This window comes from Mastomys coucha, unplaced genomic scaffold (assembly GCF_008632895.1).
Source record: "Mastomys coucha isolate ucsf_1 unplaced genomic scaffold, UCSF_Mcou_1 pScaffold23, whole genome shotgun sequence".
Lineage (NCBI taxonomy): Eukaryota > Metazoa > Chordata > Mammalia > Rodentia > Muridae > Mastomys > Mastomys coucha.
Genome location: NW_022196906.1, coordinates 40,789,386 through 40,861,474, shown reverse-complemented (window position 1 = coordinate 40,861,474; position 72,089 = coordinate 40,789,386). Strand labels below are relative to the sequence as shown.

General features: G+C 46.6%; 1 long non-coding RNA gene across 1 annotated transcript; it reads right to left on the bottom strand.

The window, feature by feature from the left end:
• Positions 1-13,988: 13,988 nt before the first annotated feature.
• Positions 13,989-24,468, bottom strand: LOC116072616. Its single transcript, XR_004111523.1, has 3 exons — positions 24,118-24,468; positions 20,455-20,566; positions 13,989-14,093 (listed from the first exon to the last, which is right to left on the bottom strand). It is a non-coding gene; the product is annotated as an uncharacterized LOC116072616 (long non-coding RNA).
• Between the last annotated feature and the right edge of the window lie 47,621 nt (positions 24,469-72,089).

Genomic DNA, 72,089 nt, shown 5'->3' with positions numbered 1-72,089 from the left:
AGGACTCTCCCCAGGCAGTCATGATGGGTACTCACTGTAGGACTCTCCCTAGAGTCATGATCAGTACTCACTATAGGACTCACCCCAGGCAGTCTTGATGGGTATTCACTGTAGGACTTACCTCAGGCAGTCATGATGGGTACTCACTGTAGGACTCACCCCAGAGTCATGATGGGTACTCACTGTAGGACTCACCCCAGGCAGTCATGATGGGTACTCACTGTAGGACTCTCTCCAGAGTCCTGATGGGTACTCACTGTAGGACTCACCCCAGAGTCATGATGGGTACTCACTGTAGGACTCACCCCAGGCAGTCATGATCAATACTCACTGTAGGACTCTCCCCAGGCAGTCATGATGGGTACTCACTGTAGGACTCTCCCCAGGCAGTCATGATGGGTATTCACTGTAGGACTTACCCCAGGCATTCATGATCGGTACTCACTGTAGGACTTACCCCAGGCAGTCATGATGGGTACTCACTGTAGGACTCTCTCCAGAGTCATGATGGGTACTCACTGTAGGACTCTTGCCAGGCAGTCATGATGGGTACTCACTGTAGGACTTACCCCAGGCAGTCATGATGGATACTCACTGTAGGACTCACTCCAGAGTCTTGATAGGTACTCACTGTAGGACTCACCCCAGGCAGTCATGATGGGTACTCACTGTAGTACTCTCCCCAGACAGTCATGATGGGTACTCACTGCAGGACTCTCCCCAGAGTCATGATGGGTACTCACTGTAGGACTCACCCCAGGCCTTAGCATGGAGCAGGTTAGGAATCCAAGATGATCAGAATGGTTCCATCTGCCAAGTTCAGCATCTTCATACAAAGAATACTATGAGACTTAGTGCTTAGCATTTTATTTTTTTTTTAACAAAAAAAAAGCTACATAGTCTTGCTTTAAATTTCAGATAAATCCACCTGAGGTTAACTGCTTCCAACCCTACCAGCTCCCAGCCATGCGTGCAAAGCTGTCTATAGATTCTATTTGTGTTCATAAATATTTGTGGGACAGCGTAGAGGCTAAGTCCATACATTGCAAGCTATCCCTTCTTATTCTCCATCTCTACAACGTTGTTTGACTGGAAAATTAACCTAGAAGCCAGGCTGGAATTCCACATTCATGGCCCAGTGGGGACCACCCAAGAGGATAACTCCAATCTCCACTCCCCAGTAAAATCTCTGAAAGACAGAAATTCTCAGTGCTTCTACTACCTAGGGTCTCAGCTAAACTAGTACGCACACAATTCTGTCTTCTTGCAAGCCTAGCTCATAGAATTATTTGGTGATGAAGATACTTGGGGCAGACATTGATCATAGAATTATTTGGTGATGAAGATATTTGGGACAGACATTGACTATAGCAGGGAGGGGTGCTGGTCCTAGATGATAAAGTACTATCACTAGTAAGTGTCCCTCTACATTTATCCTGTAAGCCTCAAATACACATTGGACATCAACACTTGATCTTGAGTCTGTGATGGCTTAAAAGGGAGGCTTCACTAGAAGCCTCGGAGTCCTAGCTGCACCTGATCTCTAGCTATCTCATCAGCTGGAGTCAAAATAAATAAACAAATAATGAATGAATTAATTAATAAAGGAAGTGAGGACTGGAGTCCTGATTGTCTGTTCTTTATCATGAGACTGGACAGGTCACAGCCTTTCCTCCACCCTGTACCATCTCAGGAGGAAGTGGACTATGTGAACAGGTCTTTGGTTCTACAGAGATTCTAGAAGCACACTGTAATCCTCCAACATATAACGACTGAGACTCAGATATTAGAAGCTATTTGCTCAGGATCCTAAGACAGTTGTCTGAAGACCCAGACACGTCCTTCTCTGGATACCTGTCCCTTCTCATTCCCAAAGGACCACAGTGGATACCACAAGCATGGCACACTAGGTGACTTACGTCACCTTAGACGTCTCCGTCATGGAGCACTGGTTTGGAAATTATCTTTGTCTGCATCTCCTCTCTCCATTAGATCCCTCTCTTGAAAGGCAGGAGTCTCTGCATCTACATCTTTACACCACTAGTGTTTAGTCTTGAGTGGATGGAGTCACCTACTGACAAGAAGCTTACCACCTAGCTGAGACCTGGGTCTGAAATTCAGAATGGGACAGGGGAATAAAGAAGATGGTGGAAGAGAGACACAAAATCCAGGAGCCCACAGCTGGAGAGGAAGGTGTTGCTAATCACTCTGTAAACACAGGAAAAAGAAGCTCCTGACAGGAGTGGGAGCTGACTGAGTGAGTGGGGAGAGAGCAGACACAACCAGGAGGGAAGCCCACAGAGGGTGCATCCTTAACCACCCCCACAGATGACTCCAGCTGGGCAGCAGCATCCTTAGCACCAGGAGGCAACCCTGCTAATCACCATCCCCAAATTCGGCTTTGCATTTTATGAAACTGCTCACAGAGGAGGCAAATCTTTTTCCTTAAAAAAAAAAAAATTGAGATGGATAGGGGGAGCAGAAGCTCCTACCAGTACATACTAATTCAATCTCATCTTGGTCATTTCAGTTTCCCTAAGAAAGTGCTTTCACAAAGCGACAAAGCTAACATCCATAACTCTCAAGTTTCCCCAGACAGGGTACCTCTGCATTAAGCTTCCCATTTATCTTCAGAGATGGCAAATCATCCATTTATAATGGGATCTAATAAAGAGAGCTCCCATCCTACTCCCCACCATAGGAACACGCCTGGAACTGAGACACACTGCTGTGTGGGGTTTTGTATCTGTTACATCTTCTGAAGGACCCTTGACTACATAGAGAGCCTATACTGTGAGACAGGCATCAGTGCACCTGAGGGTGTCATGGTATGTGTGCGTAAGGGGGAGGAAATGTGTCCTGCAGGGCTAACATGCACACATGCATACACACATTCACACTGACACACACATGAACACACACACTCACACACAGACACAAGAACACACTCTTTCTGAGACCAATAGAAAGAGAGATGAACCTTGACCTCATTTCACTCTCTAAGTTACCAAGGGCTTTCTGGAAGGTACAATTTAGAAATTGACAATTTTAGGATTTAACCGACTGACTCAGAGGTTCAGTCAAGTCAGTAAGGACAATGCCCGTCTGTCCCAAGGTAAGTTCTCTGAGAACAACCTCTGAACTGAATTTTACCAAGAGGGTACTTACGAAAGAGTGTCACAAAATTCACACCCGTAACAACAACAAAAAGTAGAAAGCAAACCTGGGCAGAGGCAGAACCACCTTCAGCAGACCCAGAGACTCCCTTGCACAATCCTATAGGATTCTCTGGAGTAAGCAAGGACTTTAAATATTTTTTATTTTTATTTTATGTCTGTGAGTGTTTGGCCTGAGTGTATGTTTGTGTACTACTCAGATAGCATGCAGGTGCTATCTGAGGCCAGAAGAGGGCACTGGGTCCTTTGGAACTGGAGTTGTACATGGTTGTTAGCCAGCATGTGGGTCCTGGAAACAGAACCTGGATCCTCTGCAAGAGCAGCCAGTGCTCTTAACCACTGAGACATCTATCCAGCTTCCTGTGAAAGGGCTTTGGAAGTCATCTTGAATCCAGTCAAGACGACATCTCTTCCCATTCATGTATCAATCTGTTATTGAATGTAAGCAATCCCAGAGGGTCTAAGCCTAGGGTAGAAGGTGCTCTGTCACTGAATTGTCCCCTAAAGGTTCCAAGTGTGGACTACTTTTCAAGATCTGGCCAGCAAGTTCTTCACTGATGAGGAACAGGTGGCCATCATGGTGTCCACCGTAGCTCTTGAATAAGCTATCTCCATCATCCTTCTGTAAGTAGTTTCATTACACTCTGTGGATATAGAGTATACACTGCTCTGACCATGCCCTATCTTGTGGGGTAGCAGGCATTTAGCCTGGCTCCATTGCTTGTTCAGTTCTATGCCTTCTAGCAGGTGACACAGAAAAGAACTTCAGACTAGACCTGCCCAACCCTTGGCTTATCAACTGTGTGAAACAGAGGTCTTTGGGAATGGTAGATGTGGGGACTCATCCCTGCCCAGAGCTATCACAGACTGAGAGATCCATAGACTTGAGTCATAGCCACAAGTGTCCATGAGGCAAAGCTCTGATGGAATAAATGAGAGGACAAGCACAACTAAAGATCCCCAACCAGATGCTCTCAGGGGACTCCCCTGACCTTTGAGAAGGCAAGCTGAGCATCTTATGTCAGAGGAGTGATAAATGTCCCACACCCTGTTTCCCAGCAGAGAAGGGAAGTTTAGTGTGACACTGTCTCTTAATTCCAGCAGTCTGATGAAAACAGGAGGGGATCCTCACATCTCAGCTTTCACACAGACCAAGTTACCCCTTGCCTTCCTTCAGGTTATCCAAAAAGGAGAGACCAGGGACCAGTGCAAAGAAAAACCAGGAAGTGACCAAGAGGGACGTAAGGAAGGAAGTCAGGGTAGGAAGGCAGCCAAGAGAGCAAGTTACAGAGAAAGTGTCCACTGTAGGGAGCAGAGCAGAGCATCATGCTGTTAGGAACTGTGGAAAACAGTGGTGTGGAGGGACCCATGACGGGGGGGGGGGGGGGGGGGGAAGAGCCTGAGTCACTTAGATACTGGCTCCTAGCAGACATCTGAGAAGGGCGGTCCTAGATGCCATCCATACCTTGAGACTTCCAGCTTGTCGTCAGGAAGTAGACAGAGAAGGCTCTCACACAATAAGATAAAGTGCTGTCAGTTGAAGGATATCAGTGTGCACTGGAAAAACCAGGACAGTGGGAATAAAGGGGCACTTATAGGATGTAGCACAGTCTCTTCTGCATCTCAGAGATCTGCCTACAAAGGCTCTACTCAAACTCACAACTTTCCCAGAGATGAAAACCTACTTCCTCATGTGAACCCCTGCCGCATTGTTGGATAGTCAGCCTCTCAGAAACGTATTGCTTAGGACAAACCAAATCCCATTCGTTGCCCAGTCCTTCCAGCACACTCCACTTGAACTAGGACAACTTGGATGTCTCTCAGCAGCTATAAAGAGCATCTAGCTCTTTATAGTAATTTACTAGCATCTAGTAAATATATTCTGAATAGATCACCGAATGGATGCATGGATGCATACATCTGTGCCCTACCTCTATGAAATATGCAACCCTTTCCCCCCCGTTTCTAGACTGCTTTTCCATTTCATGTGCTTGTATTTGGATCCCTAGCCCCTGAACATTTAAGCACAGTGCCTCAAACAGAGTTGAGCTCCAGCAAGCAGTCAGTAAACTCCTGCTTAGCTTTACTCTGGGCTCTGTTCCTCTAGAGCGCGAAGAGTCCAGATAAAGTTAGAAGACAACAAACCTTGAACAGTTGCTCTGACTTTAGAATAGATGCTACATTTTTTTAATCAGCACCCATGAGTAGGTATACACTGCACAGGCATTCATGCACATGTGTGCTCAAACATGTTTAAACCCCACTTGTATATGTCTTTAGACATAGTTAACTCTCCTGGTGCAGAGATGGAGGCCCATCCAGTCAATCCCAGGGAACACAGTCATTAGGAAAGTTAGCCATCTTGTCTCTGCTACCAACACTCTTGAGGAGAGTGTCCCCAGAGTAGTTGAACCCTCAGACTCAGACACCACAATTCCTGCAGGCGGTCTGTGGGAAGGAACCTGGCCTTCAGAACTCCTCTGGGAAAGAAGGAGCCATGGCCCTTTGTGCCATGGGTACTTCCTGTGCAAGTCTCAGTGTGTGGAGATGGGGTGTGGATTAGCTAGCTCCCCATCCTGAATATGGCTCCAGTGCCAGGAGAAACGAGTTAAGCTTTCCCGCCTCTAGCTGCAGGCTTAGTGGTACAGATTACAACAGCAGGTGATGAGCAACGGCAGGCACTGCCGTGGAGACTGTGCAAATCCCGTTACAGGGCAAAGGCGTTTTAGCTCCAGTTCCAAATTTCAAAGAATGATTGAGTTGGAACATGGCAGGCAGGAGGCAACTGGGGACCAAAGCTATTTGACTTAAACTCGGAGCAAGGCCTGAGGGGCCTGCGGGGATCCCAATGAGGGAACCCAGGTGTATGCCTCTCCCCAACCGGCCCTCCAGCCATCTTACCCCTCCGCTGCCCATCTTTTTGCATAACGAACCCCCATCTGTAGCCTTCCCCGCCAATCTGTAAATTCTCAGGGAAAGCGGTCCCTCGTTTCTTTCATCTGGCGAGGTCCTCAGCACAGCTGCTGGCTCATGTGAACTGCTCAATACAGTTTGTACAATGACCAGTCCATGACTGCCTCAAAGCGCTCTGCCTGGATTTTAGATTTCTCCCACACCCCTTCAGAGTACTTCTGGAAACCCTTATCCTTATGCAGTTCTTGGCTATCAGACCAGAGTCTCACTACAAATGACACAGGGTAAGGATGAAGCTTCAAAATCTGCCTGGGAAACAAATGAGCTTTTAGTGTGTGTTACTGTGTTGTGTAGGGAAATCATGAAGGCATTGGGGTTTATGGCCCCCATGAATCCAGCACCTCCATCAGCATGTAATCACTCCATAACATACCGCAGACCCACTTTCCCTTACCCCATGGCTGCTGCCCCAACTTGCCTTTAACAGCACACACGCACACTCTCACACACACACACACTCACACACACACACACATACACACACACATTTGATGTTTTGTTTTTGTCTTGTTTTTAGCATAAAAAGTATCTTAGCTTACAGAGTATTGAGGATATGAATTTCAATTGTAGCCTTGGAGTCATTTAACCTTTCTAAACCTCTGCTTCCTCATCCTTCAGCTGCCCATTGCAGACACTGCCCTCTGAGCCACATCGAAAGAAACTTCTCAGTGGAAATTAGTCAACTACTAGCGGCAACATGGCCCTTGTTGGAATCTCCATAGCTATAAATCCGAGTCCTGCCCAACATCTCTAAGCTCAGATGAATAACTCTCCTGGGTTGCTTAAAGAATTCCAAAGCAGGCACATATAGGTACAGAGAGCAGGGTCTGGACCACTTTCCATGCTAACGTGCTGTTAACCTCTGTTAAGAACAACTGATCAGTTGTGTGTGTGTGTGTGTGTGTGTGTGTGTGTGTGTGTGTGCGTGTGTTCATGAGTAAATGTGGAAGCCAGAGGTTCATGTTAGTGTCTTCCACAACCACTGTCCATCCTGTTTTTGAGGCAGGGCCTCTCTTTGAACCTGGAACTCTGTTTTAGTTAGGCAGGCTGGCCAGTGAGCCCCAGACATGCCTGCTTGTATTGATTGCTCTAGCACTGGGTTAGAGCTACCCTTTCCATGCTCAGCTTGCATATGGATGCTAAGGATTCGAACCCAGATCCTCATGCTTGCACAAGACACACTTTACCCACCGAGGTACCCATCCTCCCAGCACCCACTGGTTGTTCTGTCCCTGGTCAGATCTTCTTTTCTCCCCATTTCCTTTCTTCCTTCCCTATTTCCATGATGTGGTGATTAAGGCTCAGCATATGCTTGGCCTGTTAGGAGTGAGTACATGGGATATAAAAGATGGAGATGAGTGGTCCCTGCTGACAGCAGCCTACTGTCCGGCTGAGGACATGAAATGACTAACACGGAGCAGCCAGCCACATCCCCAGCACGTGTGAAGGTGCCCTGAGCGTTAACGCCCAAGTTGGGATCAGATGACAGATGGCATGGTCTGGGTGTCACAGGAGTCTCTGGAACATTGGGTGGACATTACCTTTATTCACCTGGAGGCAGACCATTAGGGGGGCTGGCATGGAGGTAAAATGACAAACCCTGAGAGGGTAGTGAGGTTCCCGTCTCTGTAGGTAGTCGGTGAGTATCAGGTGATCCTCTTCCGACACTCCAAACTGATGACAGTTCCTTTGAAACCAGCCATTGTAATAGACACAACGGCTTCTAGAAAGGTCAGCCTGCATTCTCTTCAGAGAAGCTGAAGCTTGTCTGAGCAGGGCTCAGATCAACCGCTCCCCAGATCAGCTTAGCGGGGCTTCCGGCTCCTCATCTCACATAAGCCATCCTCCCCTCCAATATCTCTTGCCCAGCTCCTCCAGGCTAAGATTTAGAATCGTGGCTGCCTCTCCCTCCAAGGGAAAACAAAGTAGAAGGCCGGCAAAGACCATCTGAAATCCCCTTGTTTGCTCTCCTCTTCTTAGTCCCTGCAGAACACGCTGGCAGGGGCCCAGACAAACAGGAAACGGCCTCTCTTCTGCTGTGCCCTTTGCAAAAGCTGGGCCTACACCTCCTCCCCCAGCAACGCCCAGCACTAGGAGACACTGGGAGACCCTGGGCCTCTCATACTTCCAGGGAGCAAATATAAAGGAGCTCTAGAGACACCCAGGCTAGGCATCCAACTGTCTGCCGGAAGACTGTCACCCCTAAGATGCCAGCAGTGGCAAGTGAGATTTAGGAGTCATCTCCTCCAGCCGCCTCCTATGCTGTTTCCTGAAGATGTCACAGTGTCCATCCTATGGTGACTTCCTAGGATGGCCACCAGCTGAGCTCCTGGCATACCTAAGGAGAAGGTTAAGGTTGTTAAGGTTAAAATGACTCGCACTTTAACCATAACCTCTCCACTCTGACCCATCAAAGTCAGCATAGCCTGGCGTATGCCCAAGCTGGATTCAAGCCCCCACTCCTATAGTAGAGAAGTATTTGACCAATTTGTGATGGAGGCTCTCCTTACATGCCAGCAACTTTGTTGTTATATAGAAGCAGAGACTATCTGTGCTGGTGTTTGCATGGCCGAAAGGGCAGGATACACACAGTCTTAGGCATCTAAGTAGGAACCCAGTTCACCTTCATCTCTGAAGACAGAAACAGACAGCAATGAGCTTTCCCACAGGCCACTTTCAGGTTCCTATTGGTCCTGGCTGCTTCTCTTGGTTTAACAAAACAGTGGGACAGAGAACACTGCTGTCCTGAGGGCCAGGTACTGACTCTTAAGATTTCTGGACATTGTAATTCAGATATATCCATCCAGGCCACACACACGCACGGCATGGAGAGGTAGGCAGGCAGACATCTTGAATGGTCAGCTGAGGCAAGAGGACCTGTCAGCTATGCTATGGAAGAAGGCAACCAGTGGGCATGGTATCTCCCAGCTGGGTATTATGGTCCTTTCTGAGAAGCAAATGGCTGGACTGAGCACTCTAGGTTCACAGAGAACTAAGGCCATCCCTGTAAAATCAAATAAGGAAAGCCAGACTAATGGGGAATGGCAGACAGGAAGTGTAGTGGTCATTTTAATTATGCACTTGCGGGGGCCATGGAGAGCCACCTATGTGGTCAAACATTATTCTAAGAGGTACCAGCATGTTTCAGGATAACGGTGTTTGAATTGGTAGCTGCAGATCACCTCCCCAGTGTGAGAGAGGCCCCATCCAGACAGGGAAAATTCGAGCAAAGCAAACTCAGTAGAAGCCTGTTTCCCAAGAAAGAAAGAGCCTCTCTGCCTGACACTTCATCACCTTTTTTTTATAGCTGAAAAAAACCACACCACCAACTTCCTGGCTCTCGAGCCTTCGGGCTGGAACTCACACCCTCAGCTCTCTGGGGTCTCCAATGTAGGAGTGGTAGGCCTTGAGACTCATTCCAGCTAGATCCTTATGCTATTATACAAGCTATATATATGTATCTGGATATAATATGTAAAATATGCTTTATATTCTGTTGATTATGCTTCTCTGGAGAGCCCTGACTAATCCAAGAAGACCCACGCCCTACTCAGAGATATCCCAGCATGCTAATCTGTAAAGCCTAACAGACTGGGAGAAGGTTCTCCTACCCCGGGACTATGAAAGCAGATCTCTGAGAAGCATTACAACATCCAATAGGGAGATGAGCTCTGTGTTCTACAAAGATCCTTCCAGTTCTCAAGTTCTTCCTGAGAATGGTAAAGGCCTCATGTGGCCTTTCCACCTAAGTGTCAGCAGGGGCAAGTGCAGCCAGAGCAGAAGTCACGTGACATGCACTTGGTCCATACACTTCTCCTTTTGCCCCCACTACGTTTACCACAGAGCTGCCATGTCAAGTGAGCTCTTCTGGTTCCTAAACTCATACACAATGATGCTGAATGACACATGAGGCTACTCAGGGAGCTTGGAGGATGGGAGGAAGCCTACAGGAGTCTCAAGACAGCAGCAGGAGACAGGGTGGTAGACCACAGACCAGCTGAAAGGATGGAAGAAAAGGCACCCTCAGACCCTGAACTCCCTTCCCCGGTTCCATGGCTCAGAGTCGCAGTGCAGTGTGTGGGCTTCAGGATGATGGGAGACACTCAGAGTGTTTCTACAAGGAAATAATGGGGCACAAGGAACATGTAAGGGCTACTCAGCACAGAAAAGAAAGTTCCAGTCTTTGTGAATTCTAAATAAAGATTTAAAAAGAAACAGCTTTTCTCTTGCTTGAGATGTTTGGGGAATAATCCTATTAGGAGAGAAAAATGTGAAGGGAGGTGTCCTCCATGACAGCGATGACGCGTTCAGAATGACGGAGAGTTAGATTAATTTTCACCCCTGCCTTCTCTTGCTCCTGTCTCCATCTCTTCCCTGATCCCTGAACAGACTCCAGGCCCAGATCTTCCTATAATGTGTTCCTCTCTTGATCAGGCTGGCTCTGGACTAACATCTCAAAGGATTCCTGAAATGACAACCACACTGCTCGGCATCTTTGTCCTCTGTTGACTGAGAGCTGAGTGGCTGAGCAGTGAAGGCATGACTCTGAAAGCTGGCCACATGAGCAATGGCAGATGAGAGTGATCTGGAAACAGTGAGCAGAGCCTTCAGGGCTTTGGGTACCAATGCTCAGTGCAGGGGGTTCCAGAGGAGACTCTCAACGTACCATGTTCCCAAAAAACCAGGCAAGGCCAAGGGAAGAAAACAGTCTTTTTTTCTATGAGGGTTCAGTAAGTCTGTGGAAACTGGGTATTATGAACTGACTTTGTTCTCCACCAATTTTTTCTGTTAATATCACAACACCCCAATTATATCAGAACATATCTGTGTGTGCCCCAACCCAGTATGACTAGCACCAAGGACTGAATTGTTTCCCTGAAATTTTCTGATTTTGAAGCTCAGCCCTCAGATTGCCCATACTTGGAAGCAGGACCTCTGAGGAGGTGACAGAGATGAAAGAAAACCATGAAGGCAAGACTTTAAACTGACAGGGCCAGTACTGGGACTGTCTTGGAGGCTCCAGGTTGTCCTCGTTTTCCCATGTGAAGACACAAGGAGAAGACAACCCTGAAAACAAGGAGAGGCTTTCCCACCTTGAGCTCAGGTTTCTCTGCCTCCCAAACTTAGGAAAATAAGTACCCATTGCTTAGTCCATATCATCTCTGATATTTTGTTATGACAGGCTGAACAAGCTAATATAACTCATGATCCCCCCCTCCCAAAAAAAGGAAAACTGGGACATTGTTGGCATGTGCCGCCATGCCTGGTTTGTGTTCCCATAGTTTGAGAACATCCAGTCTGTGGTTCTTCAAACAGCTAAGGCTAGATTGAATATAAGACAGCCTGGGCATATTTTCTTCCATGCAACCCTTCCCTTCACTGGAAGGATAACCTACTCCTCCACCCCACCATGGCCCTTCTTTCCTATGGACTGAGTTCTGATGCTCTGGAACGCTAAGTCTCTATCTCACTTTGGGGTGGACTCCAGACAAGACCCTATTTTGTCTTGCAAGAAGGAGTCATTTTTAATCAGGCAACAGTGAGTCTGAGCGAGAAACCCATGGAGACAGTGCAGGCCTAGTGCCAGGGAGAAGGCCGGTTGCCAAAGCCCGGCTCCCTGCTTTAATTCCCTAGCTCAGAAGGGAGGGCATCTCCACCCTGCCGGAGGGAAGGAAAAAGACAGGACACTTATCAGTAGAAGCAGAAGCCTCCCAGAGGCTTGGCTGGTGCCCTGCTCTGGCAGGGCCTGTCCTAGCAGTGGAGCAAGCCAGACTGGAAGGTACTGGAGGCAAAAAAAAAAAAAAATGTTGGAAGCAAAGAAAGGGGAAGCCTTAAGAAAGGAAAGTGTCATCTTGGTGCTCATGGCCACCAGCTCCCAGCACCCTCCCCTCCTCTTTACCCATTCAGCTAGTGTAGGAGGAAGGAGGGAGCCCCTGCCATGTAGTTGTAATGGAGACTAGAGACAGGCCTTGTAGGCATGAAGAGACCTGGAGACCACCAGAGGATGCTGGCATGGGAGCAAGGGACAGAGATGGGAAGAGACACGTTTACATGGAGCTGTCTCCAAAGACTGCAGAGACACTTCAGAAAGCCCACCAGTCCAACTGTCCCACCTCTCCCAGAATGCATTGCCAGTGCCTCTGGGGCCCACCATCTCTACAAACTAGCGACAGCCCAACAGCCTGGACCCCGGCCATCTGCGCTGTCAGGCTGCCACACTCGGCATCCATTCCTTAATATGCCTGGAGTGAGACCTGGAGACAGAACTCTGGTCCTCAGCAGCAGAGGGGTGCAGAGGATGGGGAGGGCACATTAGCCACAAGTCTCAGGACCATAGAACAAATCCCTCCACCATCAGATTGGATTTGGATTCTGGCAGACAAGCAGATGAGAAGATGCTAGGGCAGCTTGACAAACCCATTTGAACCAATAGACAATGGGCACTGAGAACTGTCCCACCCCCACTCCAGGCCCTCTTAAGACAGCTTTGAATCCTCAGGGATGGATCCAGAAGGCAGACCAACATCTCAGCCAGCAGTGGCAACAGCCTGTGTTTTCAGTAGACAGGCACACTGAGTTCTGGTCCAACAAGAGCACTGAGGATTCTAAGGCTTAGGATAATCTTTCAAGCCATTGTGGAAGGTGCTGAACCTTGGAGAAGATAGAACCTCCTTTGGATCTTAGCTCTGGGCATCACTAGCTGATGTGATGGTCTAGTTCGGTGGATCTTTGAACTTGTTTTCTTTAATGTTAAGAAATAGAGACTACAGGGTCTAGTTCTGGTTTGGGGAGTGAGTTCAATGAGGTTAAATGAGTCAGATACACAGCAGATGTGATGTACATGTTCTTCTACCTATTGCTCCTCCAACCTCCTGGATGAGATACCTAGGGAGGGGTCGCCAGGTTCAGCCTTGAAGAACGGTGATAATATAGAGCCCACCCCTGTGCAAAGACAGCCGTTCCATTTGGACGGATCTAGTGGTCAGGATGCTGAAGTAAATCAAAGCCAGCCCCTCCATAATGCCTCAGTGAGCCATGGGCTACCTCCCACCAGCACCATAAGACATGGGCGGAGGAACTGGCATATGCTCACTGTCTCCTGTAATAGCCATTGCTGTCACCATCTGCACCTTCTCCATTCATCCATCACTCCATCCATTGACTCACTGGCTCACTCATTCCATGAGTAACTAACCAGCCTTGACACTGTGACCAGACACAAGCAGGAGGCCTGAGTTCTTTCTGAGTCAGGAACTCACCACAGACTTAGTATCTTAGCTAGGCTTTGTAAACTTACTTTTTTGAACTCTCCTGAGGTTGAGCCAAAGCATAGGAAAGAAGGAACTGCTTTGGCAGTGTCTCTGGAGGGAAGGACATGTTCCTGGGCCTCCAGAGCGGCTGCAGGTTGGTCGCCGAGGGAGCACAGATCTCAGATTCTGATTCCCAACAGCAACTGAACCCACAGCGCACGCCAAGGAGCTGCTCTTTACTCTGAGATGAGCCAGCTCAGCCTTATTTGTAAAGCAGTCCCCAAAGCCTCCACAGGAAGTGTAGTCTCACCAAAAAGAATTCTTACCTTCTCATGTGACCACTTCCCTCTCTCTTAAGAACAGTTCTGAGTTTGCAGTGAGCAAGCCTCCTCTTCCCCCCCACCCCCCGCCTTTACCTGATATTATTTTGGCTTGCTGATAATTACATTAGGTATAGCAACTGATTTTATGATGCTAATAATTATACACACTTACAAAACAGATGGGTCTGGGATCCGGAGGGGGGAGCGTTTATGGACTCGGAAATGAGACATTTTGTAGGTAGGAAATGGATAGTTATTTCCAGGTTTTATTGCTGTGTTCCATGGGCTTCTTCTTAAATCTTGTTGATAATACTTTGCCTGAATTGCCTTCCGTGCATTTTGTAGGGCTTAGCTCATCCATTCAGGGTATGCTGGGAAGAGAACGTGACATTAACGGTCTGGGCTGGAAGAATTCAGAAATGGCACGGGAAAAGTCCATCCACTTAGGAGACACACACACCACAAACATGAGTCTTCCCACCAATAGATGATGAATGGCAGAGGGATAGCTAACTCTGTCCTGAGGCTGAACTGAGTCATAGAACGTGTGAATCAGAGGGACTCTCAGAAAGCAGCTGGTCAGTGTTTTTCAAGCTACGGTTCCCCAGAGCAGAAATAGGGTCATAATCTGGAAGCCTGCTAAAAGTGCAAAGCCTCAGCTTCTGCACAAGTTCAGCCGTCCTTCATTCCAGGTGACTACTGATGACTAAAGCTCACTAAAACTTCCCTGAGGAGGCCTGGAGAGTTGACTCAGTCAGTAAAGTGCCTATCCTGCAAGCACAAAATCTAGCTTTGAATCACCAGCACCCACGTCAAAAGATGTATGTGGTGAACAATTATAATCTCAATCCTGATAAAGTAGTGACAGGAAGTTCCCTGGGGGTCACTGGCCAGGCAGTCTAGCCAAGTCCATGAGCTCCAGGTTCAGTGAGAGATGTTTGTCTCAAAGAAAAATAACGTGGAACAATAAGGGAAAACTCTTAATCTTGACTTTTGGCTACACACACACACACACACACAAAGAGAAACAGACACACACACACACACACACACACACACACAAAGAAGATAGACTAGACATACAGATAGACAGACAGAGAGGAATACAGATGCAGAGAGAGGGGGAGCAGAGCAGAGACGAGAAGGGAAGAGAAGAGGAGAATTGGTCTGATCTGGTCATCTCTGACCTGCTCACTTAGCACCCCAAAGGCTCCTATACCACCTTGAAGAGATCTGGTTCTATCATCACTAAAATTCTTTGCAATACACAAGTAACAGAACCCAGAAACAAGGAAATGTACCTCCCTTTCTTCTAAAAAAATAAGCTCCTGGGTTAAATATTAATAAAATAAAACAATAAATTTCCAGAAGCCATGCTTGGCCTCTCTGAGTCCTATTTCTGCCTGCTCCTAGGTAGTGAGTCCCCCTAACACTTGACCCCTTTGCTTGCTCTGAGTGTCATTCCTTCATTCAGTGGGTCTCTTTGGGTGCTTTGGAAGTAGATTCTTGGGGATACACAGCTCTGGGGTCAAAGGATCTTCCATGTCTTCTTCTTTCTACTATTCAGGACTTAAAGGAAGTTGCGTTGAAACCTGGCCAAGACTCCTTGTTGGATATGTGCATGGCATTTCTTCTCATGGCTCTTGGCTCACCTGCCCAACCAGGTGGCTTTGTTTTATCCCCCTAATTGGGAACACCTCATCTCCAGCCCCCAAACACACCCCTTGATCATCTGCCAGCTGATTGGGATCAGCCTCTTTCACATTCTGTCCCTCTCGGCATCTCCCTCTCTCCCTCTTCAGTCCCCACTAGGTCCCTCTCATAGACACACATTGATAATGAATAAATCTCTTTCAGAGTAGGGAGTGGGCTGGCGTGTCCGTGGGGAAGGCCCCGCAGACATGGACAGGATGGATGGCTGATGGGAGCCGTGCCGTCGGCTCTAATTAACGTATTCTCTGGGCTCCAGCAGGGTTATGGATGAGCTCTGCAAAGCGGCCCACTTAACCTGAGCATCCCAGTCCCAATCTATTACTTTCTCCACTGACTTCAGCCTGGTAAAAAGAAAGGTTGAGTGTGGGCAAAAAGCCAAAGAGCTTACTTTGAGGAGCTCCCTAGAGGTCCCTACCCGCTTGTTTCTACTGACAGGTTAGCCTATGGGACACCTGGGTTTGTCCCCTCAGTAGGCAAAGAAAATACAACCAAATGTGCTTGAAAATCTGAACTCAGTTCATGAACACAGACAGTGAGCTCTGCAGATAGACACAAGGAAATTGTGGGGCTTTTGGCCAAGGCTGCCTCCTATGTCTAGTTGAAGCATCATTTAGCCTTAGCACCAACTCTTTCATTTACATATCGCAGAGAGTCTGTGATCACTTGTGTGTCTACATACCTAAGGGTGTAAACAACCCTACACCAAGAGGCTCTCTAGGATAGAGGCTATCTGGATATCCACAGGTGCCAACATAACGATTGAAAAGGAGCAGCCGGGCAGTGGTGGCGCACGCCTTTAATCCCAGCACCTGGGAGGCAGGGGCAGGTGGATTTCTGAGTTCGAGGCCAGCATGGTCTACAGAGTGAGTTCCAGGACAGCCAGGGCTACAACAGAGAAACCCTGTCTTGAGAAAAAAAATAGATTGAAAATGAGCAGTGACTGACCAAGGGATTTTAGAGGTGACACTGATGGGCAGGCAAGGAGGGCTACCTGGTCGTAGGGCCATAGGAGGATGAAAAAGGTGTCACAGTGGGAACATTTGGTATGTTTTAAGGGAATCGAGGATGCTTTATCTGGATGAGCAATATGAGCACTCAGTACCAAGGAAGGCAGGGTCTTGGTTTATGAGCTCGGACTTTCTGGCAGAGGAGAGCTAGAGCTTACTGAGCAATGTGGAGAGATTGTCCGTGTGGCTGAGAAGGAGGGTTAATCTGTCGTGGGTATGTAGGAAGGGTGCGAAAAGAGACATGCTGTGGTGTTAGCTGTGATGCACAGTGAGAATAAGGGCTACAGCCTTCCATTTTCAAGGGAAATGGTAGAGAAACCGAATTCTAGGGACTCTAAGTATGTGCTCCAAGTTACCAATTACAGATGGATCGTGACATAAATGCCTTCTAACTTCTAATGGGAGGAGGTTGGTATCCAAGATTGTACTACCCAAATTGTGTGACCCAGTGTTCCCAGGTTTATGGTTATCAACCCAGATGAGCTACACCAGCTACAGGCTTCTAGGTATCCCCAGCACAAAGAGGCTGCAGGGACTTTACTCACTCCTGACAACTTTAGCAGCTCATTTAAATTTCATCAGGGAATCCCAACCTGTTAGACAGAAGGATGGCTTCCTGTCTACCCTGCCTCCAATCCTATGGCTGATGGGAGCCATAGCAATGTAGTGAGAAGGAAAGAGATTGAGATCAAAAAGTCCTGGACCCAAAGCCTCTTTACCTCTCAAATTCAGATGAGCTGCCTAGTATCTCTGAGGTATAATGTCCTCAGTCAAGACATTGGTCTACCTACTTCATGAGGAGGTAGTTAAGGTTTCATAGAGTGTGTATAATAGAGCACACAGAAGCCAAAATAAACCATTAAACACAATGCTCATGACTGTTAATATTCTTATACATGAAAACACTTCTAGACCCAGAACAAAGAGCAGGGGCCAAGCTTTGCTGGTAAAGCCTAAGGCTTCATTGTAAACTATAGAGTGGGAGATCACTAAGCCTAGAAGACCTACCTCTAAGAGTGGACGCAGCTGTGTGATGCTGGGTATAGCTCAGCAATCTCTGCCTTCTCCCCTTCTTCCTTCAAACTAGACTGTATATCCCAGCCTCCTTGGTTGTCGCCTATAGCCACACAACTATATTCTAAGCTGTGGAGTGTGAGCATAGGTGACATGTGCCATCTCAAGGTATTGCTCAAAGAAGCATACCACATAGGATCCTTGACTGCTGTTCTCTATCCATCTTCCTAATTGAGATGCTCCAAGAACCTGATGGGCAGCAAAGCCATAGACAGAAGCAGCCTGGATTCCAGACAACTACTACTTAGGCAGAGCATCTTACCAACTGCCGCTGAAGAGGGACAAGCTGGAGAAGCTGTGCTGCTCCACTGAAATCTGGGGAATAACACTAGCCTCCTGATAGAGTCAAGTCGTCCACCTATTTTGGGACCCATAATTCTCACCTGTAAGATTGGCACCTGTCATGTTTGTACTGGATCATGAGTGTAATGATCGAATTGGATTAAAGAAGGAAGTATTTGTTTATGCAAGCAGCCAAGAATGAACTGATGTCAATAGTCAGCACTCTCTTGTGCAATCTACCCTTTGAGTCACATCCTGAGCCCCTCACACATCTCATCCACTTCAAAAATTTGAATGGGGTGACAAAACACATAATATAGTGGCTCTCAATCTGTGGGTTGTGAGTCCTTAGGGGGTCAAACCGTCCTTTCACAGGGGTGGCCTAAGACCATCTGCATACCAGATTGATAACAGTAGCAAAATTACACTGTATGGTTGGGGGGCTCCTTAGAACATGAGGAATTGTGTTAAAGGGTGGCAGCATTAAGAGGGCCGAGAGCTATTGGCACAGGAGGAGGCCACAGGAATTGTTTATTTCCTTCTACTTTCCTTTGGCAAAATAAATAAATCACTTTCCCTGCATCCTACTCCCCCATTCCTCCTTTCCCTCACTCAATATCTACTCATTCAGGCTTTCTCAACTCTTGGCTTGTGTGGTGAAAATTCTGGGATTTGGGGTTCTTCAAAAACATAGAAATATTATAAGAATATGTTTTCATTTTAAACTAAGGTGTGGGCTTTGGGGCTGCTTCAGATTGTCCATAGCAGCTGACTATGATTTGCCTCCAAGTGTAACAGGGGCATCATTTTGCCAGCTGCAGATAGTTTCTGCAATTGTGTATCGTTTGGAGTTTGGGTGTATATGAATGCTAGGGCCCTGAGCGGCAAGGGTTTGTTGGTTGGTTGCTGGGTGTTGCTGGTTGTTGTTGGTTGTAGTTTGTTAACTAGTCATGTGCAAAGAAGAAACAAAAAGAAAAAATTAGATACCCTAACTGCAAATATCAAACGTGTCCCAAGGAACTCAACACCCCTAATCTGCAGGAAGTAGTCTAACAATAACGTCTCCCCATTTCCAATCCCTAGCTTTATTCAGGGATCACTTTCCTTTCTTCTCTACCCTTTTTCTTTCCTATCTAGTGTTAGGGGGTGGAAAGATGAAAGAAAATAGGTAGGGAAGGACAGAAGAGAGAAGAACCCACGAAGTACAAAAGACAAGCTACAGGGGTGGACCCTGAGAGCCCAGCACACCGGTCCTGCTGAAGGACCACACGGAATTCGGAGTAAGCCATCTTTCACTCATCTTTTCAGCAAAGAATCACACAGGGTGGAGGAGTGAAACCCAATGTTGATACATTTGTTGCAAAAGTCAGTAGGGATTCAGACTTCCAAGCACCCCCACACTCTCCTTGGGAAGAGACTGAGAGTGGACACTGGCTACCAAAAGAGTATCAGTATTGCTTTGAGAGGCACTACTGCAGAAGAACATGCATGTACTGGGCACATGAGTGACTACGAGGGTATGCTTAATATGTGTCAATATATGTTCATGCACCTTAAAGATGGTTATGTGTATGTGTATGTTTGGGTCTCTTCAGAGCTGCACACACATATATGCACAAATACATGCATGAGTTTGTGAGGTGTATACATGTGCATATGATTAAGATGTATTAGCACACATACACATCTGCATGTATCTCAATGTGTGTGTGTGTGTTTGTGCATGCACATACATGGTTGGGTCTCTTTAGAGGTATACACATGTAACTGTATATGTTCGTGAATGTGTATGTGTGTGTATCTGTGTGGATGTATTCAAAGCCCTTGCATCCATGTGTGTTAAAAGGTACATGCTTGTGCTTAGATGGATGCATTTAAAGTACATACACACACAGGTGAGTTTGAGTGTTTGAGGAGGGTATGGGTATATGTTCGTGGATATGTTTGAAGACCTCACACATGTGTTTGTGCATATGTGTGAGTGTGTGCATGCCATGGGTAGGAGGTGACAGGAGAGAGCAGCAGAAATACCTCTAGGCAAGACCTTTACACCTCTCCCTTGAGAGGACTCCCTGGAACCGCAGCAAATAAACAATGCTTTTACTCTTAACAATGGCCAGAGCCCCTCCTGAATCTTTAACCTGGAAAATTTGGAGGAGCCACCCTGAAGAAGACACACTCTTTCCTCATCAATATGCTCTGCTGCAGGGTGCGGCAGACTCTGGGCTCAGCTTTGCTCCAGGACCTGTCCCCTTAGCCCACGGAGAGAAGAGGACAGTCTACAGGAAAGAACAAGGGAGTCTTCTTAGGAACAAAGACAGCTTGGAGACCAGATGGGTGGGGGATCTGGAGCAGGAGGGCTGCAGGCCCTGGGAGGATCTCAATTCTCAGCCCTGCAGGAGGCCCACAGAGAATGCGGGCAGCCTGGTGGGCCTGCCAGGTTAGGAACAAGCCCCTGACACAGGGGTTTGCACAGGCGCACAAATGAAAGAGAATCAGAGGAGATGAAACCATACAAATTTCGGGTAATAGAAAGAGAGGAAAAAGATGTGTGCGTGTGGCCTGGGTCTCGGCTCAGAAAGGTCGATTCCAAGAAGACGCTGGCCAACTTTATATTACTTTTCAGAAAGCCAGTGAGCTGAAAAATAACTCTCACCTTTTTTTCTATTATTATTCGTATCTTCAGAGTTTCTTCTTCACATTGTTTTCTGCATCTCACTTGTTCATTTCTCCCCGGCCTGATTTCATTTGGAGATTTGGCCTAGAGCCTGGAGGAGAAGATGGTCCCTCTTAGAGAATGCTTATATTTTGACTCCTCAGCAGCCCCTACTGTTGCTGCCCAGTCAGAGCGTGGAGGCGGGTGGCAGGAAAGGGGCTGTGACCTGATGTAGGGAAGAACAAGGGTAGACAAGTGGCCACAAGAGCCTGTCTGACCTTCATGGTAAATACATGCATGTAAACATGCATGTGTGTTTGTATAAGCCTAAAGGTTTATGAAAGAGCATATGTGTGCCACAGCACATCAGTAGGTTCTTAGGGTGGCAGATGAGGGTGACACCTCCATTTATACATGTTGTATGACATGTGAGGGGACATTTACATCTACACGTGTGGGTGTTTGCGTGGGTTTGCCCCCCCCACACACACACACATCGCACACCAATGCAGGTGGGAGGGATGTGGGGTGGCTCTCCATTCTGTCTCACAACGGCAGTGACTGACTCCTTCACCTTTGCCAAGCTCTGTGAGGCGCAGATGTTGTTTGAACCAGGGAAAATGTCAGCCCCCAGGAGGAGCCCAGCTTTAACTTACAGCCAGCCCCTAGGAAGCATGGCAGTGTATTCTGGGTATTGTGCTCTGGGTCCATTTGCATTTGTTCTTCCCAGTCACTAAGGGCTGGTGGGTGGTGTGAAGAAAGGGGCTCACTTCCTCAGTGCCTACAGCCCCTCCCAGAGTCCTCGAGCTCCTCCCTGCTGTGCCTGGCACCGAAGGATGCCAAGGGGCTGCAAAAACAGAACCTTGATCAGCCCAGCCTTGCTCTCACCACTACAGCAATGGAGACTTGCTCTTTCTGGCCTGCAGTACCATCTTCTGAGTTAGAAGTAGGGGACCTCACACTGCAGAGAACAGAAGCTGGGCATTCACTGGGGCCCAGAATAGGCACAGTTGGATTCTGACCATGGTGCTAGGAACTGTCCTATAAACAATGACAGAGTTGGAGTTATGCCATCAGTGGAATGAAAGGTACAAACGCCCTTCCCTCCTTACAAGCATGCGCCTTCACTAAGCCCCTCAGTTGGGAGCTCTGCCTGACATTCAGCTCTTTCCCGGGGGACCTCAATGGTCTGTGCAGGAAGTCAGTGTGTAAAAAGAGATCCTTCTAAGGGAACTGCACTCCCAAGACCCCGTCATCCAGAAGTCATTCATTAAAACCACCACAGTATTTAAGCAGATGGAGAAGACTTGGTCAGCTATTCACATGAGGGCATAGAGTCAATAAGTAGAAAGGCCAAGTTCAATTTCTGCCAGGGCTCTGCCACCATGGAGGACTCTGCTATGTAGAACTGGCATCTAGAATGGGCAAGCTAGAGGAGACAGTATCCAGAGAGAGGAAGAAGCTGTACCTTACCCCTAGATTTCACCAGATCACTAGCAGACCCAGGTCTAGGACATTCACATAGGGAATGTGGGGTCCCGGGTGTGTCTGTTGCAGGAGGCCCACAAAGTGTCTTCCTAGCCTAACTCTCAACCGTGATAAATGTAAAACCATAGAGTGCCAAGCCATGTGTTGTCGGGGGTGGCAAGGAGATGCTGTTGGACCACGCTGAAGTCACTTAAACTTAAGAGGGTAACATGAATGGGAGCATAACCTGCAGCGTCAGTGACGTTTGAGCAAGGAGATGGACATCAATGGACCTCGAGTAGGTAAATCTACTGCTTTAGGGACCAGAGTCACTTATAGGTGGGCCCAGACAGGATTGCCTGATCTCTTAGTCCTGGAGCATCATGGGAAGCCAAAGGGTCAAGACACAGAAGAGAAGCTACTGAGATAGGACTCCTGTGCTGTGTTGACCCTGCTGTGGGTCTAGCAGGGAAGCTTCTGCCTACCTTCCTGAACAGGACCGGAAGCAACCCACCTGCTGCACTCAGAAGGCTTCGGACAGCCCTAGAGATGGTCCGAGCAAGGAGACAGCCTAGGAACACGCCCTTTTCCTTAGCACCTGGCTTCTAACTGCGGAGACCAGAGTTCCCCACCTTGTAGCTTCACCAATGCTCACAGATGATAATAGAGATGCGTCTTCATATCAGAATCTGTTAAAGAACTTGGGTTCCCATGGCAATGAACTTGGATTTCTAGGGTGAGATTGTCCCACTCCTTTCCACATGAACTAGTGACAGTGGCCCTGTCTCCAAGGCATGTCAAGGAACCAAATGAGGTAATTGATGAATTCATATGACCCCCTGGAGCCTAATTAGTCTAAAATGAACATAATAGCCCTAGCTGTGTGACCTTGTGCAAATTACTTAAACCTTCTGTGTCTCCATTTCCTTATCTAGAAAATGAGACTAATAACAGTATCCACCTCACAGGGTTAAAGGGGATTAAGCGGGATTAACAGAGGATTATGCAAGTTAATATTTATAAGGCACTTAAGACAGTACCTGCTACATTGTGTGGCTTACAGTTATAGCCTCACTGGGATTAGTCTTGTCAGCCCAGCTCAAGGAGGGGTGCTAGCCCATTTCACAGATGAGGACGCTGAGGTGAGACATTGAGTCACCAGCCTGAGACTTGCACCTGAGACTTTTAACTACAAGTCAGGTTCACTGCCCCGTTCAGTGGCTTTTCCTCTGCAGAGACTGCTAGGAGACTCCGGAGTCCCTCTACAGCCAGCCAGGCTTTGCTCAGAGGAGATAGAAACATCTGTTTCTTCCAGACAATAGAGAAGAGTTGAGGAAATGGCTGGTTTGGGATGGCTTTGGCTTCAAGACTTTCCAAACATTTTAAGATTATCAGTCCTCCTCTGGGCCTCTGTCTATTGGTGAACGTGGAGGCTGAGGGTTGGCAGCTGTATTATGGAGAGTGAATGTGTGTGTGTGTGTGTGTGTGTGTGTGTGTGTGTGTGTAATGTGAGCCTGTGTGTCTATGTGTGAGTGTGTGTATGTGTGTCTGTGTATATATGTGTGTGGTATGAGTGTGTATGTGTGTTATGAGTGTGTGTGTATGTGTGTATGTGGTGTGAGTGCATGTATGTGTGAATGTGTGTGGTGTGAGTCTGTGTATCTATGCATGAATATGTGTGTGTGTGTGCGAGTTATGAGTGTGTATGTGTGTGTGCGAGTTATGAGTGTGTATGTGTGTGTGTGTATGCTGTGAGTGTGTGTGTATGTGTGTGTGTGGTGTGAGTGTGTGTATGTGTATGTGTGGTATGAATGTATATGTGTGTGTTGTGAGTGATTATGCGTGTGTGAGGTGTAAGTTGAGTGTGTTTGTGTTTTGCCGTAGTCTGCAAGTGGAAAAACAGGGAGTCCATCACCCATATCATCTCTAGGGCTCGGGTCACAGGAGCATTCAAGAAGGGACAGAATGGCATGACACCTTTCAAAGGATCTCCTGCAGGTGCTTGGCGAACCTTCTCCAGCCACCTTGACACACCCTGTCACAGTCACACGCCCCTACATTCATGGACATACACACACACACACACACACACACACACACACACACACACACACACACGTACACGTACACAGAAGAAATGATCAAGCATCAAGTATCCTCGCGTGCTACTTTATATGGCAAATAATTGAACTGTACCCTTGTGGTCTCGGTGAGGAGTTTCATCCATATTCATGCCTCTCGTTTCCTGTGGAAACAACACGCCAGACATCCCAGCTCAACCGCAAGCTGGAAATCTCAGGCGCTAACTCAGCAGGCTCTGGATCCCCATCTTCTGACTGGAGAGCGTAGATTTAGACTGTGTGTAACTAGCAGGGAGGCTGCCAGTCCTGGACACTTTCCTGGCTTTTGTACCCCTGGTCCCTTTCTCTGCCCCTCTCCCTGCCCTCATGCACTAGCTCTCTGCCTTCTCTTGTCTATTTTCTTCTCTGCAATCCCTCATCTCTTCCTCCTTTCCTTCCCTTCCCACCATTCTCCTGCACAACCTCCTCAGACTCTGTCTCTTGCCTTTCAGGCCTCCTCCAGCACTGGAAAGTTCCGGTCTGCGTTGGGAGTTCCAGTTTCCTGCCTGGCTAAAATGGGGAGGGGTGCAGTTGAGGAGCTGGGAAGCAGCTTCGGAGTGTGCGTGTCTATGAATACCAAGCATGTTAATAGGTTAAAGTAAATCTAAAGTAACATTTGAAAGCAGAGAGATGAAAGCAGATCACAGGCCAAAGATCAAACAATCTAGAGCCACTTCTAAGCCGTTTGCAGCTGGAGGTTATTAGCATTTGAGAGTGAAGAGCATTAGAGGGAGACAGGGGGGAAAGTTGGAAGGAATTTTTGTTGTGGAGATAAAAACTGAAATAAATGACAGTGGAAGGGGAGAACTAGAAAGAGGCTGCCTTATTTTTTTAAAAAAAAAAACGACATTGAGACAGCAGTGGGGAGGAAGCCCAGTATTTTTAGCTTCTCATCCAGCATCAGGGCTTGGTGCTGGCTCCTGAGGCCTCCAGGCTGTCCTCTGTCTCTTCTGGCTCCTCCCCTTCCCACCCTTTCCTCCCCATCTCTACCCTACCTTCCTTCCTTCTCCCATATTCCAACTCTCCCTCCTCCCTCCCACTCCTTTCCCTCCTCCTACCCACTCCTCACCCTCCTCCCTCTCCACTCCAGACTTCTAGAATGGAGGTTTCTGGTTCTTTCCCCTCCAGACATGAGACAGAAGGTCCTTTTCTGCATGGAGAGCGGGGCAAAATTAAGGTGGTGGGGGCTGGGGGAGGCAGGGTGATGCTAGAGCAAGGCTCTTCCTCTGAGTTCCTGGGCATGCCAGGACCTTTACCTGCCCTGATTGAGGAATTCTGTCCAGAATGTTTGAATGGATAGAGCTAAGGGGGTTTGGTTTGGTTTGGTTTGATTTGGTTTGGTTCAGTTCTGTTTAGTTTGGTTCAGTTTGTTTTTGTTTTTGTTTTTGTTTTCTGCATATGGCCAAGCTTAGCTGCCAAGCCCCCAACCCAGTCCTGCCTTTTATGCCACCAAGCAGACTAAGGTCTCACACTCAGTAAGATAGACACTCTTCCCTGTAAAACCTCCTTTCCTCCACACTTTTAATTGAGTCAACACCTATTCCCTAAGCTGCCAGTGTGTGTCCAGCACTCTGCTTGGTTCTGAGAAAGCTGAGGAAAGAAGTCTGTGAGGGTCTGTCTTCAGGCTGTGCGAGGCTAGTGGGGAAGGTAGATGTTAGATCCACAGACTTCGGGTTAGATCCGGAGGTGGTGAACTATGATTGTTTACCACAGTTACCTCCCAAAGTTCCACTAATGTGAGACTCAAGACACCAACATCCCACCAAGGAAAAAGACTTGGAAATGACAGAAATGGGGAGGAAATGCTTTATTTGGGAGAGATGTAAGCACATGCTCACAGGCAACTGTCTTAACAGGATAGAAGAAGTCTGAATGGCCAGCTTGCAGAGCAAAGTGTGGGTGGAAAAGAAGCCTTGCTCTGTGGAGCCCAGGAGGCCTGAGGAGTTAGCTATGGCTGGCCGGGCTGACCGTGGGAGAAAGAGAGGGCTAGGTCTGCAGGTTGTTCACCTGGCCTGTTCAGAGGAGCATACACCTCTTCCTCTGCCCTGTCTGAGTTGGAGGAGCCATTCACAGATGAATAGAGAGAAAAGGGGAAGGCACTTTTCAGACAGAAGGAAGGCATCAGGACCACCTGTGTACCACTAGAACACTATCAATCCCCTCCCCGAGCCAGACTTTCAAGCTGGAACCAGCTTGAGAAGCCAACCTAGTAGGCTTAAGGAAAAAAAAAAGACAGTACTGTTTTAGGGTTGTCCTTCAAGGCAAGTCAGTTCCCTCCCAGTGAGACCTACCAGTGGATGGGACCCACTCATGCCCAGAGAACTTCAAATTAGATTTTCTCTTTCTCTTTTTGTTTTTTAAAAATGCAGGTAGGGAATCAGTAATGCTCTAACTTTTATTTGGGGTTGAAGATTTACTTGTTTTAATTCTATGTGTATGTGTGAATACCTGCATGCATGTATGTGTACCACGTGCATGCCTGGTGTCTGCTGAGACCAGAAGAAGGCACTGGATTGCCTGAAATGGGAGTGACAGGCAGTTGTTCATCACCAGGACAGTGTTCAGATTCCAAGTCCCTTGGAAAAGCAGCAGTTGTTTCTAACTACCGAATCATCTCTTAGATCACAATCAGGTTTTCTTAATGACTCCTTCCCTCAGATATGGACAACCAAGGAACTCTTTTTTTGGTTTCTCTGTATCCCTGGCTGTCCTGGAACTCACTCTGTAGACCAGGCTGGCCTCAAACTCAGAAATCCGCCTGCCTCTGCCTCCTAAGTGCTGGGATTAAAGGTGTGCACCACCACTGCCCGGCCCAAGGACTCTTATTATAGATCTTATCATGCATTATATAATCATGATGCCACTCAAGCTGAAAGGAAGAGAAGGAACTTAGAAGAAGCTGAGACAGTAGAAGGGTAGAAGAAAACGTGAAACACCATGCAGTTGGCAAGATGACTCAGCCAGTAAAGTACTTGCCTTACAAGCATGAGGGCTCAAACTTAATCATCAAAACTACACATAAATATATATGCGTGTATTTGCATAGTGGCATTAGCTTATAATCCCAGTACTAGGTAGAAAGATATAGACAGATCCCTGGGACTCCTGTCAGTAAGGTTATCCTACTTGGTGAACTCTAGGCCAAGGAAAAGACCAGGCCTCTAAAATAAGTGGATAGTGCCTGAGGAATGACACCCAAGGTTGTCCTCTGGCTTCCATATGTATGCGTGCACTTCCACATATACATACCACAGACATGTACAAATGTACACACACATATTCGTGTATATATATATATATGCATTATATATATATAAATATATATATATATATAAATTTATATATATATATGTCTTCACAGAAATAAAAGCGGAGCTCCCACCTGAAATAAAAAACAGTGGATGGGAGACAGAGAGATCACAGATAGGTGTAGATTCAGGCTATCCTACATGACAATCAAGCACAGGAGATAGCTCCTGGCTATTAAAAGTGATAGCAAAAATTCAAAATTCAATAAAAGGTTTGAAAGATAAAGTAGATGAAATTTCCCCAAAAGCGGAGCAGAAAAGGAGAGAATACGAGGCAGAGAAAGGCAGATAATGGCCAAGAAAATGAGAACATTAAAGTATCAGTTCAGGAGGTTGGTCATTTGACCGTTAGGAATTCTAGAAAGGTTCAGGGAAAATGGAGGGGATAATTATCAAAGAAATAATAGAAGAAAATTTTCCCAAGCTGAGAGATGTTGGTCTGCAGATTGAAAGGGTCATTAAAGGTCTAAGGTATATGATGGTGATGTCTCCCGCACCAGAGATGAGAGGTTTCTGAAAGCCCGGAGAAAGCTGCTCTCAACTGATGGAACAGCAGCTTCTCAGGGGAAAATAAGTTATAGATTATCTAATACATTTGCTCAGGTAGCAAATAAGAGTGATAGAATTTTCTTGTTCTGTTAAATCACTCTGTATGTGTGTGTGTGTGTGTGTGTGTGTGTGTGTGTGTGTGTGTGTATGTGTGTTGCATAGTAAAAAATAGCTAAGCAGAAATGAGGAAGAGAACAAGGTTGTCCAAGAAGGACCATTGAACAGTGTTGTCTCAGGAAAGAACATTTTGTTTATCGTTGTGCATGAAGATGATACTGACTGAAGTTTTTAAAATGTGGTGTAAGTATATTATTGGAAGGACAACAAAGCTATGAGCTAAGACCTTTTTAAAACACAGGGTCTTACTTTGTAGCCCAGGCTGAGTTGGGCTTCACAAAGTCATGGTAAGCCTTGTGAGTCAACATGAGCTAAGATTTGAGCAGATAAGGTCAAAAACTGCTTACTTATATTTAATGTAAGGGAAAGGGGGGACAGAGAAAAGGGCACACAGAAAGAAGGATGCACAAAGAGAACACTCATTAGTGGCCACCTGCTTCCTGAGGTAGCAGTTGTCCTGAGGTTTATAAGAAAGCCCTTGGGTAACGGTGCACTTCTGATTTTTGTGACAGCCTAGTTACATAGTTAGATGTATTTCTCTGAACTCATAGATTGGTATACTCACACTCTACACATTCCATAAAAAGCAAATTTTATCTCAAAAGAAAAACAAGACAAAATAAACCAGAAGCAAATACTGATCTCTAATGAGACACAAGCCGAAGCTTCTGAAGATAAAGTACGTTTGCATCTGTGACTGACAGACATTCAACAAAGTAGTACCCACTAGGTGGATGGGTAGATGGGTGGGTGGGGAGAAGGGTAGGTGAGTGGCTGGGTGGATGGATGGGTGCATGGGTAGAGGGAGAGATGAGTGGCTGAGTGGCTGAGTATATGGGTGTGTGGGTGGATGGATGGATGAGTGGGTAGATAGGATGGATAAATGGGTAGATAATTTTAAAACCATGAAGATACTGTATAATGTTAATTGCAAAATTCAGAATGTATGGTTTATCACCAAAAATCCTTTGTCATTTCTATGTATTTAAAATATAATCAAATAAAATATATAATAAAATTTGGGGGTTAAAAGCATAGGTTTTATAGTCTGTTGTTTAAATGAAAAGATCTAGATAACAGGAAAACTACCCAAGAGTCAGAGTGATTGTTGCTAGAGGATGGAAAAAAGGGAGTTATAGACTGGATAAATTCCCAACAAAATCTTACGATATTGTTTGATTTTAAAATGTTTATAAGTAACCCTGGTTAAAGCACTAATTTGCAAAGGAAAGAAAGCCTTTATATTGAGATGTCTATTAAATCATTTTAAATGTCTTCACAAAATTGTACAATTTCATTCTTCGTGACTGTAATGAAAACCAGGAAGAAGGGGTCATGGTGGTGAGAGGTGCCTGGGGCTCCGTAGCTGAGAGTTCTGGAAGGCTCTGTGAGTAGGGACAGATAGGTTCCAGACAAACAAAAAGAGAGTCAGAAAGGTCCAAGACTGGTCTAAGAAGGGCAGTGGGCCAGCTGTACAGCAAAGTGGGGAGAAGTGAGGGACAAAGCAATACTGGGTCTTAGAGCTCTGGGCTCTGCTTGGACAGCTTGGCCACAGCCCAGCCCAGAGGACTCCTGTGCTATTTGCTCACACTTACTGATACTTTTTCATTTTCTTCCAATTTTACTTTGTGCTGATAATATTTATGGAAGCCTCCATCTGTGTGCCAGAATCACAAAGACTGGAAAAGGAGCGTCAAGACCTTGTTGGATACTGGAAGTGGGAGAACTCCTGGAGCAAAGGCTATCTCTGTCTCTTCATACCATCTTGTCTACACCCCAACTCTTCCATTCATTTGACTTTAGGATCCCTGCCATTTGTTTTAACATGACCATTAACTCAAATATCTCCATGCCTGGTACCAAGGGTCATTTCCTGAGGGGACACGGAGCATGGAATCCAGGAAGCCTGACCTTTGTGCCTTTACAAGACTTAAGATCTTCAAAGAGTGCTTTAGGAAAGCTTTCTCCTGCCTCAGATAGAAAAAAGGTGAGGTTGGGGTGTGGCATTCAGATCGGAGGAGATTCTCCGTGAAGAAGTAGAGCAGAGCCTTGTAGGTAGATAAGAAGTGGGGAGACTGGAGAGAGAGGCAAGGCTCTGAGGCAGCTGAGGGGACAGCTAGAGATGTTCCTACTTCAGGCTCAGTCTAAGGTGCTGGTGTGAGAGACAGCCACGCACCTTTGGCTGGCAAGCATCTACCTCTGTGACAGTGAGTGGTACCAAGTGGGGGCACCGTGGGCTCTGGCACAGAGCTGGTAGCTGCCACTGTGGAGGTTTTTATGCTAATAGCACTTGTCAAGCCATCAGCTCTCAGGGCAGCTGGACTTGACAGAAAAGCATCTGGGTCCCCTGGGGCTTGCTTCCCTTGAGTCTCTGCCAGGTCCTCAGAGATGGCCAACACAAGTTCAGAGCTGACTTTCCTGGACAGGAGCAGCCAGGAAGCAGGTGCTGTGCTGGAAGACTTGCACTTGAGGACTGCAGAGGGGAGCAGAGATCATTGGCCCTCTCCAGAGCTTCACTTCTAAGGCCCCATCCTCTCCGGAAGCCCCATCTATTTAAAATAGGAGATCAACTTCTAGAATGGATGGTACACCTGGAGTTTCCTGATGGGAGGGCACCAGTCAGCCTTCCTCCTCTGAAACCGAACACCTGAGATTCTAATAAAGAGGAAAATGGTTTCTTTTTGGCTTATTTTGGGATGTTTTAGGGGCTCACTTTGGGATGTTTCAGTCCGTGATTAAGATGGACCCACTGCCTTGGACTTATGGTGGGTGTCCTGATTGACAATGATGTGAAGTGTGCTGGGGCCAATTGTTTACCTTGCAGCCAGAAATAAGAGAAAGAGGAATGGGGGGACCCAATGAAGGCACAGCCATCAATGACTATAGCACTCTCTTGAGGCTCTAACACTTAAAGATCTACAGAGCCTCCCAACACTGGCACCCTGGAGACACAATCTTTAATACATGCAATTCTGGGGGAGACTCAGCATCTGAACTGTACCAGAAGGTCATGGCAATTTCATTCTAGTTCATTTGGTTTGACCCCTCTGTCTCTGTCCAGGTAGAGGGAAAAGCATGAGGTCACTGTTGACTAGGTGAGCTTAGGCAAATGTTCTCCCTCTCCTGTGATCCCCCTCACCCTGTGACCGTGTGAGAATGGCAGAAGTCTAGGTGTAGTCGTCTGCAAGATTCACAGACTGTGCCTCCTTCACCAGGCAGTGGTAAGTGGTAGATGACTTGATGTGGCCCCTGACGAGAGAGAGAGAGAGAGAGAGAGAGAGAGAGAGAGAGAGAGAGAGAGAGAGAGAGAGAGAGAGAGAGAGAGAGAATTCTGATGAGGAGATGTATGTGCTTCAGGTTAAATGGCCCAGGACTTGGATAGGAAATGCCTAGTAAAGGATGGAGCATCTCCAGCTGTCAACATCAAGGGCACCACCTGAGCCCCAGACTAAGATTTTTTAAGAACATCTGGAGTAGTAATGGGATTCCTAGGGGAAATCTGCTTTCTGCCACTTCCCACAGAGTTGGGAAAAGATTGGGTGTCTCCGAAGCGGAGAATGCTGAATTTAGAGGCTGGAGACCCTCCGGTACTTCCCAGCTAAGTTCTTCCTATGGGTTTGAATAAGGGCTCTCCCCACCCCGTTTCAGGTTTTTCACACATAACCTGGGTGCTGTGGTCCTGAGACTGCTGTTTCTAAAGCCACTGCTGACCCTTTCTGTGGAGTCCTCCCCCCCTCCCCCGAGCCTCAGCACTGTGAAGAGTAAGGGAGACAAGACACCACCAGCAGGTGGAACCCTGGGGGGTGCCTATTGACTGGAAGGCAGATGTCCTCTGCCCCCACCCACTGGCCACCAGCACTCTCCGAGGTGTGCAGGGAAGTTTCCTGTAATTGGTTTATAGACGGTTCACTCAGCATTGTGTCTGGCCATAAAATATACTCACTTAATAGTCTCCAAGGAGCTGCGAAACCTTCCAGACTATAACTCGGAGCTTCTCATCCCTCCTGCCTGGCCTGACACCGTATTTGGTGACTCTGATTTGATTTTGATCTTAAATCTACCCTAAATGCCTCTGAGCAGTAGCCTTAGGGAGGAGGCAGAGACAGGGAGAGGCCCATGGTGGCTGAGAATTATGACTCATGCCCATTATAATGGAAGGGATGACTGCTCTGCACAGCCCCTTCTAAATCTCCCCTAGGGAGATTGGTACTGATCCTGCAGCAGTTTAGACTGGCAGATAGCCGCAGAGAGCGAGGAAACACGGGAGGTCCTTCACCTGACCTGAGTCTCTACTACCAGGGACTCCAGAGTTCTGGGTCAGCCTTCTGGTAGTTTCTGTCTTCTGGGTATCCTCTCAAGCCCTTTCTGGAGTATCTTCCTCTTGTAGAACTCTGAGAAGCTGGTCTCTGTGTGGCTAGAGAGATGGCTCAGTCTGTAAAGTGCTTGCTGTGCAATCTTGAGGATGTGGGTTCGGATCCCCAGAAACCAAGTCAGAGTTACTGTTGCTTCGATGAAACACCATGACCAGAGCAACTTAGGGAGCAAAGGGTTTTTATGGCTTATTCTTGCACATCACAGTTCATCCTCAAAGGAAGTCAGGACAGGAACTCAAACAGGACAGAAACCTGGAGGCAGGAGCCATGGAAGGGCACTGCTTACTGGGCTTGCTCCCATGGCTTTTCTCAGCCTGCTTTCTTATAGAACCCAGGACCACCAGCCCAGGGATGGCACCACCCACCATGAGCAGGCCCCTCTCCATCAACCAGTAATTAAGAAAATGCCTGATAGCTGGATCTTATGAAGGCATTTTCTTAATTGGGGCTCCCTCCTTTCAGATGACCCTAGCTTGTGCCAAGTTGACATAAAACTAGCCAGGACACCAAGTAAAGCACCAGGCATGGTGGCACATTCCTATAATCCAGCCACCCACTCTATCTGAATTGCTGAGATCAGCTCCAGTGAGAGAGCCTGCATATGCACACACATTTACACACACCTGAATACACATGTGCCCACCCACCTAAATACTTACACACACGTATACACAGCTAGAACCTGCCAGGCATGGGAACCCCACCATGTCAGTGATAACATACCCAAGTGCAAGGAGTACAGTCCTTCTGAGGTGATGAGCATCTACAAGATGTTCTGCTGGGACAGACGAGGCAAAGGAGAAGTTGCTGCCAGCTCCCTCTCTTGGCAGATTAGACCATAATAACTGCTGGTCAGAGGTGAGACTCCCAGCCATGTGTATCTGCAGAGTATGGACTAGGTCCCTGCTCCAGGGGCTTTCCATTTTCTAGACCTCTACCCTTCAACACCTTCCTCCAGGAAACCCTTTCCAGTCCTCCTTTTTGGAAACACTCCCACCTTAGATTTGCTCTTAACTTTTGGGGTGTCAGATAGATGCATGCAGTGGTTGAGGTCATCTGTTCTAAAGTCAGATGGTCTGGATTTGAACCTACATGTCATCATTTATACTCTTAGACAATGATCCTCTCCTCCCTGTGGCTCTGTTTACTAAGCAATAGGAAGGAGGATAATGGCAGTTTATGCCTCTAAGGGTCACCATGAGGGTTGTGCATACAGAGCAGGAGCTGGTACCCACTGAGAACTCAGCCCATGTTAGCTGCAGTTCTCTTTTCCTTAGTCAGGAGAGGTGATGTGGAGAAGATCTCAAAATGTATACTGAATGGCAGTCCCCCAGCTGGATCATGTGTCCAAGGCCTAGAAATGAATGAATGGGTGAATGAATGAATGACTATTACCAATCATGGCTGTTGCATACAAAGCTGGTTACTTCTTAGCTACCATCACAGACAGTGTTTCATTGTCCCAGTGGAATGTGTCTGTGTGATGGTTTATATATGCTTGGCCCAAGGAGAAGCAGGATTAGAAGGTGTGGCCCTGTTGGAGTAGGTGTGTCACTGTGGGTGGACTATTAGTCCCTCATCCTAGCTGCCTGGAAGTCAGTATTCTGCTAGCTGCCTTCAGATAAGGAACTCTCAGCTCCTCCTGCACCATGCCTGCCTGAATACTGCCATGTTCCAGTCTTGAAGATAATGGACTGAACCTCTCTGAACCTGTAAGCCAGCCTCAATTAAATGTTGTCATTATAGTGTTGCCTTGGTCATGGTGCCTGTTCACAGCAGTAAAACCCTAAGGCAGTCTACCAACTTCCTAAGTATAAACAGAAGGACCAGGCAGTTGAGGCTAGAAAAGGCCCTCTCCTGGGATCACAGCTCACAGGGAGCACGGAGAGTCACTCTAGTCCAAAGGCTTCCTGTGCTGAAGAAGAGCAGATACTTACTCAATTAACCCCTCTGAGCAGCAACACGTTATTGAGATTGCCTAGGACATGTGGGTCCTTGAGCATGAGCAGTAGATCATCTCGGTCCATGTTTGAGGCTGAGGGTTCAAAAGTGTCACAACACAGTGATATGTGGGTTTATTTATGTATTAAAACGGAAAAGCCAGGCATGGTGGTGCACACCTATGATCCCACCACTTAGGAGGCTGAAGGAGATGGCAAGTTATGGACAGCCTGGGTCATCAGGCTAGTTCAAGGCTAGCCTGAGCAACACTGGGAAAAAAAAATCTATCTCAAAGAAAATCCAAGTAACAAGGAAAGTGGGTGTGGTGACAAAGAGAAAATGAGGGGGAGATGGGGATAGAAGAGGGGAACTGGAAGGAGGGAGAGAAGCAGGCCTGCCAACCTGTGAGAGTAAACAACCTTACCCCTCACATTGGGCGGGGAGGGGGAGGGAGGAGGAAGAAAGCAAAGCTGGCAGAGCCAGCATGCCAGGCCTCAGGTCTCAGGGCCTTGCTCTCAGATCCACAGAGTTCCTGTTCTCGTCACTGGTGAGGAGAAGCAGTCTTCTCCCCAGGTTTGGGAGACTAGAAGAAAAATTGCCATTAGGTTCAGTAAAATGACTTAGCCAAAGCCACACTATGAATGAGAGAACTGGCCACCCAGGGGTCCTGACCCCCAACCTGATGTACCTTCCTGTCAGGACACCCGGTTCTAGGCACCAGAAGTTCTGTAACTAAGGCTTGTAGACAGATGTCCCAGTGCTGGATGAGGAGTGCAGCCCCCTCCCCCACCTCCCCCCCTTCCCACGCCCAGGTGCCTGAAGAGAAACTGGCCTTCCCCAGAACCTGTGTGGGCCACACAGAACACAGCCCAGACAGCACAGCCTCCGGCGCCAGAGAGGCTCCAAGCTGGTATCAAGAGAATTTTCATAAACACAGCAGCCTGTGTCGGGGCAGCCATGTGGAAAGTTGCAATATAACCCACTGATGTCATGTGGCAGGGGAACCGATTTCCAGAGGCTGTACGCTGCTCTCTCTAACCCTCGTGGAGCAGAGCCCCAGACAGAGTCCTGAAAGAAAGGAAAGGAAAAAACCCTCAATAACAAATCCCCCAGCAAAACCTTCCCATTCTGTGAGGAAGGCTTGAGGAGGAGTAGGCTGAGCCCAGGCTCCAGACACACCCCAGTACTCCCTTCCGGGCGCTCCACTCTGCTGAATCCTGGGTCAGGGAGATTGGAGCAAGTCTTCCATCTCCACCCCTACCCCTAGTCGTCAGGTCAGGCCTGTACTAATCTGTGGGCCACAGAGCCCTTAAGTCCTTAAAGCCAAAGTCGAAGCTTAAAGCCAAAACTGCCTTGTGTCCCCTCTACCCTCAGGCAGGCTTCATTCCTAGCCCTGACCCGACATGCACTCTCTTGTTCAGTAAAGACTGCAGGTTTCCGGTTTCCACAACTGGCCATCTACTGCTTAAGTGCAGGTCTGCTCCTGCAGAGAGGCTGGGGGAGCAGCGGAAGGGAGTGGGGCATGATACCCCTTAGGTGTCTTCTGATGTGGCCCTCCCTCACTCCCAGGTCTCTCTGGCCGGCAGACCTTGGCTGGGTCATTGAACCACTCCGAGCTGCAATCTGCTCATTTTTAAAAGAAGCAAATAAGTGTCATGTAAAGGTCCTCTTAGCTCAAAATGTCTTCTTTTGTGGCTAGTCACACATAAGGAGCTGCACCAAAGAACAAACCGCAGAAAGGATGCGGGGAGGCTTTTTGAATGGCTCTTGGGGGGTTACTTATGTATTTTAGGGGGTCCTTAAAATTATAAAATTTGTCATTCCCTTCGCAGAGAAGTTGTAAACTAAGGGAACACTTTAAAATAATTACTATGTGTGCTACTTTTTAAATTCCATTTTATTTATTTAGTCCTTGTATGTGTTCATGTGTGTGAGGATACCAGAGGACAACTTGTGGGAGTTGGTTCTATCCTTCCACCTCATGAGTCCCAGGGATCCAACTGACATCCCCAGACCTCACGGCCAGACATCAAGCTTTGCTGGCCCAGCTTGTTTCTGTTGTGTTATTTTTTTCTTTAAATATAGAACATATTTGATATGAAAACAGAAGGGAAAGCTACTGAAGTCCAAGGATGGGGTTGGGGTCAAGAGAGATTGAGGTGTGGAAGGAGACTAAATCGACCAAAACTAAGTAGGTGTGAAAATGTAAGGAAACCTGTTACTTTGTAAGGTGATTAAAAAATAAAATTTAAAAATATATACTTAGTTCCCAGTGACCCAGTGATGATTTCCATGAACCTAAGGGACTTTTGTTGTTGTTCTTTTATTATCACTATTTTAATTGCATGTTTCCAGGCCTGTTAACCCTATGGAAAGTGTTGTCTTCAGTCTTTGCCTAACTATCTATACATTCTCTTTAAAAGATGCTACCTTATAATAATAATATTATGTAGTCCATACTCCAGTCATTCTGGAATGCATTATAACTACTTTCTTACATCAGTATTCTCTTATAAAATGGCACTCTCTTTTGTTTGCGCTTTGTCCTTACGTTTTAAAAATACACTTATTTGTTTCTTGTTTTGTGCATGCGTGCGTGAGTGCATGTTTGTGTGTATGTTTGTATGGATAAAGGTGCATGTGTGGGAATCATAGAACAACTCTGGAGCGTTCTCTCCTTCTGCTCTGTGTGTCCCAGGCTCAAACTCAGGTTGCCAGGCATGCCAGCAAGTGTCTTTACCTGCTGAGCCAGCTCACCTGCCCTCATGATTTTTTAACATTCAAACAAATCACAAAGGAAGAAATAGAAATGGTTGAGAAACATGGAAAACACACAGCCCCTGCCATAATCTAAGATAAGGAATGAGATGGTTTTACACATCTGATCAGCATTGATCTTTCTTTAAAGCTCACAAATTGCACCTTGCTTATTACCCAGATGACAAAGTAGGTGATTCTGCCTTTGCATGGCTAGCAGGTAAAAACCTATACAGTTTTATCTATCAAAGTATAAACTGTACATGATTGTTCATTTAATAGTTCTCGAATTTACCCTATGGGAATAATTGCCTAAGTAGGAAACAGTATAAGTACAAGAATGTTTGTGAAAGCCTTATTTGTAACAGCAAAATTTTACTTCCATGCCAATCAATAGGAGAGCAATTCAGTAAAGCATGAGACATACAAGGGAGAAGTAGTACGCAATCATTAAAAATGATAATGTGGCTCTATACTTATTGACTTAGAGAGACGTCTTTGACATTTTGTGTCGCAAAAGGGAGGGGGGAAAACAGATAACCGAGGAGCCTGCAGAGCTGGCTTCCTTCGTGTGTAGTCACACACGCAGATCTGTATGCATCTTACAGAGCCAAGTGCCCAAAGCATTGCTGGCTTAGTGAGAGGGGCTTGAAGGTCTGCTTAGAGTGGGTGTGGGTCTCTAGGGACAGCATTGGGCTCCCACTTTGAGACTACAATTGCTAACCAACCATCAGGGTTTCTTTTGTTTCTCAGGAGGTAGGTTCATTTAGGAAAACAAGAGCAGACCCCGTGGGAGCCTGGAAAACCCTCAGTCTGCCGAAGCTATAGACCAAAACATTAGTGATGATTATCTCTTAGATGCAGGGCTTGAGTTGTTTTCATTTCCACTTTAATCTTCTGGTTATTATGTAAATATTTTACAGAACTGTTTTTGTACTGTTTGTTGTCTTAAAGACTCACAAGCCCTGGGACCTTTTGCATTTGGTTTTTTTATTGATACTCACATAGCAGAGATTGCTGCATCCTTTTGCAATTCCCTTCCTCCAAGAACTTTGGACCTCTTAACAGGTACCAGATATCTGGGTATGTGCAAGAAAGAGGAGGTTCCATTCGGAGTCTACCTACACAGCATCCCCACCACTACCTACACAACCCTCCTTGTATGGAAGTATCTCCACCATTACCTACACAATGCTCCTCATATTGGATACCCAGCCACTGTCAGAAGGACAGTGCCCTAGATCTCTTCTTCCTGGGTTTGGCAACTCCACTACACTCTTCTTGCTTTTCTTCCTTTGGTTCCGGTTCTGCATTGAGTGCTGCCTGAATATGGAAACCCTTACCACCACCTCCACCCCAACCCTGACTCTGAATCCTAGCAGCCTGCTATCTGGCATCTGACTCTGCTCTCACTTCCATTTTGGACTTTGCAGTTCCTTGGCAATTTTTGGACAATATTACTGCAACCTATCTTACTCAATCCAACAGTTCCAATGTCTCGTACCAAGTTCTCATTCTGTGCATGATCCCTGCGCTGCACTTTGGGGACATGGAAACAGAGTCCCTATTCTCAGGAGGCAGGGGATGGAACTCAGTATGTCAAAGGCCACAGTAGGATGGCCACTATAATGTCATGCAAGTGAGGCTGTAAGATTATAATTGCCAAGCCCTACTATGGACGTTTTGCATATCATCTCATTCAACACTGTTATTATTACTTTTAACACCATTGCCATTATTAAACCCATTCAAAGACCAGGAAACTAAGGCACAGGGCATAACTTCTTCAAAGGAACAGAGAAGTGAATGGCAGGAAGATCAATATTTGGATCATTTGGCTCCTGGGGAATCTGGGTTTTAGTATCAAGTTCCAAAAAAGCAGAACTACTGAGCATTGCGTTGGACATTTATCTAATGAACTACAGAAGCTCTGCAAAGTGAGGTGTGAGCTCTTCTGGCTCAGACTCTTGGCTTCCTTCTGTATGTGGATGTGGGTGGGCGGGTAATGTGTGTCAGTGCATGCTTATGTGGGTGTGTGTGTGCATGTGTGTGCGTTCATTTGCGTGTGTGTGTGTGTGTGTGTGTGTGTGTGTGTGTGTGTGATTTTAATGTGTGGCAATGATGCATGTGTGTGTGCTCAGATGAGCACACACATTTGTGTTAATGCAGATGAAAGACAGAAGACGGCTCTTTCTTAGGCACCATTCACTTTGTTTATAGGCACGGGGTCTCTCACTTGGCCTGGGATTCATCAGTTGGGCTGAACTGGCAGATTAGCAAGCCCCAGAGATCTGCTTTCTCTGCCTCTCCAGCTAGGAGGAGGCAAGCTCCTATCACCATCCCAGGCTTTTTATATGGGTGCCAAGGATGAAACCCTGGGCGTCTCCTGGCTTAGCCATCTTCCCAGCTAGGATTCTTGGCTCCTTGAACAAGTCCCTTTATGCTACTCACCTGTTCAACCAACATCCCTTTGGAAGTGAGCTGGCCCAGACTCTGCTCACATCACCTCAGACCCAGCCAGTTATACCTGGGTCCTATGCCAGGAGATGAGGTGTACAGAACATACCTAAGTTCAGAGCTCTCCCAGTTGAGCTTTGTCCCTCTCTGTGAGCACCTCCGTCTAAAAGAAGCGGATGAACATGACCCTGCAGACATTTTGTGTCCACAGGTAAACCATGTCTTCCACAATGAAGGTGTTCCAAGGGGGCTTTGTTTAAACTAAGTGTTTGCAAATTGAGTCCCATTTAGAATGTACTGGAATTGCCACCTGATAACACAGTAGCACCGACTAGCACTGGATAATTCTCGTGTACTGGGAACTTTCTTGTGATAACCACTTAGTTCTTAACACTCCTGTGTAAGGCAGAGATCATGAAGAAACTAAACCTTGAGAAGTCACCACACCTACCCAAGGGTCAGCAGCTAACAAGAGGCATCCGACTCTTAAAAGGGAACACTCATCCAATTTTTTAAGCAGACTCTGGGAGAATCAAGTTTTCCAAGCTTTGATTCATGTTTTCTGAAAAGAAGACAGACCACACTTTCTCAGCTCAATCTTCAGACTTTATGAGAGGCTGAGAAGATATCTAAGTTAGTTTGAGAGGCTCTGGCAACTTCCAGAAAGGAGACAGTAGATGGGGCTTACCAGGGTCTTCCAGCAGGGGGCTCTCTAGAGCTGCCCAGGCAGAACTAGGGACCAAAGGAGCGCTTCTGCAGTGTCAGAGCCTTCATGCTCCAGCCACCATTTGGCTGGGAAAGACAGCTGTGTGACACCCCAGGATAGAGTCTCTAGGAGCTTGAGCAGTCGCTAAAAGGGAGCTGCATACGGGCGGCTGACGCTCTGTGATACGCAGCTTTCGTCGTAATAAACACTGCAGCTGAATATTCCCATGGGGCCTTCCTAATGGAGGAGATGGATACACTCCAGCGCAACCCGCAGGGTTTCACACGCAGCTCTGACTAAACTCCCTATAAAATCAATCCCGCCTTTTCTCCAGCTGTGACAGGGTGTTCTAATATTAATCCACTCTCCTTGTAGGCCTCCCCCCACCCCAGCAAAGGCTTTAATGATCTTTAGCCAGGCATAAATAAGGCCACATATTCAAGCCGAGGATGCCTGAGCTAAGGAAAACTGCTTCCTTTATTCACCACTTCAGTGGCCCCTCTGCCCCCTTGAGCAGCTTTCTTCTCTCCTGCAGGTGGTGCTGCGAAAGGGGCAAGCCCCTGAGGCAGGATGGATGGATGGGTGGGCCACGGCTTCCCGAGTTGTTCTACTGGGACCTCAATTGTTTGCTTTCTTAGTGCCTGGCTCTAGCAGCTCAGCTTCTCTCTGCTTCCTGTGTCTTGGACATCTCTTCGGAAGCTCTGTTAGCTCCCTTCTCTCTAAAGAGAAGTTGGGTCTGGAGAGAGGCTCCTAGCGGCCAAGGGAAGAAGTGGAAGTGCTTGGAGATAAGCAGACAGGTAAGGGAAAAGTCGGAGGTGCGGATGCGGAGGTGAGCCAATACCTGACTTGTTGAGAGGGTCTAATTGGCAAAGCCTTCCCCCTCCTATCTCAGGACCCTTCTCTGAGTCGTCAAGGCCCAGTGGTGTCTATGTGAGCCAAGCAGAAGCCCTGTACTGCCTTTGGGGAGGCTCCGGGGCCTTATTTTCTAGCAAGGAGTTGTTTTTAAGAGTTGCAGGGTCTGCTGCCCTCTGCATTTAGATGCAGCTGCCTGGCTGCATCTAAACCCCCTCCAGCAAACTCCCTCCAGTGACAGCAAGCCCTGAGCCTAGAGTCAGAGTTTACCTTCTGACTTCAGACAGCAATCCAAACAGTCCCAGAGTCTTCATCCAGGCATACAGCTAGCTCTGCAGAGAGACAGATCCTTAGGACCTCAGGTGAAGGGGAGCTGATGACTCCAGCTTCCCCTGTAGCCGTAATGGTCTTAGACTCCTGGGTGATGTCAAGGAAGAGTGCTAGGTAATTGGACTCTCTCAAGGTACCTTGGTTTGTTGGTTTGTGTCACATTACAACAAACATTTTACCTAAGAAAATTATGGACAAAACCAAAGTCAGAGAGGGAAACACTACCGACACCCACCCATGGTTGTATCTGAGCATCTTTAATTCTATCTTTCTCCTTTCAAGGCTTGAGCTGTGGCCTTGCTTTGGACTTACCCCAATGCTCTGACATGATCTTTTGCCTGCAAAAATCCCCATTGTGAGGTGGAAGGATGACTCATCAGGATGTCGGGACTGGTTTCTTAAAGCTTGTCCCTCCAATTGCTCATCTACAAGAGATGATGAGGGTACCGCTCTAGGGTGATGGTAAGGATTTCTGTTTTAGTTATAGAGTAGCTTTCATCTACTCTTCAACAATTTCAAGCATGTATCTTGATCACATCCACCCTCAACTCTCCAGAAGCAAGTGAGGTTGTCTCACTAAACGGACGTGTTGTCAAACTGCTTTCTAAATATTCATGCGTATGCCCATAGCGTCGTGCCTCCTTCTCGGCCAAAGAAGCCTCTCCATGCAGTAGTGGATAAGGCTCACGACTGTCAGAGGGCTGAGAACAAGTGACTCTCGAGTGCTTAACCCTAAACAGGAAGTCTATATCGATCCACTCACCCCAGTATCCCTGCCCCAAGACTCAGGGAACACAGAAGAAAAGGAAAGCACAAGGTAAGAGCCAAAGGATGGGAGGGATGCAGTAAAGTGTTGTCCTCTAGACTTGGTATGGCTGTTGGATTAATGAACTCACAACAGCCATCATGATTTGCATAAGATCTGCACATGGTCAAGCCTACAAGACCAGGCAACATTTGGGTGGCAACATTAACTGGACTCGTTAGGTTAAAAAGTGATTTCGACACTTAGAATAGCACCTGTCACACAGGAAGCAGGCAGCAAGCATGGTAACAGTATTGCTAGTAGCATCATTTTATTTATTTGATCTAGTTCCTCATAAGGAATTGGGTGTGTGAACTGTTCCCTCCTTTTCAAGCAGCTGAAGTTACTCCCTGGAGTACCCTAAGTCCCCATCTGGGTCTTGTGTGGAAAGACAGGGTGTCACCATGGGTAAAGCTGAACACCTCCATGCTGGGACTTAGTCTTTGTTGAGTGAGAAGGGGAAAGCCTGACTCTAGCCCTTTGTGAGGTTGCATAGTATATGGGTTGCTTTTGAGTTGGCACAACCAGTACGCCAGGTACAACTTAAGGTAGGGAAAGGTTTATTTTGGCTTCTGCTTTCAACAAGCCTCCTTCCATCATGGTGGGGAAGGCACATCTGTGGACACAGAAGTAGACTCCCATTATGGAAGACCAGAAAGCTGAGAGCAGCTGAAACTAGGATCTAGGCCTCAAGCTTCAAAGGCCTGTGTCTAACAACCCACTTCTGCCAGTCTCATGCCATGAGGGTCCAACACCTCCCAAAATAGGATCACCAGCTGGGAACAAAGGGGTTCAAAGTGTTAGCCTAAGGGCTGTCTTTCTGCTTCAGACTATTATACAGCCTGTCTAGTGTGACATGGCAACAGGTACCTCCCCTTTGTCCCTTCTCTGTCAAAGCCCACTGTGTGCTGCTTCGTCCTTAAAAATTAACCTTCCGGGGAAGAGCAAAGGTCAAGGCGCGAAGTCTGGTGGATGAGCCTCCATGCCCGAGATCTCTCTAGCAGGCATCCCAGGAACACAATTCCAAATAAATAAATAAAAATGTTGTTAAGAACCCAGAAGTTCCCTTGCCTCTGCAGAGTCTCAAATCCTACTTCTTTCTCTGTCACTGTATCTACAGATTGCTCCTAACACCACAGTCCCTTGGGCTCCTCCTAGAGACGGGTCTGGCTTACTAAAGAGTGCCTGCTTGCCCAGCCCTCGTAGAGCCCTTAATGCTTTCTAACTTAAAACAGTAGATTACCAGAATGTTCTTGGAAGGAAGCCTAGATATCCCCAGTTCCCGATGATAATAACAAATAAACATTTGTTTGCTACTTGTTCCCAACATTTTGCTAACCGCTTTTCATGTATTATCTCAATCCCCATAAGAGGCTGGTAGGAATCTCCATTTCACAGGTAAAACCCAGAGCTTGGAGAGACTGTGTCATCTGCCCAGGACTGGTGGCCTGCCGCATTTGTCACCAAGGTGACTTGAATCTAATGATAAAGAAAATGTTCTTTGTTCTAGCAAATGTCACAAAGGGTCTTCTTGGTGCTCTGTAGTTATTTTGTTTTCCAGAGGGATCCTCATGTCATTGTTAACTGCAACACCACATTTAAAAGTGGTCCATTTGCTCATGTACACCACAGATCCCTTGCTGGGGACGACAGGAAAGACAAAGAAGAAGGGGATGAGACCCAGCAGTCAGCCATAGTCAAATGGCTAGAAAGGCACAGAGCAGGGGCCATGTCCTCTCCAGGATGCGTTCCACCTAGAGCATTCAGCTGCCTTTCGGGCCCCTTACCTGAGGCCAGAAACCACACCCCATGTATTTTTTGCTACTTGACACCCAGGATCCAGAGAAGCATTACAGCATGCAATATGTGTTCACTTACTGCCCAGTATCAAATCAGTGTCAAGCTCCATAGCATCGAAGGCTGAGAAAAATACAAGCTTTTTTCCCTACTTCACTTCCATGACCTTGTGCTCCTCCTCCACCTCCTCTACCTATAGCCTACCTACTCTTTTGCCTCCTTTCCCTTCCCAAGACAATAACCCAAGACTATATTATGTGGAAACTTAGCCTCATACAAACGATCCCCCAGAGAGACAGCCACCAGCTATAAGGCTTGCGACCCTGGCTCTTGATTTCCAAGGGCCAAGGCTTCATTTCGTTCATGCACAGGTTGGGGACTATTTCTCACTGCCTAATGGTGCCTGTCTCAGGTTGAGGGGGTCCTGGGGATCACAGATTGGAGGCAAGTGGCTTGGGCAGGCCTCCTCCAGCAGTGGTACATCAGGGTGCTGGTAACTATGCATTTTTCATCGGGTAAGGGAGTTAATGGGCACAGAAAACATACACAACTTGTCAGCCCGTTAGCTGCTGCTGCTGCCACCGAGGCTCTCCCGCCTCGGGCGCAACTAAATTGCTCATCCGCTTGCCCGCTCCCTCCCTTTCCTTCTCCTTCTTAGCCTGCTTCTTTTTTCTCCCCCTTTTAAAGTCTCTCTCTCCCCTAAAGTCTGCAATTCCCTCCCTCTGCAAGCAGCTAAAGAGTCCCCAGGAACATTTTTATTTATTTATTTTTAATTGTCTTCCTAGGCAACCAGTTCTAGAGTCTCAGATGTAGATGCTCACCCATCCGAGTTAATGCCCTGTCCCGTGTACACCTACTCAGGAGACCCATTTTCAAGGACAGAACAGCCCAGATAGAGTTTTAGCTGGAGGAAAGAGGAGAACATGCTTGGGAACATTGGGTAAATTCAGAAGCTGTGGTGGTCTGCACAGCATGGGGATTCTTTCAGTTGGACACACATGCTCAATTGCCCACATTGAAGGCACTCTGCCAGTATGTACCCACTCTTACTAACCTGAAAGTTTACAGGCATCTCCAGCGATACATAGCCCCCAAGCCTGATGTCTTTATGCATACACTCAGCTGTCATCCCCACATGTAGAATATAAAGTGCAAACAGACTTTCAAAACCCATGTTCAAAATGGGTGCTTCTAAATATTTACTCTTGAAAGAGCTCACAGCTGCAGGCACACCCTACAATGCTTTCCTCTCTGTATCTCCATAATATTCTCTCTCTCTCTCTCTCTCTCTCTCTCTCTCTCTCTCTCTCTCTCTCTCTCTCTCTCTCTCTCTCTCTCTCTCTCTCTCTCTCTCTCTCCCCTTCTCTCTCCCTATCATAGGCATATGAGCCCTGCAGACTTATGCAGTCCACATGTGCGGTCATTCTTCTGAGATCCATATCCCATGTCTCCCTGTGCCAGCTTTGTTGCTGAGTTTAGCAATCGCACTGCTGTTTCCTTCACAACTGCTGTTTCTGCACACACCCCAGCATTTACGCACACCACTAACAGCCAAAGCTTGATTACACACTTCCAATGTATATACACTTTTAACAGGCCTTATACACATGCACATAGCCTGGGGAAACTCATCCTCAACAAGCCATGTCTGCAAAACACACTTCTGTTTTGCACATGTCTGTTCATGTTTGCAGGAGCAGCCAAGATGCACACACTCTCTCTACTTCCCCACCCCATTCCCACCAACCTAGCTTCGAGTAGGTCTTTAATATAGACATCAGATATATCTGTACACCTCTCTCTCTCTCTTTCTCTCCCTCTCTCTCTCTCTCTCTCTCTCTCTCTCTCTCTCTCACACACACACACACACACACACACACACACACACAATCCCATCATACATGTTTGTATAATGTAGTGGTGGTTTGAATGTGAAGTGTTCTAGATAGGCTCATGTATTTGAACACTTGGTTCCCAGCAGGCTGTGGAACCTGTAGGAGTTGCCCTGATGAAAGAAATAGAACTAGGTCACAGCGAGATGGACAGCCCAGTCCCATTCCCTGTTCACTTTACTTCAGAACTGTGAATGCAAAGGTGACTTGTGCCCAACACACCTGCTTCCATGCCTTGCTGCCTGTGCCCTGGACTACTCACCGCCCAACTCTACCTGCCCTTGGCAGTTGGAGGTGAGGTGGCATGGAGTCAACCAGTCAGACTCCAGGAACAGGTGAGAAATGCCACAGCAAGCAAGCTCATCTGAATGCTGCTGCAGGCTCCTTTAATATCCTTTACCCAAACCCCATTGGTCCCAAGAAAGCATCTCTTCTAAACAGCAATTCCCGATTGGCTAGCATTGTCTGTGTCAGCAATCCTTGATCTCTCAGGCAATCCTCAATTAGGTCCTCCTGCAGGAGATGCCTTTGCAGCTGAGCAACCCCCCACCCCCGCCATAGCCACCCGTTCCTCCTACAATGCCTCACCCACCATGATGGGATGCATACCCTAAAAGTGTAAGTCGACGGAAACGCTTCTCCCTCTGCTTGTGCATGTCAGGTATTTGGTCACAACAAGTAACTAAGCCATATACCATACACACAAACTCTTTATCCCCATCTTGTGTGTCTAATAAAAATATCCCACAAAAGTTTATTGTTTGCATGTTCATCGCATGTGTAGCATAAAGACCCTTATCTGACCTTGTGATTGTATTCCATCATCCTTCTGGCTGTATACATATCTCAAATCTCAAATGCCTACCTCCCAAAGGCCAACAGGCATAATATACATACATACATACATACATACATACATACATACATACATATGTGCGTTAATATGTGATATATATGATAGATATGATATATATCATATATACTATATGCCTTACAAGAATTCCTTATAAACACTCTTATATACACTTATAAACACTCTGACATGGGGACATGCACCACACCTGGTGTCTCCTTGTATAAATAGCTGCATGCAATCCCTTCTAACAATCACGGCTGTGTTGAATGCCCAGCCTCCACTCAACTAATTCAATTAAACAATTTAATTACATCTAAACTATGGCCCCTTGGTTAAGTATCATCAAACTCTATGCTAAGCACTAGAAATAATCAGACGAACAACAGCCCTCGCCCTCAAGGAGTTTCCTGTCTTAGGAGAGAAATGGACAAGAGGGCAGTTACAGAAGAACATGGTGGGCTTAATAAGAAGTGTGCATACATTTAAACACACACTTCAGGAGCTCCATTTGGCTGTGCCATCCTACATGCAACACCTAAGATGCAGGAACAGGTACAGCCTCATCAGTCTCACATACTCTTGCTCTCTTTGAACCTCACAATTTTAAACTATAGCCAATTACTTCATCTAAGTTGCTTCAACACATCTCTATAAGGCTTCATCCTGGTAACAGTTGAACCCCTGGTAAGGCAGGATGCTCACCCCTTTTCACTGTCATTACTTGAGAATGATCTCCCCTCTTGGGCTGCACACAGTGCCAAGCTTAGCAAAGACAGGCCCTCAGATGCATGGAGTAGGCTCCCAGATGTGGTCCAGCTTCATCCCCAGCCTGACTTCTGACAAACCACAGGTTTTGCATGTAACCTGCTTCTCTTTTCCTACTACAGAGGCTGTCTTTGTCATAAAGGACCAAGGGCTCTTTCCTGCTAAGCACTTCTTCCTTGGAAGATTGGTACTATTTTTTCTCCAAAGCCAATCCAGTCTAGATTCCTAAAACTTTAGTTTGTAGAAGAAAGTGATTTACTTCCTATATTTGTAAATAAAGTTTTATTGAAACATGATCACATCTATCCCCTTTTTAAAAAAATATATTAGCTATGGCTGTTCTAGCACTGTTATGACAGAGTTCAGGAGTTAGAATTGAGACTTTAAATATTTATTGCCTGACTCTGTAGAAAAAGCTTATCACCCTGGAGCAATACGCAGGGGTGGTAGGCCCACCCTGGTCTCCTTTTCAAAATACTGTATAAGTTAGGAAGTATTTAGAGGGTGTCCATGACTCTTCCAAACATTATAGGCTCACGCATTAAACATGACTGTTCCCAAGATCAAGTTTCCATTCTAACCCACTCCAAGAAAGACCCTCAAGCCCCATTCCAGCACCATCTTCCAGCCCGTGTGAAGCCTTTCCTGCTCTTCTCCAGCTCCTCCAGTCTCAGGTCACGCCTGTTCCCACCCAGGCAAAGGATTCAGAGGCAAGCAAAGCCCTGGCCATCCTTAATCCAGGATCGTTGTCAGCTGCTTGGTCACTTCACGACACCAGCAGTTGAGCTTCCAGCTCTGGACACGAGATAGGAGAAGATGGTGAGGAGAGGGAGCTAAAGTCCAGGGGTGGGGATGACAACTGGAGGAAACAAAATGCAAGAGAAAACCAGGACTGAGTTGGGGGTGGGGTGTCTCAGGAACTCCATGCTTAAGTGCTTTGATAATGAAATGATTACTGTTTAGAGGGGAAGCCCACCTTTCAAAGTCCCTGCTGGCAGCAGAGCATATAAAAGCCTGAATAGCAAATATTTACTCGGAATTAACATGGAACAGATCCCATCAAGCAGCCTTGGAGCTGTTTCCGGAGTCTTACCTTAATGTCCTGTGTGGCGGGAGGGCTCAGGCAGGCACTAGACCTAGTATAATATGCTAAACAAATCTAATGGTGTGCTTTATTTCCCCCCTCAGCAGAACTCTTAATTATGTCTCTTGCAAATGCACAGAGAAAATGGATTAGCCTCGGCAGCTGTTTGCTGCTAAACCGCATCCTCCCCAGAAACTTTGCAAGGAGACCAGGAGTGAGCAAACCTCCCTCGGCTGGCCAGGGCGGGGGCACAAGAGTTTGAGAATACAGGTAGATGCTGTTGCAAGACTAGGATTTCTACCCAGGAGGTAGCTGCTTCCTGACACCAAAAGAGGAGAGGCAGAGTGCGGGTGAAGTGAAGGGTGAGTGGTCCTGGACAAAGTCAGCTCTATGGCAGTGTAAGCAAGCTTTTTGAAAGACTCCTCTGCTAAGGCCATCACCCCTTGGTCCTTCTCCAAGAGCCAGGTCTGAAATACTCAACTGTGAGAAATGGCTAAATGTGGTTCGGTGGGGTGGGTAGGGGGTGGGTGATGAGTGGGTGATGGGCGTCTCTCACTGCTGCATCCTTACCCTCCTGGTGAACTGTAGGGAGCCCATGTCACCTACCAGACTCGGTGAGAGTTCAGAAGTCGGGGTTTTAACAGAGGGAATGAGGTCAATGGAGAGCTAGCGATGATAATACAGGGGCCTGAGTCCGAGGGTAAAGGCTGGTGATGAAGAATAGCTCAGTGTCTGTAAGGAAGAGTGTTGGACCTACTGTAGAGTACTGAGAAGCTGCACACTGCTAAGGAGCAGAAGAGCCGCCAAGAGCACCTGCCCTCTGATCTCAGAGAAGTCAGACATGCTGGTGTGGGTGTGGACATGTGCATAAGCGGGTACGTGTGCTTGGAGAGGCACACCGGAGACCCCCTGCCTCGGAGGAAGAGTCATAGAGGTTAAATGTGATAATCAGCTTTATTCAATGGAGCGATGTGATGCTTGAGAGTTTGTACGGCACACGTCTAGTGAGACTACAGCGAAGATGACACTGTCACTGATGACTGACCAGTGGTATTGTAACTGAGGGGGGAAACCTATTCTGGATATGGCTAGGGCCAGGACGAGATCAAAATGGAAGACCAGAAAGCTGGCCACTGCATGCAAGATCCAGTCTTCCGAGCAAGAACAGCTGTTTTGGCTGCCACCGCTGCTGATTGTCAGACCTTCTAATATGGGTCCACACAATGACAATGCAGGGAGCTTCCAGGTCTTCACCCCATTGGTGGAGCTGTCATTGATCCTCCAGGGCCTGAGGTTTCCAGATTGTTGGAGTAAGCATCTACCTTGTTCCCTAGCTATCCAGTGAGTAGATTCCTTGATGGGGCCAGTCTTTTATGCATCATTTCTGGTGGCTTTGTTGTCATCTTCAGATTACCTTTGCCACTGTTTTGGATTCAGTTCCAGGACCTGGGTCCCATTCTACTTCTCACTAACAGATCTCAAAATCTTCCCTAGCCTCAGTTTCCCACTTGATCATATTACCTACTAACACAATGCATCAGGCTTGCCAATGCTAATGTTGTAGCTATATGGGGTGATTTTCTTTATCAAGGGATCTGGGTTTGACTTCTCTAAGGTGTGTAGAAGGGACATGGGTTAAATTTCATGAAGTGACAATATAAACTGAAATTGCCTCATAAGCCTAATGATAGTGACACTTATTGAACACCTACTGTATGCCAAATACAATGTCCTGTGTTTCTCGTGTATCATCTCTCATTCAGTCGTTCCAAGAGCACAGGTCCTCTCAGTACCCTGAGTATCCAGACAGGATACTGAAGGTGTGGCAAGCTTGTAGATGTTCCAGAAGGTTGCACAACTGATCTTTAGGTAGAGCCAGGACAAATCCATATGGTTTCACAGATGGTCTTAGTCAGGAGATGGCAACTTGGAACTGGGAGAGCCTAGGAAGCAGAGGTCCGTGCACTGCTCAGAGCCAGAGAGACTGGAGGTGAGAACACAGCTCTGGGCTGCAGTGGTGTAACCATCTAGAACCAGGTGTGTGAGCTTAATTTCTAATTCAGAATCAGGCAAGTGTAAGGCCAAGAGAGATCAAGAGAGAGGGCCCAGAGTCCTCTGCTGGGGTTAGGTTCTCTAAAAGAACAGAACAGATAACATAAAGCACACACACACACACACACACACACACACACACACTCGCACACACACACATGCACACGCACACACAAGCACACATACACAAAAGCTAATAAGTTGGCTTACAGGATTCAGGATATTGGTCCAGGTAGATCATCAATAGCCACCTCACACTTATGAGGCTGAGAATTCAATAGTTGCTCAATCTACAAGTCTGGATGTCTCAAACAGTCCCAGTCTGATGCTGAAGGTCTAAAGGATTTCCAGAGAGCTGCTGTTTTTCAGACTATATTAGAATCCCAAAGACAGTGGTCCTAATATCAGTGACGGGATGCTGCAGCAACAGGAGAGCTGAATTTGCCAGCAAGAGTGGAGGCAAGCAGGCAAATAGCAGTTTTCTTCTTTGATGTCCTTTTATCTGAGCTGCCACTAGTAGGTGCCACCTATATTTGGGGGAAGGTGTTGCCTGCCTCAAATAGTCTGATCAAGAAAATCCCTCACAGGGGGCTTGTGCTTTTGTTGATCCCAGATGCAGCTGACAAGCAAGATGAGCCATCAGACCGATCAAAAGGCAACACGGGTCCCCATTCTAGCCAGATGGTGCTGCCAATGTCCCTGAAAGCCCAGGCGCATTCCTGGGCTGCAATCAGGGATAGCTTCCTGGCTCACCTGTTGGCACCAGGCAGAGGGGATGGAAGGGACAATGCATACTGCCTGCCCTCGGGGAGCTTGGCATCCATCACAGATTATCATCATTGCACAAAGACTGCAAGTGTGATGAGCCCACGAAAGAAAGGGTTGAATGTGTGCTATAGCAGTCCCCACTATAGAGACAAACGGGTTCCAAAGTGTATAATGGCCACACCCAAGACTTTTATTTCTCACCCATGTAACAAATTAAACTGAACATTTGGGGGCAGCAAGAGCAGCCTGCTCTCTCTTTTCAAGACAGCCTACCAGAGCTTTGCTATCTTCAACTGGTTTCCCAAGGGGTTATCATCCCATTCTATCAAAGGTCATCATCCCAGGCACTTTTTTTTTTCTTCAAGAAGTATCCTCAAAGGTTCTGCTGAAACAAACTAGGGCATAAGAAATGCCTATTGGATTCTTCTTCTCATGCCAGATGGAAGTCATTTGCCATGGCCAACTCCAAGGGCAGAGCTGTGTGTCCAGGATGAAAGTCAGGCCATGACCTTAGTAAACCGTAGTGAACTCCCACAGTGGCCTAATTGAATTTTGTGCAGTCTCTCTTCCTCCAAATGCCTCACTTTGACCAAACACCTCTCCTTTTACCCCCAAAATTCTGTGCCTTTGTAAGCAGTGGCATATAATATTCAATACTATTTTTTTTCTTTTCTCAGACCTACAATCCCCCTCTGCTCTCAAAATCCTAGAAAAAGAAAACTTGTCAATTGTGACATTAGTCATACTATTAGTGTCTTGGGAAGAAAGCCTTTGATCACTTGCTGGGGAAATTTGGGCAGACAGCAAATGAGGGCAGAAGGGAAGGCATCAAGAAAGGCTTCCAGAACAGAGACGGGGATGGACAACAGAAGCACAAGGACCACTTGAGAATCCTCCAGGCTCTTGGGGAGAAGGACTTCCCAGAAGTGTGTGAATGGGTTGCCTGCTTCCTTCCCGTGGGTGTTCAGAAAAGGTGGAGAACCTTTAGTAAGGCCTGGACACTTAACTGAGAATCTAACTTTCAGTACAGCACAAGGACTCGTTAAATCAAACCCGACATGGTAGCACAGACCTTTAACCGAAGGTAGAAAGGAGGCTAAAGTTTCAGAGTCCCTAGTTCAAGGCTTATCTGGGCTCTAGAATAATCTCAAGGTCAACGTGAGAAAATTGGTGAGATCCAGTCTCAAAATAAAATGTAAAGAAAGGAAGGTTCCGGTCTGCAAACACTTGCCCTGTGTAAGATGCCCTGGGGTCAATTCCCAAAGCCCACCCAAAAAACAATAGACACTAATGATTGGTGTTTGCAACACACTGCTTTTTTTCCCCTATTTTGGGGGAAAATCTTTTTCTTAATGATTTTATAATTATATTATTTATTTACTACATGCTGCTATTTTTATCATATTTTAAAAAAAAATCCCATTTGACAGATAAAGAAATCATCCCAGAGACAGTCGCAGGCCACATGGACCAGATTAAGGAGACAAACTGGATGGAGGAAGAGAGAGAGGGTGGGGGAGATAGTATTAAGGGCTAGGAGCTTGGGGTGGAAGTGGGCAGGCCAAAGATATGATTGTGAAGAAGGAGCAAGCTTCCTGAGGAGAGAGTAAAGCTGGCCACAGGGAGTAAAAGTGACACACGCAGGTGTCCTGGGGAGGGAGACTGGAAAGCAGGCTTCCCTAAGGAGAGAAGACAGAAGCTTGTTTCAACAGACTAGAGACTGCTGGGGTAGAAGGAAGGAGCTCTTGGCAATGCCTGACTTGCTAAGCCTCAGGGGAGAAAAACCAGGGCGTTTGTGAGAGCAGCTCCCTGAGGTGCCTCGGGCAGGATGCAGTGTTTTCCAGAAGGGAGCAAAATCAGGAGGAAACGAATCAGGACCAGATGGAGTCAGTGTTCCAGCAACCGCACGTGGTTTCAGAAATAAAGGAGAATCCTGGATTAAAGCCAAATGCAGCCCTTGAGGTTCCACAAACCTGCAGCCTCTGGGGAGTTGCTCAGACATAGGGCAGAGAGACTGGGAGACACCTTCCAGAGCATTCTGTCTCTACTGTTTGTTATACACTGTTGGAAATAGCGGTTTGGTTGACGGAAAGGGTGGGACCATAGCCCACATGGGTACTTGCAGGGCTACCTCCAAACTCTCCTTTGTCCACACTGCTAACTAGAGGCAGTGGAAGAGCTTGTGGGAATGCCTGTGTGTCAGCTCTTGGGATCCCCTTCCCCTGCCCTTCCTTTGGCCCACAATCCCCTTTCAGAGTCTTCGAATGCTCCATTAGTTGTGTGTTCTTGGCAGGATACTCTGCCTTTCTGTGACTCCGTTTCTTTTTTTATAAAATGCCGGAGCAATGGAGCTGGGGATGTTGCTCAGTTGCAGAACACTCGCCTGGCATTCCTGAGACATTGATTTACATTCAATCCCCCAGAAGGTCCCCTGAAAATGAGGGGGACAAGAATATCCTCAAGCCCCCATAGCTACAATTATGGAGGTATCAGGTCCTTCACCAATGCCTCGGCATTTCAGCTGTTCACCAAAGGCTGTGATGCGAGTATGGAGCTGAGCTGCGGCCAAAGGAGTTGACTCAAACTGTAGTGTGGATTCACCGAGCACGTCCACTCGCCGAACATGTCAGCTCCAACGCTGGCAGAGCTCAGAGCAAGAAGGCCAACAGAAGTCCACACATCCAAACACGTAAAAGGTTCAAAATAAGATTTTAAAACTATTTGGTTAAGTAATGTATCCTTTATTAGAGACTGAAAATGTTATGCCCCTCCAAATTCACACTTTGAAATCCTAGCCCCTAACACAATCGTATTGGCAGGAGGCACTGCTGGGAGTTGACTAGATGATAAGGGTGCAGCCCTGGAACGAGTGTTCTTCTGAAGGCAGCCCAGATCAGCCCCTTCCTCCCTTCACTACCTGAGGATGCAAAGAGAAGGCACACACCCAGAAAGCAGATCTTGACCAGACAGTTTGGCAGCCCCTGGCCTTGGATTTCCCAGCTTCCAAAGCTGTGGGAAATAAATTTCTGGCTTCTAACTTACCCTGTCTACGGTATTTTACTGTAGCAGCCTAGATGGACCAAGGCTTCTTCCTATCTTAACACAAACATCTTCATGGTGAAAAAGTCAAAATATAAGTGTTAGCTGCTGATCATTTTACTGTGAATGAAATTCAGCAAATAGCAAAAATAGATTAATTTTTATTTTTTGCACACAACTGTGCTAACAACGATTAGATGAATGAGAAAACAAAGATTAAATCATTAAAAGAACTATTATAGATTTACTCCAAAATTATTTTTCTTGCTTCTGTTCAAACAGACCCCCTAATTGTGTTGCCATAATCAAGGTATTTACACAATAATTGTTCATTGCAAGTAATGCCAACATTGATGCCATCTCATGAGTCATTGTGTTTCTTGGGGTGCTTTTCTTCCCTACTAATTTTAATTTGGAGAAACTTGTATGCTGCAGCCATAGAAATAAGAAGTGACAAAAAAAATTCTTTGAGCCATTCTTCTAAGTTTTTAGAAGACAGCTTTAAATGTTGCTTATATTTAAATACTACAATGTGCTCACCTCTGATAAATTACCAGTTTAGGAAACATAGTAGCTCATTCCACCACTATTTCCTATCATTGAGTCTCAGTCATTTGCTATGGATGCTAGGTCTAGGCCTCCATTCAGTCAGCATTCCACACCCATGGCATCTGCATCTGTGGAGTCAACCACTCTCATATTGAAAGTGTTTCTTGAAACGCCTGCATCTGTACTGAATGTGTACAGCCATCGATCCTCAAATAATACAATGTAATAAGTCTTTATATATATCTCATGCGCATTGTGTTAGGAAGCGTCAGTAATCTAAGTGAGATTTAAAGTATACAAGAAGTGTGTTTTGCTTACATGCAAACACTATGAAATTTTATATATGTGATTGGAGCATCTGTGGGTTTAGGTATCTTTGGGGAGTCCTGGAACCATCCCCCTGAAAATACTGAGGGAGGACTAGACAGATACAACCTTAAGAAAGAGATGGGTTGTTTAATATTGCAAAATGTTTCTCGCTTTTCAACATTCAGCTACTGCAAATACCATGCTAATTAGTGAGTACTTCCAGAACCATGAATTTGAACACAAGGAAAACAAGAGATTGGGTGCTCAGAGCGCTGGATACTTCATTATGAGAGAATCCACTGCACCCGTTCTGAGAAGAAGGATTTGACAAGTTAATTAATTGGTCTTATATCTAAGCGTTTCCACTGCTTAAATCCCCAGTCCCCCACTACCCACTCCAAAGCACGATGTCCCTGATGTGGACAGTGGCACAATCCACAAACCTTCATGGCATTTCCAGCTCAGGAAACTTTTGTCTCCTCGACGTAAGGAAGGAGACATGGAGGAACCTTTCCCTGGGGCCCAAGCAGTGCTCATGAGAGCTCCTGTTAGGGTTATTGATCCCTCAAGGCCATGCTTCAAACAGAAATGTATTCCTTGATGAATGTATTAGTGGAAAGTGTGGGACCACCTGGAGCTTTCTAAAGTGCAACCACATAAATCCTCCTCGTGCGTGCCCATGTAAGAATGTTCCTGAGAAATGCTCCCAGGTCCCCTGAGGAATGTGTTGGCCTTTATACTCTACCTTCCTCAAGCCACATGCACTTGCCTACCACCTTCACAATCCACCCAGACTTCTCTGTCACTGGGCCTCATCATTCAGTGATCCTGTGTGTGTAGTCACCTCTGCCTATAAGACCCACCCCTCTTCTCCAAGAGATTCATTTGTTGAGCAGTTTGTTATGACATGGATATGAAGTATGCCTCCTTAGGGTTATATATTCCAGGCTTAGTCCCAGCTAGTGAGTTCATCCACTGAGAGGCGACTGGATGGATCATGAGGGTCATGACCTTATCAGTAGGTTCATCCATTCATGGATTCATAATTGGGTGGCATTTTTAGGTGATGGTCGGAAGCAGGACCTGGTTAGAGGAATTATTTTGTCATTAAGGGAATTCCTTTAAGTCAGTGATTCTCAACCTTCCTAATGCTGTGGCCCTTTAATACAGCACCTCAAGTTGTGGTGACCCATCCCCCCCAAGTATAAAATTATTTTCCTTACTCCTTCATAACTGTAAATTTACTATTGTTATGAATTGTAATGTAAATGCCTGTGTTTTCCAATGGGATTCAAACCCACAAGTTGAGAATCAATGATTTATGGGGTGTCTTTTTCCAAGCACTCGCTCTCGCCCTCTCCCTGCCCCCCCTCTCTCCCTGTCTCTCCCTCTCCCTGTTCCTCTCCCTGTCCCTGTCCCTGTCCCTGTCCCTCCTCTCCCTGTACCTCTCCCTGCCTCTCTCTCTTTGTCCCTCTATCTCTGTCTCTGTCTGTCTGTCTGTCTGTCTGTCTGTCTCTCTCTCTCTCTCTCTCTCTCTCTCTCTCTCTCTCTCTCTCTCTCTTTTTCTCTCTCTCTCTCTCTTTCCTTCCTGGCTACAAATAAGTGAACAACTTTGTCATGTATTCTTGTCACCACATCGCTGTGCCTTACCATAGGACCACAGAAAGAGCTAGAGCAAGCCAGACATGGATTGAAACCCCAAGCCCTAAGAGCCAAAGCAAATCCTTCCCCCTTTTAAGATGTTTCTTTGAGATATTTATTATGGAAATGAAAAGCTAACACAGTTTATATTCAGTGGGACATAAAACTGTACTTTTATGACTGTACATCTTTGAGAATCCTCCTTACAACCTCATCCCAGGGATGCAGGGATGGTTCAATATATGGAAAGCCATCAATGTAATCAACTATATAAACAAACTCAAAGATAAAAATTATATGGTCATCTCACTAGATTCTGAGAAAGCATTTGACAAAATCCAACACCCCTTCATGATAAAAGTCTTGGGAAGATCAGGAATTCAAGGCCCATACCTAAACATAGTAAGAGCAATATACAACAAACCAGTAGCCAACATCAAACTAAATAGAGAGAAACTTGAAGCAATGCACTAAAATCAGGGACTAGACAAGGCTGCCCACTCTCTCCCTACCTATTCAATATCATACTTGAAGTCCTAGCGAGGGCAATTAGACAACAAAAGGAGATCAAACAGAAACAAGTTGTAAAGGAAGAAGTCAAATTATCAGTATTTGCTGATGATATGATAGTATACTTAAGTGACCCCAAAAATTCCACCAGAGAACTCCTAAACCTGATAAACAACTTCAGGAAAGTAGCTGGATATAAAATTAACTCAAGCAAGTTAGTGGCCTTCTTCTACACAAAGGATAAACAGGCTGAGAAAGAAATTAGGAAAACATCCCTTCACAATAGTCACAGATAATATAAAATACCTTGGTGTGACTCTAACTAAGCAAGTAAAAGATCTGTATGACAAGAACTTCAAGTCTCTGAAGAAAGAAATTGAAGATCTCAGAAGATGGAAAGATCTCTCATGCTCGTGGATTGGCAAGATTAATATAGTAAAAATTGCCATCTTGCCAAAAGCAATCTACAGATTCAATGCAATCCCCATCAAAATTCCAACTCAGTTCTTCACAGAGTTGGAAAGAGCAATTTGCAAATTCATCTGGAATAACAAAAAACCTAGGATAGTGAAAAACTATTCTCAACAATAAAAGAACTTCTAGTGGAATCACCATCCCTGACCTTAAGCTGTACTACAGAGCTATTGTGATAAAAACTGCATGGTATTGGTACAGTGAAAGGCAATTGAATCAATGGAATAGAAGTGAAGACCCAGAAATGAACATGTGATAGTCTTAAGTATGTGTTCAGCTATTCTTGCCCCATGTGACACTGAGGGTAATGTCATCACAGGTTGGCCAGAGCTACCTGAACCCCCTGTCTGAATCTATCTGCACCCCCCTAAATGGAGAGATTTCCAGCTTATGTGCACTCTGCTGGACAGCCCTACAGTTTTTGCTCTTCACATCCTGTTTCTTTGCTGTTTCAGATTCGGGGCATGTCTGGGCTCTCTATGGTACTCAGAGCGGAAGAGAGTTGCAATAGAAAGAGCATCACTCCACCTTCTTGCCAGACTCACTACATTCTAGTACCTATTTTCCTTGGTCCAAGTTACTTCAACAAGCCCTTATCCCCCTTAGTCCCCATCATGCCTTCTCCCGCTTTGGAAATTGCCAAGGAAGGAGCAAGCAGAAGACACAAGCCAGGTTCCCCCAGAATCCCCTCACCTTCCACAGCTGTAATAACAAGTGTTTCATTTGGCTCTAAAGTGAGATGTCACCCTTTCTTCTTGTGAGGTCCTCCTTTCTGGTTCCCATGAATAACCTCTTCGGAGCTCTGCTGCTTCCTCTAGCTTTGAAAGGGAGAGAGAAGTCCCTATTATAACCTGTGCTTTCCCTTCTTCCACTGACTTGAATATTGAGCACTAGGAAGTTGGGAGGGGAGGCAAGGGCGGTGCTCCTTCCAAAATCCCAAAGAAGTCCCCTACTTGGTGTTTCTCATTAGGATAACGTTAAATTACAATTTCCTTGTATACAGCTGCTGGTCCCTCCCAAGAGGTTGTTGTAGCCTCTTGTGTAAAGAGGCCTCCTCTGTGGTCCCTCATTGGTCCTTTGCATCTGTGCTTGCCTTATTGTGTCAGCTTAGCTGTTTGCAATCCTTCCCAGGCAAGGTTCTCAGTGCTTAAAGTGTAACATCTACAGCTTAAGCACCTTTTCATCTAGCTTCCAGCACTAGGTCTGACATCTCTTGGGCCTGTAATAAAAATTTAATGGATGGAAGAATGGGGGGAATGAGCTTAAGAAACAAGGGTTGACATGAAGAACGTGAGTAAGTGACGGCTGCCTGAAGAATTAGTGCTTTCCTGGTCCTGTCCCCACATCTCCTTGTTCTGCAGCCTCCCTGTGTGTTCTCAGAATCCCACCTGCTGATACCCTCAGCTCTCAGATTCCAGGAGAGCAGGCTGCCCAGTCCACGATAATGGAACTGTTAGCTCAAGAGGCCATAGCTTCACCGTGTAAAATCACAGTCTATTCTAGTCAAATTAACTAGGTAATACTCTGCATTAGTGTAAAATTCTCCATCAAACCATGAAGACTGGCATTTAAAACATTCGGGACCTGAGAATGAGGAGAGAGCAGAGGAAGCAGGAGAGAGCCATTGCTTTTCCTGGGAAGTCATGTTCAAAAGGCTTTCCAGCCCAAAGATGCAGGAAGATTCTGCCCCCACCCCACACCACCCTGTCCCCTCGGGATCCTCAAAGCCTGGTCACATGCTCCTGGCTGGGCCTCCTCACCCAAGCCTTCAACTCCCTCTCTGAATTTTTGGTTTTGGTTTTGCTGTCTTTTGGGTTTTGTTTCTTTTGTGGCATCACTGGCTACCATGGTTCGGATAGGAAATGTCTTCCACATAGACACATAGACATAGGACCTTTGGTCCCCAGTTGGTGGCACTGCTTTTGGAAGGTTGTGGCACCTTGAGTGAGTAAATCCTCAGTGGAGAAAGTAGGTCACTAGGGGAAAGCCCTGAGCTTGTATAGCCTGCTTCTCCCTCTTGTGTACTCCTCACTTCCTATCTTTAGATGTAAGGTGGCCGTCTACCTAGCACTCCCACCTCATGGTAACATGATGGGCTATATTCCATCAAGTTAAAAGCCAAAACAAATACTTCCTTCCTTATGTTGCTTCTCAGTGACTATTCAGCCACAAGAAATGATACACTAACTCTGCACCATGCCCTTATGTGACATGTTGGATGAACCTGGGGGCGTATCAGACAAGAGGAAGAATAGAAGATACTCCTTAAAGCAAACCTTACCCAGTGTCCCCAGGGCCACCTGCATGCATCCCTTCTAGGAAGTCACCCTTACATCCTCCATTCCATAAAAACTCCAGGCACCTTACATTCCTGGCAGTGTTCAAGGGAACCCCGGTCACTTGCATTGAACAGATACTATCCTGGAATCTTGATTGGCTATTCTTATCAGCAGCATCTTGTTCTGTCAATACATTTGTTGAGTACCTCCCACACCTCAAATGGACTAGAGGAGGGGACTTCGGGGAAGGGTCATAGGCCTAGATGGCAAGTGGCCTGTGAACCTGAGGGATGAGACTATGCATCCTTTACCTTTTGGATCTCCATTTTGGGTCTCCATTGTGACAAGCCAGTTGGCGCTCTGCAAACGCTGCATTGAGTGACAAAAAGAAAAGCAGCAGCAGCAATGAGTCAACATACCTCCACGTACACCCATCAAACTGGCAGCCAGTCATCCCAGCCCCTCGGGGCTCAGTCCTAGAGCCCCTGCAGGGAGGGGAAAAAGGAGGCAGCCTCCCAGGAGATTTATTCCATGCTGAGGTAGCATACTGGCTGCTGTGCCCTGGGGAGCCAGCGCTCTGCGTAAACGCACAGATAGACAGATAGAGCATATTAAGCATACAACATTGAGGGGCCTCGTTTGGGAAAGACATTGATTCTAAGTGGCTGTTTGCCATTGACAAGCCCCATCACTGAGGCTAAAACAGACAGCTTTGGGTTATCTGGCTCATATCCCCCTATCTCTGCAGTTCCCTCCACATGGGCACACATGCACCCCAGGGCCCCTGCTTGCTCTAGCCCTGTGACCAAGCTGATGCTACATTCTGGGTGGCAGACTCGCTTGGCAGAGACCAGATGCCAGCACATCCCTCCCTGTCCCCTGGGGTTCCCAGGCCCAGCTGCAGCAAGCAGGCAGCCTTGAGACCCCATAGTCCCCATCCATCCTTCCCCTCCCAGAGCCCATCAGCTCATCTCCCTGTCTCCTGGTCCCCTCTTCCACTCCAGCCTCCCTCCTTGCTGTTTCTGCCTGTGTGGGCAGGAAGCAAAACCATAGGAATACATTAACATTTCCTTAATTCTGTCTGTGCCTCCAAAACTCTGAGTCACAACTTGGTAGGTTTTCATGCCTGGTGAACTGTCAGCCTCATTCAGAAGTGCCATTTTCTACTTGGGTCCTTGATCAACAGAGGGACAAGTGGCAGGCTCCTATGGGAGTAGGAGATGACCCCTGACTGGTCCTGCAGCGATGAAAGGACAGGTTCTATGATTTGCTTCCTCTGGTAATTTCCACCTTCTACAAGGTGCAGTTAACCTACCTCATCTTGTCAGTCATGCACCCATCTCACTGCTGTGCAAATTCAGGCCCAAAGATCCAAAACATCTTCTCTGAGTCTCTCTCAGCTCATCATGAAAGAGGCAAGGACAATACCCTCATCTGTCAAGTCCACGTTTACCCTATCCTACTTGCTGTTAACAGGAAAATTTCAGGCAATATTTAACCCTTCTCTAGACTTGGATAGTGCAAGCTCCACCTGTAACAGGAAGCAAAGAGCCTCAGACAAGCTTGCTTGGCTAGCAGTGTTTTAGAAAGAGGCACACTTGAATGGTATATGCCTTATCGGAGTGGGAGTTCTCTACCTATCGGCGAGGCATCCACTTCTTGCTATATGTCTACTCACAGGTACAACATTCACATAGACTTCATCAACCCTAGGCCAGCTCCATATTCACACAGATGCTTATCCAACCTATTGCTCAGAAATTGCTCCTTCCCTTCAACACATAGGAGTCTGTACTCAAGGTGGCCTGCTAGGCAGTGAGTGGATACAAAGATGGATGTGTGGGTGTGTGTGTGGGGGGGTCCTTCCCCTCTGCAAAGCAGACAGTCATAGAAAACAGACACAGTGAGGATCTGAAAGCTGACAGCAGGAGTACCAAGATGTACCAGGATGGGCTAGAGGCCAGGAGAGAAGAAAGTGTGGTGGTCCTAATAAAATGGTCCCCATGGGTCCATGGGGACTGGCACTGTTAGGAGGTGTGGCCTTGGTGGAGTAGGTGTAGCTTTGTTGGAGGAAGATTGTCACTAAGGGGTGGGCTTTGAGGTCTCAGAAGTCAAAGCAGGCCTAGTGGCTCTCAGTTCACTTCCTGAAGCCTGTGGATGAAGACATAGAACTCTTAGCTCCTCTAGCACAAAGTCTACCTGTATGTCACCATGCTTCTCACCATGATGATAATGGACCAAACATTGGAAACTGTAAGCCAGGCCCAATTAAATGTTTTCCTTTATAGGAGTTGTTAGGGTCAACTAACAACTGGTATCTCTTCACAGCAATAAAACCCTAAGACAGAAAGCAACCACACAGTGAGTCAGGGTTGGGAGGGAACAGGACAGGCCATCAAAATAAAACCCCTCTTCTTTGCCAAAACAAAATTCAACTTCACATACCTAAGTGAACATGTCTCCTTGCTCCTAGCCATACACAATCCCCATTTAGACCACCACTCTGAGCCATTCCCCTCAGGAATGAGCCTAGACTTCTGAGTCAAGGGCCATGTCTCAGGCTCAAGCTCTTGACATTTATGGCTGTGCTCAAGTGACTGTCCACCCCTCTCTGGATTATTATCAGAGAACCTGGGAGAGAAGAGAGTGATCCTTCTTGAGAACAAGGAGAAGACAGCAGGCAGAGACTGTGGGGCCAGACCACATAGAGGCATAGGCAGGACAGAGTACAGACTACATTTGTCCTCAGAAACCCAAGGCAGCAGCTGTGCTCAGATCTGTGTTGAGCTTGTGACAACATTAGGAGTCCAACTCATTAACTGAGCCTGACAGCAGGGACTTCATATCTTGCAGATGTTTCTAGAGGAAGTCCATTCCAGAGTTGTTGTAGAAGTAACATGTTGCAAAAAACCAATAGATTAAACTTTATACCTGAGCTTGGTGATGCACAGCTGCACCCTCAATCATAGGAAGTAGAGACCAGAAGATCACTAGTTTGTGGCCAGCTTCTGCTCCATGATGGATCTGGGGCAAGCTTAGGCTATAGGAGACCCTGTTGTGTCAAAACAATGATATAGACAAAAAGATTAATGTGTGCAGATAATTTGTCGAATTAAATCAGAATCAATTCTTTTCAGTGTCGAGGAGCATTCTTTAGTTCACTCACTGCTTAGTTTCTTTCAGAAGCATCAAGCTGATGGTAGAACTGAGATCACACCTCTTCATTCTTAACTCCACACTCCTAAATATACCTTTGAAGCTTTATTGAGATATAGTTCATATGCTACACAATATAATTTAATGGTTATAGATCCATCAAATAAAAGGATTTGGAACATTTTGTCACCTAAAAAAGAAACCCTGTATAGGTTAGCTGTCATGACCCAATCCCAGGCCTGAACGACCATGAATTTTCTTTATATTTCTATGGGGTTCCCTATCCTGGACTTTCATACGAGTAAATTCAGATAGCATGTGATGCTTTGTGGCCTGGTTCCTTTCACTTAGCATGTTTACCATCCTTTTCAACACTTCTGTCTTTTGTAAGGGCAGATGATAGTGCACAGAATGCATGTTTACCATTTGTAAGAGAGTAACTTTAGAATATTCCTGGCTAGTAAATGGGTTAAAAGCCCACTACAGGCATTTTATGTGAGGTCCTAGGCATCATACATATTACATGTATGGTATTGAAACAAAGTTAAGAAAGACCATTAAAAGACCACTGACCACATTTCCACTGGCCATCATCCTTTGGGGTATCCTGCAGGTTTTGTCCTACAAGATGAAGTTCCAGGCCCAGGATACACTTTCTGCTGACATTCAGTAACTTTCTTCACAAAGCTCACATGTGTACACATGCCTACCTTCTTCATCACATCCTATGGTAGAACCCAACAATTTCCTGCTTCTGGTCTCTGTCCCAAGACAGATATACTCTCTGCAACGAGAGAAGCCAATAAACTTCTTTCTCTTTGTGTGTTAGTGCCCTGTCCCCAGAGCCCTGCCTGGTGTCCAATTTGAGAAAATGTTGGCTCTCTTAGGTAACTGGGAACCTTATGAAGCTAGAAGAAAACTCAGATACATGGATGCTAGCTGGTTTTACAGGTGAGGAGGTGAAAGCTAGGACCCAAGCTTTCACCCAAAATTATCCCAAGACTGGGTAGTTACTGATCCAGTTATCTACCACTGCTCAATAAATAACTCTAGAACTTTGTACTTAAAAGCAACGCCATTTATTTAGCTCACGATCTGTAGATTGGGAATTCAGCCTAGACTCAGCTGGGATCCCTTGTGCAATCTGTGGCCACCTGCAGGTCAACGAGGTGGCTCTGCTTCTAGGGTTCAACTGACTGTCAATTCGGCACGAGGGACAATTGGGCCACCTGTCTCCTACGATTTCATCCAGCAGGCCGGTCTGGATGGCAGCAGGGTCCCAACGATGTGAATAGAAGCAGGTGGGCTTTTGAGGACTAGGTTTGGGACTAACGTACCATGGGGCATTCTGTTGACCTGAACAAGTCACAGAACAGCCCAGATTCAAAAAGGGTGAGTACATATTCAACCCTTTGGTGATAGTTGCTTCAATGCCATGTATTAAAGTATGGGGATGTAAAGAATTGTGGCCACTTTTTACAGTGGTGAGCCAGGACTGGAATTCAAGTCTCCATAAACAAGGCACAGAGCCCCTTTTGAGTCCTGTACTGCCCAACCCTTCTCTACTTCCATTCCTTTATCATCAATACCTCTGTAAGAATCGAGAGTGCCAGAGGAAAGACACAAAGCTAAGGCAGCCATGGTCAAGGTCTTCTTGGTGTAGAGTCAGGAGAATTGTAAAAGCGAAGCTTCCACTGGGCTCTCCCAGTGCTCTCCCTAGAATACATCTTCATCTCCAGCACCCACAATCTCCACGATGTTGTTCCCTGCCATCTTGTTTCAGCAAAGACTCAGATCCCAGATCTGAAATTTCACGATCATCCCAAAATACTATAAGCTCTCTGCTGCTCTGCTCAGAAGACCTGGAGCAGAGACAGCAGCCAGTTAGTTTTCCAGCACTGAATGAGCTAGCCCCTGGAGTCACTTTGGAAACGCCACCAATGTGTTATGCCAACTTCTTTTCTGGGGGAGAACAAAAGCTATTTTTCTCTCCTTTCTTCCCCGGATGGAAAGAAACAAGACCACCCCCCCCCTTTGAATTCCACTTTCTCCTCTCTGGCATTAAAAAAAAAAAAATCTGTCAAAATTCCCACCCTGCCTTCCTAGTTACATTTTTTAATTCAGTTGGCTCCATGTGGGGGAGTCTTCTATTAATAGGTATACCAGGAGGCTTCGCGCTTCTGGCAAAGGAGCACCTAGGAGAAGCGTGGAAGGCTGACGTCGCAACAGTGAGCAGGAATCAAACCGGGCTTAATTAGGAAAACATGACTTCCCTATTAACGTCCCTGTCCGTGTGATGCCGACGAAAAACGCAGAGAAGCTTATTTGTTTTGCAATTACGGATGAAATAAAAAATTACTTGGTCTAATTAGACCTCTTTTACTAAAAGAAGCGTGTAAAATAACCTCAGTTTCATTAGCAACTCAAAATGTACTATGCTGTGTGCTACATATGTTTAAGTGAAATGTGGAGGGTCAATTTGCTATGTAAATTTCCACAAATTTGGCTAAACTAAAACGATTAACCTAATGTGTATGCAAATTAACTTAATTGATAACGACTTTTCTCCAGGAACTTTCAAAGAGGGGAAAAAAAATACATTCCAAATCTAACAATCCTCCAATGTGCTCCGTCACCCAATAACAAAATGATATCTTGACAAATTAAAGGGAATATAATGAAATCAGATTAATTAATGCCAAGACCAATTAGCACATGCAAAGAAACAAATCTCACTAATAGACAAATCCAGAAACAATTTGAATGAGATTTTTGAAAGCTTTCCCTGTTTATCAGGGTGTGTGTGTGTGTGTGTGTGTGTGTGTGTGTGTGTGTGTGTGTGTGTGTGAAATGTTCCCTTTTGTTTAGGATCTAAGATCTCTGAGTTAGAAAGAACCATAAGGTCTGAAACTCTCCTTTAGCTGGATAGCTCAGCCTTAGGAGGTGCCAGGAGGCGGTGGGGGAGACAGTGGCCCTGCACCCACTACCTGTCCTCTAGTACACACGGATGACTTGAGGTAGAGAAAGAGACTGATAGGCCTTTTCGGCCTTGGTACTGTTTGATCCTATGGTCTACATTGAAATGTTTACCATAGCACACTGCCATCTACATTAGAATATACCTATATATTTAAGAATTGAGGGGATTTTCATCTGGAGTCTCTTTCTTAACTCAAGCCCCCTTTTTTTCACACCAAAAGCAATCATCGAAGCAAACTTCTGAGCCTCAGCTCCCTGGGAGAGCTATTTTCCTAAGCCTGGTCCATGATGGGCTCACCCTGAACCCCCATGCAGCGAGCTCTGAACTCTTCAGGCTTATTATGATTTGGCTGTGAGTGCTTCAGCCCAGCTAGCTGCCCCTCCCTGCTTCACTGAGGATTCTGGGATCATGGGCTGAGCTCCAGTTTGGATTTTTAGTTTTATTTATTTTTTCTTGTTATTCCAGATGGTTGTTGCTGAAAGCCTGAAGCCTGAATTGCTTCCAGTGGGATCCTCAGACAATGGCAGAGTGGAAGGAAAGCCGGCTCTGGATGGAGCTTGCGCACCAGGGAGCATTCAAACCCCAATCGCACAGACAGAAGGAGCACCTGGAAGAACACACGCAGCCTATTGAGGCCCACTCTGTGGACTTATGCTGGTGTGATATTCAACAGCATACCTGGACAATAGAAGGCAGAGAACAGACACTGTTGGGGAGGCAGAACAACTGTCACGGGGCTGCTGACCCCTGCCCTCTGACCTTAGTCAAGCCACACCCCCCATCTCTGGCTCTCAGTTTTCTTATCTGTAAGACAAGGATCTGTGAAAATGCGCTAATGCCCTGGGTGGCTCAATGGGGGCTGGGGGGGGCACTTCTAGGTATGGTGCTGGGCTCTAAAAGGTAGGAGGAGGGAGAAGAGGTGGAAGCAGAACTAGAAATTCCTAGGCAGTCCCAGGTATGTCATGAATGATTACAGAAAGACTGTCTACCCAGCCACTTGAGCACTTTACTATGTGGGTGGCCATAATGGTCCCCCAATGAGTGCTTAGCAACTGGGCAGCAGGGAGGGTGGAGCACTGCCCCTGACTGTGGTATAAAAATCCCACTCCAGCTGGTTTCAGCTTAGTTACATGTAACTGCAAAGGAGTTAACAAATCTCTAAAAAAGATTTAACAATTTGTTTTCACACAGTGGTGTGAGCCAGCCCCAGCGTGCCCCACTGGAACTGAACACAGTCTTGTCCTATTTAGATAAATCTCTAGTGCTTGAATGTCTAGGAACCCAGGCAACAACTGGATGTGTTCTTGTGGCCAATGTCTCACATGATAGTCTTTTGGGCCCACCAAACGTTTTCTCCCTACCTGCTCGCACCACCTCCTCACCCCGGACCCTCCCAGCAGAGCAGTCTGTGTGATCTTGGAAACTGAAACTATGATTATCATTAATCTAAGCCAAGCATCATTGAGAAAGTAAATCTGCTGAAAAGAAACATTTATTCATCTTAAAAATGTGATGATGTGTCTATTAATAACTGTTGGGTATCACCCACTTTATGTCCCCTTCAGCCAGTCACCTTGTCCTCCTTCCCTCTGTCCCGTGCCTTTGGCTCACTCTCAATGCTGATGGTCAGTCGTCACCATTGTTAGGATCGTGCCACCCAGACCCTGAACTTGACATTCCTCCTATTCCTCCAAAATGTTTTTTTTTATATATATATAGATTGAAAAAGGAGAAGGAAAGAAAAAGAAAACACCTTTCCCAGCAGGGCCCATAAAAGGCTCATGAAGTCATACCGACAATTACTGGCAGGTCTATATGGAATATCCTCTGTGTGTCATCTGTCTTCTGCTAGCAATAAAGGCACAAAGCAAATTAACCATGAGGGAGGCCCGCTTGCACACCTTGTAATTAGACAGAGCTGAAAGGCACTTCCATCCCTGCTTCTCTAGGATCTGTCTGGGCTGCAGGTGGGCTTTCTTGCAGGCCTAGGCTCCCCCTGTAGTTCCCATCATACAAGAAGGGCTGAGGAGCTGGGAAGCTGTAGAAGGGGATGATGCCCTCCCTTCAAGATCAAACTGTGTTTGCAAATATATGTCTCAAAGTCCTTTCCCACAGGGCAGAGAGATGACCCAATGAATACGATGCTCTCTGCTCAACCAGGAAAACCTAAGTTTGAGTCCTGAGCATCACCTAAAAGCTTGTCACAGTAATGCACAGTATATGTAATTGCAGCACTGTCTCCAGTGAGAAGACAAATTCTGGGGGACTCCTGGCCAGCCAATCTAGCTGAACCAGGGGACTCTGGGTTCAGAAGAAGACTCTTGTCTCAACATAAAGTAGAGCTGTGATGGAGGAGGACATGTCATGTTGACTCTTGGCCTCTGTGCGCGCGCGCACGCACACACACACACACACACACACACACACACACACACACACTTTCTTGACTATGATTTTGAAGCAAGGAAATATCTGCTTCTCTTGGATTCCAGACCCTATTGAAAACTCTTACTTCCCACTTTTTAGCACTATGCACCCAAGCCAATAAATGTAATTTAGAACAGTGAAGCACAGAAGGTGCCAATAATAATAATAATACACATTAGATTATTGATGAAGCTTGAAGGGCTAAGGGCTGGACATCCTCCTGAGCCAGGGATCACAACCAAGGAAGGTCATTGGAATTACAGGCTTGATTCCTGCATGGGGCAGAGGTGGTTGCTAGCACTTTTCCACAGGAGAGAAAAAGGGACCAGGGAGACAAGTCTCCATGTTGAAGACATTACCTAAGACTTGCAGTTCCCAGCGGGCAGAGTTGGAAGGGCAGATCAGCACTGGCCCATAAGCACTACACTGGAAATAAAGCCGCGAGATACAAGATCAACTGTCGGTTAGAAATGAAAGTCGAGATGGTGCTGATGTTTTGTTTTTCAAGTCTGGTGTATTTACAGTCAAAACATCCTCTCTCTCCCAGGACCCTGATGGGGAGGGGGACAAAAGCAAGGGACTAGAAAAAGATGAAGAATGTGCCAGACAGAGTACATCTGATGTGCGGCCCTTTGGGGGCAAAGAGAATAAACAGAGCCACAGACATCACAGGACCCGGGGTGCCTGGCCAAGGGCATAAGCAGAAGTCGATAACCCCCGGTTTATGTTCCTCAAACAGCATATCCTAACAGGGTTATATCTCTCAAGAGTAGAACCTTCTCTGTACTTCATCTATTAGCCAAGCCCACAGAGCTGTGGCCACCCAGAGAAAGAACTCAGGTTTACACAGCAGGGCCTCTTGGCAACTGATGAGTATGTTACACTAGACACTCTAAGGTGATGCCATTGCGCCAAGAGATTGTAAGTCCTTGGAAGAAGAGGGTAATTGTATGTGGTGAGTTAGGCAAAGAACCCAAAGCCAGGACAGCCTTCTATCAACTCATTACTACAGCTAGGCTGACAAGAAGTGTTTGTCTCCCGATAGTTCCCTTGGTCCTACTGAGCTCTGCATCAGGCTCACTGATATAAGCATGGCAAAGCTGGATTAGACTGGCTTAGAGGCCATAGCTCAGGCCGCCTTGGGCAGATGGCTCCTATGGGTCTCACTGGCTCTGAGCACCATGCTGTCATTTATTTCAGAGGACTGCCCAGAGAGGTAGAGCCCCAGGGGAGGAGGCATTGTTTGCACAAAGTATCTGTTATTGCCTGAGGCCTGTAGCTCACCTCCACTAGGTTCCCAGCTGGTTGGGGCTTGGATTCCTTGTGCTGAGAGGGAATGAGGACACTGTCAAATCCCATTCATCAGGATGTCAGAGTGGGTACTGCAGGCACAAGTGGCCCAGGGCTCTGCCTCCAGCCCAGGTGCTCAGGGACAGAAAGAAGTCCCTTGTCCCTGGCACTATGGTCTTTCTGCAATCCAGTACCAGCCTCCACTTCATCTACACCACACCATGAGTAAAGCTCAAAAGTTCTAACGCATAGGGACAGGTGAAGATCGGCAAAGCTGCCATGCTGAGCTGGCTCCAGTCTGTAGTAGTAACAATTCCATCTATTGACTGGGCCAAGTGTGGGCTACTGTAGCAGGTGCACAGGGCTGAAGAAACATCCAAGGACTCAGCCTAGTGGCATTATTGAAAAACTATGTGACATTTGACAAACCGCAACGTCTTGAGCTTTAGTTGTCTCATCTCTAAACAGATGGATCATGGATGAGGAAGAATAAATGAAAATAACATGGAAACAATTCCACATGATGTCCAGTGCAGAATAAATCCCCCACCATGTTGATGATACTGCACGGCAGGAGCTCCATTCGTACCTCTGATCCTCACCAGCTTTCAGAGGAGGTCAAAGGAACCATCCCTGGCGATAGTGGAGATCAAAGCACTATGGTGATCCCGAGAAGCTACATCTGAGCCAGGTCTGGTAACTCAGATCTGCATTCTCATCTAACTACCCCATAGGCTGAGGAAGGAGGATTGCAGGTTCAAGTCCTGCAGAAGCTAAAGACTGAGTTCGAGGCCAGCTTGAGAAGGTTAGTGAGATGCTGGATCAAAAGTAAAGTTAAAAACAAGGGTTGGGAGTGGAGTTCAGTGGTAGAGTGCTCACCTGACACACAAGAGGCCTTAAAAAGCAAAAGAGGGAGGGAAGAGAGTAGAAGGGAGAAGAAAAGAGGGGATGAGAGAGAGAAGAGAAAGGAAAGATTGAGCGAGCCACCATCTGTATGACTGGATCCCATAAGCCTGCACTGCCCTCTGTCTAGGGCTGGGAATCCAGGGCCATCATTTGATTCTTGATGGGGTTCTTTTCATCTGAATTGTTCAGCAGTTCCTAGGGGAGGAAAGAGGCCAAATAGCCAGGGGCTTCCCAGCTAGCAGCTAGGCCTGTCACTCTGCTGGGCTTTGAGTGGGCCTGAGACACGCATCATGTCCACATCTGCCCTAAAGCCTGCAAGAATCAGACACCAGGATCCAGAGCCAAAAGTCTCTGCCTCCTACCAGTGGCTACAAGCTATGACATGCTCCCAACAGTCACTTTCTCCATCTGTAAAATGGGCTGATTTAGTAAGAGCTTTCACAGAGTTGCTGTGACGATGAGTTTAGATGTTCACGATGAGAATGTGCTTTCCCCTGCCTGAAGGGACAGTCGTGTAAAAGAAATTGTTATACCAGGGCACTTGCTTGAAGGAATAAATTAAGTCTTAAGATATAAGTTTCAGTGTGTGTGTGGGTGGGTGGGTGGGTGTGCGCGTGCGTGAGTGCATGTGTGCATGCGTGCATGCATGCGCGAGTGTGTGCATGTGTGAGGGGTAAGAATGGGAGAGGCATGCCTGTATGGGTATGCATGCATGCCTTGTGTCCCTGTGAATATATGTGTGAGTGTGTATATGTGTGTATGTGTGTGTATATGTATTAATGTGTGTATGTGCATACATGTGTATACACATGCATATGTGTGCATGCGTATGTGTATGTATGTGTACATGTGTGTACATGTTCGCATGCATGTATGTATGTGTATGAGTATGTTCATGTATGTGTGTGCATGTGTGTGTGAGTGGGAGTGTGTGTTTCCAGGAACTGAACTTGGGGCCTCACTCCTGCTTAGCAAGCACTCTATCACTGAGCTATATTCTCTGCAGCTCCCTATTATTTAGCTACTTGTTAATTTTTACTATTTATTTTGAGACAGGGTCTTGTAATGTTACCTAGGCT